We start from the raw sequence: 71,259 nt of genomic DNA, 5'->3' as shown, positions 1-71,259 counted from the left end.
AAGAAAAAAATCAGCAAACACATTTGGTGTTCGCCAAAAGCCATGTGGGAGACTCCCCAAACATATGGAAGAAGGTACTCTGGTCAGATGAGAGTAAAATTGAGCTTTTTGGCCATCAAGGAAAACGCTACGTCTGGCGCAAACCCAACACCTCTCATCACCCCTAGAACACCATGTTTTTCATCGGCAGGGACTGGGAAACTGGTCAGAATTGAAGGAATGATGGATGGTGCTAAATACAGGGAAATTCTTGAGGGAAACATGTTTCAGTCTTCCAGAGATTTGAGACTAGGACGGAGGTTCACCTTCCAGCAGGACAATGACCCTAAGCATACTGCTAAAGCAACACTTGAATGGTTTAAGGGGAAACATTTAAATGTCTTGGAATGGCCTAGTCAAAGCCCAGACCTCAATCCAATTGAGAATCTGTGGTATGACTTAAAGATTGCTGTACATCAGCGGAACCCATCCAACTTGAAGGAGCTGGAGCTGTTTTGCCTTGAAGAATGGGCAAATATCCTAGTGGCTAGATGTGCCAAACTTATAGAGACATACCCCAAGAGACTTGCAGCTGTAATTGCTGCAAAAGATGACTCTACAAAGTATTGACTTTGGGGGAGTGAATAGTTATGCACGCTCAAGTTTTCAGTTTTTTGTCCTATTTCTTGTTTGTTTCACAATAAAAAATATTTTGTATCTTCAAAGTGGTAGGCATGTTGTGTAAATCAAATGATACAAACCCCCCAAAAATCTATTTGAATTCCAGGTTGTAAGGCAAATAAAATAGGAAAAATACTAAAGGGGGTTTGTATTTCAATTCCAAGAGGCGGTAATTGGTTAGTTTGCCTTGTAGTTAAAGGAAAGGACATATCCAAGGCAAGGCACTGACATGGACAGACGGTCCCTTTAAGGGAGAGCAAAGGCTATGGTGGTATACACTGAGCATACAAAATATTAAGAACACCTGCTCTTTCTATGACATAGACTGACCAGGTGAAAGCTATGATCTCTTATTGATGTCACTTGTTAAATCCACTTCAATCAGTGTCGATGAAGGGGAGGAGACGCGTTAAATAAGGATTTTTAAGCCTTGAGACAATTGAGACATGGATCCTGAGAAGTACAACATAGAGCTATCCAAGGAGCTTAGATAATTGGATAATTGGTCTCAACGTTCTTTTATTCTGCATTCTATCTCAATCTTTACTCCATAATTGGATTAGAGATAGTATCATTCATATTCTTTATTATTATGCAGCCCTGATCCCCAGTTATAGGCCGTATACTGAGAGAGACACTAGCCTACAGGGGTGAGTGAGCTCCTGTCCAGTATAACTGGAGTCACTGTGCTAGCTTAGCATATAGCGTTGCCTCCCTATATAGCGCTGTCCTCTAGACACACGTGACTTCCAAATTGACAACGAGCGAACTGATTGAGCTATAGAAAAGGATCTTATTCGATAGATCCATTGGCGACATTTCAAGCTAGCTGTGGATTGAGTTTATGGCAAATTCTTAACTCTGTTACACCCGCCTCTGTTTTCCAATTAGTTATAGATGAATTTACTAATGGGAATAAACAGTATAAAGGAAGTTCCTGATGTGTAAAATTAAAGAGCAAAGCAGAGGAGAGGAGAAGAGAAGAAAGGAGAGGAGAGGAGTGTAAAGGAGAGGAGAGGAGAGGAGAGGAGAGGAGAGGAGAGGAGAGGAGAGGAGAGGAGAGGAGAGGAGAGGAGAGGAGAGGAGAGGAGAGGAGAGGAGAGGAGAGGAGATGAGAAGAAATAAGTGGATTGGAAAGGAGAGGAAGGGAAAGGAGAGGAAGGAGAGGAAAGGAGAGGAGTGGAAAGGAGGGGAGAGGAAAGGAAAAGAGAGGAAAGGAGAGGCAAGGAGAAGAGAAGAGAGGAAAGGAGAGGAGAGGAAAGGAAAGGAGAAGAAAGGAGTGGAGAAGAAAGGAGTGGAGAGGAGAGGAAAGGACAGGAGATGAAAGGAGAGGAGAGGAGAGGAGAGGAGAGGAGAGGAGAGGAGAGGAGAGGAGAGGAGAGGAGAGGAGAGGAGAGGAGAGGAGAGGAGAGGAGAGGAGAGGAGAGAAGAGGAGAGGAGAGGAGAGGAGAGGAAAGGAAAGGAAAGGAAAGGAAAGGAAAGGCGAGGAGAGGCAAGGAGAGGAGAGGAAGGAATGGAGAGGAAAGGAAAAGAGAGGCAAGGAGAGGAAAGGAGAGGAAAGGAGAGGATAGGAGAGGAGAGGAGAGGAAAGGAGAGGAGAGGAAAGGATAGGATAGGAGAGGAGAGGCAAGGAGGTGACAGGAGAGGAAAGAAGAGGAAAGAAGAGGAAAGGAGAGGAAAGGAGAGGATAGGAAAGGAGTGAATAGGAAAGGAGAGGATAGGAATGGAGAGGATAAGAAAGGAGAGGGAAGGAGAGGAGAGGAAAGTTAAGGAGAGGCAAGGAGAGGAAAGGAAAGGAAAGGAGAGGAGAAGAAATGAGTGGAGAGGAGAGGAAAGGAGAAGAGAGGAGAGGAAAGGAGGAGAGGAATGGAAAGTAGAAGAATGGAAAGGAGATAAAAGGAGAGGAGATGAAAGGAGAGGAGAGGTAATGAGAGGAGAGGAAAAGGAGGGGAGAGGGATGGAAAGGAAAGGAGAGGAAAGAGAGGAGATAAAAAAAAGAGGAGCGGAAAGGAGGGGAGAGGAAAGGAGAGGAAAGGAGAGGAAAGGAGAGGATAGGAAAGGAGTGAATAGGAAAGGAGAGGATAGGAATGGAGAGGATAAGAAAGGAGAGGGAAGGAGAGGAGAGGAAAGTTAAGGAGAGGCAAGGAGAGGAAAGGAAAGGAGAGGAGAAGAAAGGAGTGGAGAGGAGAGGAAAGGAGAAGAGAGGAGAGGAAAGGAGGAGAGGAATGGAAAGTAGAAGAATGGAAAGGAGATAAAAGGAGAGGAGATGAAAGGAAAGGAGAGGTAATGAGAGGAGAGGAAAAGGAGGGGAGAGGGATGGAGAGGAAAGGAGAGGAAAGAGAGGAGAGGAAAGAAGAGGAGCAGAAAGGAGGGGAGAGGAAAGGAGAGGAAAGAAGAGGAATGGAGAGGAAAGGAAAGGAGATGACAGGAAATGAGAGGAAAGAAGAGGAGAGGAAAGGAGGGGAGAGGAAAGGAAAGGATAAGAAAGGAGAGGAGAGGAGAGGAGAGGAGAGGAGAGGAGAGGAGAGGAGAGGAGAGGAGAGGAGAGGAGAGGAGAGGAGAGGAGAGGAGAGGAGAGGAGAGGACATGAAGGAGAGGAGAGGAGAGGAAAGGAGAAGAGAGGAAAGGAGAGGATAGGAAAGGAAAGGAAAGGAGAGAAAAGAAGGGGGGAAGAGAGGAAAGAAGAGGAGAGGAAAGGGGGGAGAGGAAAGGAGAGGAAAGGAGGGGCAAGGAGAAGAGAAGAGAGGAAAGAAGAGGAGAGGCGAGGAGAGGAAATTAAAGGATAGGAAAGGAAATGAGATGAGAGGAAATGAGAGGAAAGGAGAGGAGAAGAAAGGAGAGGAGAGGAGAAGGGAGGAGAGGAAAATAGAGGAAAGGAGAGGAAAGGAAAGGAGAGGAGAGGAAGGAGGGGAAATGAGAGGAAAGGAGAAGAGAGGAAAGGAGAGGAGAGGAGAGGAAAGGAGAGGATAGGAAATTAAAGGATAGGAAAGGAAAGGAGATGAGACGAAACGAGAGGAGAGGAGAGGAGAGGAGAGGAGAGGAGAGGAGAGGAGAGGAGAGGAGAGGAGAGGAGTGGAGAGGAAAGGAGGAGAAAGGAGAGGATAGGAAAGGAGTGGATAGGAAAGGAGAGGATAGGAACGGAGAGGATAAGAAAGGAGAGGGAAGGAGAGGAGAGGAAAGTTAAGGAGAGGCAAGGAGAGGAAAGGAAAGGAAAGGAGAGGAGAAGAAAGGAGTGGAGAGGAGAGGAAAGGAGAAGAGAGGAGAGGAAAGGAGGAGAGGAATGGAAAGTAGAAGATTGGAAAGGAGATAAAAGGAGAGGAGATGAAAGGAGAGGAGAGGAAATGAGAGGAGAGGGAAAGGAGGGGAGAGGGATGGAGAGGGAAGGAGAGGAAAGAGAGGAAAGAAGAGGAGCGGAAAGGAGGGGAGAGGAAAGGAGAGGAAAGGAGAGGTAAGGAAAGGAGATGAGAGGAAATGAGAGGAAAGAAGAGGAGAGGAAAGGAGGGGAGAGGAAAGGAAAGGATAAGAAAGGAAAGGAGAGGAGAGGAGAGGAGAGGAGAGGAGAGGAGAGGAGAGGAGAGGAGAGGAGAGGAGAGGAGAGGAGAGGAGAGGAGAGGAAAGGAGAAGAGAGGAGAGGAGAGGATAGGAAAGGAAAGGAAGGGAAGGGAAAGGAGAGAAAGGAAGAGGGGAAGAGAGGAAAGAAGAGGAGAGGAAAGGAGGGGAGAGGGAAGGAGAGGAAAGGAGAGGCAAGGAGAAAAGAAGAGAGGAAAGAAGAGGAGAGGAGAGGAAAGGAAATTAAAGGATAGGAAAGGAAATGAGATGAGAGGAAATGAGAGGAAAGGAGAGGATAAGAAAGGAGAGGAGAGGAGAAGGGAGGAGAGGAAAATAGAGGAAAGGAGAGGAAAGGAAAGGAGAGGAGAGGAAGGAGAGGATATGAGAGAAAAGGAGAAGAGAGGAAAAGAGAGGATAGGAGAGGAAAGGAGAGGAAAGGAAATTAAAGGATAGGAAAGGAAAGGAGATGAGACGAAATGAGAGGAAAGAAGAGGAGAGGAAAGGAAAGTAAAGGAGATGTGAGGAAAGGAGAAGAAAGGAAAGGAGAGGAGAGGAGAGGAGAGGAGAGGAGAGGAGAGGAGAGGAGAGGAGAGGAGAGGAGAGGAAAGGAAGAGAAAGGAGAGGAGAGGCAAGGAGAGGAGAGGAGAGGAGAGGAGAGGAGAGGAGAGGAGAGGAGAGGAACGAAGTGGAGAGGAAAGGAGGGGAGAGGAAGGAGTGGAGAGGTAAGGAGATGAGTGGAGAGGAAGGAGAGGAAAGGAGAGGGGAGGAAAATAGAGGAAAGGAGAGGAGAGGAAAGGAGAGGCAAGGAGAGGCTAAGAGAGGAAAGGAAAGGAAAGGAGAGGAATGGAGAGGAAAGGAAAGGAGATGAGAGGAAATGAGAGGAAAGAAGAGGAGAGGAAAGGAGGGGAGAGGAAAGGAAAGGATAAGAAAGGAGAGGAGAGGAGAGGAGAGGAGAGGAGAGGAGAGGAAAGGAAAGGAGAAGAGAGGAAAGGAGAGGTTTGGAAAGGAAAGGAAAGGAGAGAAAAGTTGGGGGGAAAAGAGGAAAGAAGAGGAGAGGAAAGGGGGGCGAGGAAAGGAGAGGAAAGGAGAGGCAAGGAGAAGAGAAGAGAGGAAAGAAGAGGAGAGGAGAGGAGAGGAAATTAAAGGATTGGAAAGGAAATGAGATGAGAGGAAATGAGAGGAAAGGAGAGGAGAAGAAAGGAGAGGAGAGGAGAAAGGAGGAGAGGAAAATAGAGGAAAGGAGAGGAAAGGAAAGGAGAGGAGAGGAAATGAGAGGAAAGGAGAAGAGAGGAAAGGAGAGGAGAGGAGAGGAAAGGAGAGGAAAGGAAATTAAAGGATAGGAAAGGAAAGGAGATGAGATGAAACGAGAGGAAAGAAGAGGAGAGGAGAGGAGAGGAGAGGAGAGGAGAGGAGAGGAGAGGAGAGGAGAGGAGAGGAGAGGAGAGGAGAGGAGAGGAAAGGAGGAGAGGAATGGAAAGTAGAAGATTGGAAAGGAGATAAAAGGAGAGTAGATGAAAGGAGAGGAGAGGAAATGAGAGGAGAGGGAAAGGAGGGGAGAGGGATGGAGTGGAAAGGAGAGGAAAGAGAGGAGAGGAAAGAAGAGGAGCGGAAAGGAGGGGAGAGGAAAGGAGAGGAATGGAGAGGAAAGGAAAGGAGATGAGAGGAAATGAGAGGAAAGAAGAGGAGAGGAAAGGAGGGAGAGGAAAAGGAAAGGATAAGAAAGGAAAGGAGAGGAGAGGAGAGGAGAGGAGAGGAGAGGAGAGGAGAGAAGGAGAGGAGAGGAGAGGAGAGGAGAGGAGAGGAGAGGAGAGGAAAGGAAAGGAGAAGAGAGGAAAGGAGAGGATAGGAAAGGAAAGGAAGGGAAAGGAGAGAAAGCAAGAGGGGAAGAGAGGAAAAAAGTGGGGAGGAAAGGAGGGGAGCGGGAAGGAGAGGAAAGGAGAGGCAAGGAGAAGAGAAGAGAGGAAAGAAGAGGAGAGGAGAGGAAAGGAAATTAAAGGATAGGAAAGGAAATGAGATGAGAGGAAAGGAGAGGAGAAGAAAGGAAAGGAGAGGAGAAGGGAGGAGAGGAAAATAGAGGAAAGGAGAGGAAAGGAAAGGAGAGGAGAGGAAGGAGAGGAAATGATAGGAAAGGAGAAGAGAGGAAAGGAGAGGAGAGGTGAGGAAATGAGAGGAAAGGAAATTAAAGGATAGGAAAGGAAAGGAGATGAGACGAAACGAGAGGAAAAAAGAGGAGAGGAAAGGAAAGTAAAGGAGATGTGAGGAAAGGAGAAGAAAGGAAAGGAGAGAAGAGAGGAGAGGAGATGAGAGGAGAGGAGAGGATAGGAGAGGTGAGGAGAGGAGAGGAAAGGAGGAGAAAGGAGAGGAGAGGCAAGGAGAGGAGAGGAGAGGAGAGGCGAGTAGAGGAACGATGTGGAGAGGAAAGGAGGGGAGAGGAAGGAGTGGAGAGGTAAGGAGATGAGTGGAGAGGAAGGAGAGGAAAGGAGAGGGTAGGAAAATAGAGGAAAGGAGAGGAGAGGAAAGGAGAGGCAAAGAGAGGAAAGGAAAGGAAAGGAGAGGAAAGGAGAGGCTAAGAAAGGAATGGAGAGGAGAGGGAAGAAGAGGAAAGGAGGAGAGGAATGAAAAGGAGATGAAAGGAGAGGAGATGAAAGAAAAGGATAGGAGAGCAAAGGAAAGGACAGGAGAGGAGAGGAAAGAAGAGGAGAGGAAAGGAGAGGAAAGAAGAGGAGAGGAAAGGAGGGTAGAGGGATGGAGAGGAAAGGAAAGGAAAGGAGAAGAGAGGAGAGGAGAGGAGAGGAAAGGAGAGGAGAGGCAAGGAGATGAGAGGAGAGGAAAGAGGCAATGAGAGGAAAGGAGGGGAGGATTGGAAAGGAGAGGAAGGGAAAGGAGATTAAAGGAGAGGAGATGAAAGGATAGGAGAGGAAAGGAGAGGAGTGGAAAGGAGGGGAGAGGTGTGGAGAGGAAAGGAGAGGAAAGGAGAGGAGAGGAAAGAAGAGGAGCGGAAAGGAGGGGAGAGGAAAGGAGGGGAGATGGGTGGAGAGGCAGGGGGAGGAAAGGAGTGGAGAGGAAAGAACAGGAGCGGAAAAGGTGGAGAGGAGAGGAGAGGAAAGGAGAGGAAAGGAGGAGAAAGGATAGGAGATGGGAGGAAACGAGAGGAAATGAGAGGAAAGGAAAGGAAGGGAGGGGAGAGGAAAGGAAAGGATAAGAAAGGAAAGGAGATGAGAGGAAATGAGAAGAAAGGAAAGGAAAGGAAAGGAGAGGAGAGGAGAGGAGAGGAGAGGAGAGGAGAGGAGAGGAGAGGAGAGGAGAGGAGAGGAGAGAGGAGAGGAGAGGAGAGAGAGAAGGAGAAGAAAGGAGTGGAGAGGAGAGGAGAGGAGAGGTAATGAGAGGAGAGGAGATGAAAGGAGGGGAGAGGCATGGAGGGGAAAGGAGAGGAGGGGAAGGGAAGGGTAATGAGAGGAGGGGAGGGGAAAGAAGAGGAGAGGCAAGGAAGGGAGAGGCAAGATGAGAGGAAAGGAAAGGAGAGGAGAGGAGAGGAGAGGAGAGGAGAGGACAGGAGAGGAGAGGAAAGGAGAGGAAAGTAGAGGAAAGGAGAGGAGAGGAAAGGAGAGGATAGGAGAGGAAAGGAGAGGAGAAAAGAGGAGAGGAGAGGAAAGGAAAGGAAAGGAAAGGAAAGGAAAGGAAAGGAGAGGAGAGGAAAGAAGAGGAGAGGAAAGGAGAGGAAAGAAGAGGAGAGATAAAGAGGAAAGGAAAGGAGAGGAGAGGTAAGGAGAGGCAAGGAGAGGAAAGGGGAGGATATGAAAGGAGATGGAAGGATAGAAAATGAGAGGAGTAGAAAGGAGAGGAAAGAGAGGAAAGGAGAGGAAAGGAGAGGGAAGGAGAGGAGTGTAAAGGAGAGGCAAGGAGAGGAAAGGAGAGGAAAGGAGAGAAAAGGAGAGGAGAGGAGAGGAGAGGAGAGGAGAGGAGAGGAGAGGAGAGGAGAGGAGAGGAAAGGAGAAGAGAGGAAATGAGAGGAAAGGGAAAGAGAGGAAAGAAGAGGAGAGGAAAGGAGAGCCAATGAGAGGAGAGGAAATGAGAGCCAAGGAAAGGAGGGGAGAGGAAAAAGAGGAAAGAAAGGAGTGGAAAGGAGAGGCAAGGAGAAGAGAGGAAAGGAGTGGAAGGAAAGGAGAGGAAATGAGAGGAGAGGCAAGGAGTTGAGAGGAGAGGAAAGAAGAGGAAAGGAGAGGAATGGAGGGGAGGATTGGAAAGGAGAGGAATGGAAAGGAGATGAAAGGAAAGGAGTTGAAAGAATAGGAGAGGAAAGGAGAAGAGAGGAAAGGAGGGGAGAGGAGTGGAGAGGAAAGGAGAGGAAAGGAGAGAATATGAAAGGAGAGGAGAGGAAAAGAGGGGAGGGGAGGGGTGTGGAGAGGAAAGGAGAGGAAAGGAGAGGAGAGGACAGAAGAGGAGCTGAAAGGAGGGGAGAGGAAAGGAGGGGAGATGGGTGGAGAGTAAGGGAGAGGAAAGGAGTGGAGAGGAAAGAAGAGGAGAGGCAAGGGGATGAGAGGAAAAGAAAGGAGAAGAGAGGAGAGGAAAGGAGGTGAAAGGAGATGGGAGGAAACGAGAGGAAATGAGAGGAAAGGAAAGGAAGGGAGGGGAGAGGAAAGGAAAGGATAAGAAAGGAAAGGAGATGAGAGGAAATGAGAAGAAAGCAAAGGAAAGGAGAGGAAAGGAGAGGAGAGGAGAGGAGAGGAGAGGAGAGGAGAGGAGAGGAGAGGAGAGGAGAGGAGAGGAGAGGAGAGGAGAGGAGAGGAGAGGGAGAGGAGAAGAAAGGAGGGGAGAGGAGAGGAGAGGAGAGGTAATGAGAGGAGAGGAGAGGAAAGGAGGGGAGAGGCATGGAGGGGAAAGGAGAGGAGGGGAAGGGTAATGAGAGGAGGGAAGGGGAAAGAAGAGGAGAGGCAAGGAAGGGAGAGGAAAGATGAGAGGAAAGGAAAGGAGAGGACAGGAGAGGAGAGGAAAGGAGAGGAAAGGAGAGGAAAGGAGAGGAGAGGAAAGGAGAGGATAGGAGAGGAAAGGAGAGGAGAGGAGAAAAGAGGAGAGGAGAGGAAAGGAAAGGAAAGGAAAGGAGAGGAGAGGAAAGAAGAGGAGAGATAAAGAGGAAAGGAAAGGAGAGGAGAGGTAAGGAGAGGCAAGGGGAGGAAAGGGGAGGAAATGAAAGGAGATGGAAGGATAGAAAATGAGAGGAGAGGAAAGGAGGGGAGAGGAAGGAAAGGAAAGGATAAGAAAGGAAAGGAGAGGAGAGTAAAGGAGAGGAAGGAGAGGAGAGGAGAGGAAAGGAGAGAAAAGGAGAGGAGAGGAGAGGAGAGGAAAGGAAAGGAGAAGAGAGGAAATGAGAGGAAAGGAAAAGAGAGGAAAGGAGAGGAGAGGAAAGGAGCGCCAATGAGAGGAGAGGAAATGAGAGCCAAGGAAAGGAGGGGAGAGGAAAGGAGAGCCAATGAGAAGAGAGGAAAGGAGTGGAAGGAAAGGAGAGGAAATGAAAGGAGAGGCAAGGAGTTGAGAGGAGAGGAAAGAAGAGGAAAGGAGAGGAATGGAGGGGAGGATTGGAAAGGAGAGGAATGGAACGGAGATTAAAGGAAAGGAGATGAAAGGATAGGAGAGGAAAGGAGAAGAGAGGAAAGGAGGGGAGAGGAGTGGAGAGGAAAGGAGAGGAAATTAGAGAATAGGAAAGGAGAGGAGAGGAAAAGAGGGGAGGGGAGGGGAGTGGAGAGGAAAGGAGAGGAAAGGAGAGGAGAGGACAGAAGAGGAGCTGAAAGGAGGGGAGAGGAAAGGAGGGGAGATGGGTGGAGAGGAAGGGAGAGGAAAGGAGTGGAGAGGAAAGAAGAGGAGAGGCAAGGGGATGAGAGGAAAAGAAAGGAGAAGAGAGGAGAGGAAAGGAGGTGATAGGAGAGAATATGAAAGCAGAGGAGAGGAAAGGAAAGGAGAAAAGAGGAAAGGAGTGGATAGGAAAAGAGAGGATAGGAAAGGAGAGGATAAGAAAGGAGAGGCAAGGAGAGGAGAGGAGAGGAGAGGAAAGGGAGGCAAGGAGAAGACAGGAAAGGAGAGGAGAGGAAAGGAAAGGATAGGAAAGGAGAGGAAAGAAGAGGAGAGATAAAGAGGAAAGGAAAGGAGAGGAGAGGTAAGGAGAGGCAAGGAGAGGAAAGGGGAGGATATGAAAGGAGATGGAAGGATAGAAAATGAGAGGAGTAGAAAGGAGAGGAAAGAGAGGAAAGGAGAGGAAAGGAGAGGGAAGGAGAGGAGTGTAAAGGAGAGGCAAAGGAGAGGAAAGGAGAGGAAAGAGAGAGAAAAGGAGAGGAGAGGAGAGGAGAGGGAGAGAGAGGAGAGGAGAGGAGAGGAGAGGAGAGGAGAGGAAAGGAGAAGAGAGGAAATGAGAGGAAAGGGAAAGAGAGGAAAGAAGAGGAGAGGAAAGGAGAGCCAATGAGAGGAGAGGAAATGAGAGCCAAGGAAAGGAGGGGAGAGGAAAGGAGAGCCAATGAGAAGAGAGGAAAGGAGTGGAAGGAAAGGAGAGGAAATGAAAGGAGAGGCAAGGAGTTGAGAGGAGAGGAAAGAAGAGGAAAGGAGAGGAATGGAGGGGAGGGTTGGAAAGGAGAGGAATGGAACGGAGATGAAAGGAAAGGAGATGAAAGGATAGGAGAGGAAAGGAGAAGAGAGGAAAGGAGGGGAGAGGAGTGGAGAGGAAAGGAGAGGAAATTAGAGAATAGGAAAGGAGAGGAGAGGAAAAGAGGGGAGGGGAGGGGAGTGGAGAGGAAAGGAGAGGAAAGGAGAGGAGAGGACAGAAGAGGAGCTGAAAGGAGGGGAGAGGAAAGGAGGGGAGATGGGTGGAGAGGAAGGGAGAGGAAAGGAGTGGAGAGGAAAGAAGAGGAGAGGCAAGGGGATGAGAGGAAAAGAAATGAGAAGAGAGGAGAGGAAAGGAGGTGATAGGAGAGAATATGAAAGCAGAGGAGAGGAAAGGAAAGGAGAAAAGAGGAAAGGAGTGGATAGGAAAAGAGAGGATAGGAAAGGAGAGGATAAGAAAGGAGAGGCAAGGAGAGGAGAGGAGAGGAGAGGAAAGGGAGGCAAGGAGAAGACAGGAAAGGAGAGGAGAGGAAAGGAAAGGATAGGAAAGGAGAGGAAAGAAGAGGAGAGATAAAGAGGAAAGGAAAGGAGAGGAGAGGTAAGGAGAGGCAAGGAGAGGAAAGGGGAGGAAATGAAAGGAGATGGAAGGATAGAAAATGAGAGGAGAGGAAAGGAGGGGAGAGGAAGGAAAGGAAAGGATAAGAAAGGAAAGGAGAGGAGAGTAAAGGAGAGGAAGGAGAGGAGAGGAGAGGAAATGAGAGAAAAGGAGAGGAGAGGAGAGGAGAGGAGAGGAAAGGAAAGGAAAGGAGAAGAGAGGAAATGAGAGGAAAGGAAAAGAGAGGAAAGGAGAGGAGAGGAAAGGAGCGCCAATGAGAGGAGAGGAAATGAGAGCCAAGGAAAGGAGGGGAGAGGAAAGGAGAGCCAATGAGAAGAGAGGAAAGGAGTGGAAGGAAAGGAGAGGAAATGAAAGGAGAGGCAAGGAGTTGAGAGGAGAGGAAAGAAGAGGAAAGGAGAGGAATGGAGGGGAGGGTTGGAAAGGAGAGGAATGGAACGGAGATGAAAGGAAAGGAGATGAAAGGATAGGAGAGGAAAGGAGAAGAGAGGAAAGGAGGGGAGAGGAGTGGAGAGGAAAGGAGAGGAAATTAGAGAATAGGAAAGGAGAGGAGAGAAGAGGGAGGGGAGGGAGTGGAGAGGAAAGGAGAGGAAAGGAGAGGAGAGGACAGAAGAGGAGCTGAAAGGAGGGGAGAGGAAAGGAGGGGAGATGGGTGGAGAGGAAGGGAGAGGAAAGGAGTGGAGAGGAAAGAAGAGGAGAGGCAAGGGGATGAGAGGAAAAGAAATGAGAAGAGAGGAGAGGAAAGGAGGTGATAGGAGAGAATATGAAAGCAGAGGAGAGGAAAGGAAAGGAGAAAAGAGGAAAGGAGTGGATAGGAAAAGAGAGGATAGGAAAGGAGAGGATAAGAAAGGAGAGGCAAGGAGAGGAGAGGAGAGGAGAGGAAAGGGAGGCAAGGAGAAGAGAGGAAAGGAGAGGAGAGGAAAGGAAAGGATAGGAAAGGAGAGGTTAAGAAAGGAGAGGATGGAGAGGAGAGGAAAGTTAAGGAGAGGAAGGGAAAGGAAAGGAGAGGAAAAGAAAAGAGTGGAGAGGAAACGAGAAGAGAGGAGAGGAAAGGAGGTGAAAGGAGAGAAGATGAAAGGAGAGGAAAGGAGAAAAGAGGAAAATGAGGGGAGAGGGATGGAGAGGGAAGGAGAGGAAAGGAGAGGAGAGGAAAGAAGAGGAGTGGAAAGGAGGGGAGATGAAAGGAGAGGAAAGGAGAGGAAAGGAAAGGAGACGAGAGGAAGGAAAGGAAAGGAAAGGAAACGAGAGGAAACGAGAGGAAAGAAGAGGAGAGGAAAGGAGGGGAGAGGAAGGAAAGGAAAGGATAAGAAAGGAAAGGAGAGGAGAGTAAAGGAGAGGAAGGAGAGGAGAGGAGAGGAGAGGAGAGGAGAGGAGAGGAGAGGAGAGGAGAGGAGAGGAGAGGAGAGGAGAGGTGAGGAGAGGACAGGAAGGAGAGGAGAGGATAGGAAAAGAGAGAAAAGAAGAGTTGAAGAGAGGCAATGAGAGGAGAGGAAAGAAGAGGATATGAGAGGCAAGGAGAGGAGAGGAGAGGAGAGGAGAGGAGAGGAGAGGAGAGGAGAGGAGAGGAGAGGAGAGGAGAGGAGAGGAGAGGAGAGGAGAGGAGAGGAGAGGAGAGGAGAGGAGAGGAGAGGAGAGAAGATGAAAGGAGAGGAGAGGAAAGGAAAGGACAGGAAAGGGGAAAAGAGGAAAAGGAGGGGAGAAGGGATGGAGAGGAAAGAAGAGGAGCGGAAAGGAGGTGAAGAGGAAAGGAGAGGAAAGAGAGGAAAGGAAAGGAAACGAGATGAGAGGAAACGAGAGGAAAGAAGAGGAGAGGAAAGAGGGAGAGGAAAGGAAAGGAAAGGATAAGAAAGGAGAGGAGAGGAGGGTAGAGGAAAGGAGAGGAGAGGAGAGGAGAGGGAGAGGGGGAGAGAGGAGAGGAGAGGAGAGGAGAGAGAGGAGAGGAGAGAGAGGAGAGAGAGGAGAGAGAGGAGAGGAGAGGAGAGGAGAGGAGAGGAGAGGAGAGGAGAGGAAAAGAGAGAGAAAAGAAGAGTTGAAGAGAGGAAAGGAGAGAGAGAGGAAAGAAGAGGAGAGGAGAGGAAAGGAGAGGGAAAAGGAGAGAAAAGGAAATGAGAGGAGAGGAGAGGAGAGGAGAGGAGAGGGAGAGGAGAGAGGAGAGGGAGAGGAGAGGAGAGGAGAGGAGAGGGAGAGGAGAGGAGAGGAGAGGAGAGGAGAGGAAAGGAAAGGAAAGGAGAAGAGAGGAGAGGAGAGGAAAGGAAAGTAAAAGAGAGGAAAGGAGAGGAGAGGAAAGGAGAGCCAATGAGAGGAGAGGAAATGAGAGCCAAGGAAAGGAGGGGAGACGAAAAAGAAAAGAAAGGAGTGGAAAGGAGAGGCAAGGAGAAGAGAGGAAAGGAGTGGAAGGAAAGGAGAGGAAATGAAAGGAGAGGCAAGGAGATGAGAGGAGATGAAAGAAGAGGAAATGAGAGGAATGGAGGGGAGGGTTGGAAAGGAGAGGCATGGAAATGAGATGAAAGGAAAGGAGATGAAAGGATAGGAGAGGAAAGGAGAAGAGAGGAAAGGAGGGAGAGAGGAGTGGAGAGGAAAGGGAGAGGAAAGGAGAGAATAGGAAAGGAGAGGAGAGAGGAAAAGAGGGGAGGGAAGGGGAGTGGAGAGGAAAGGAGAGGAAAGGAGAGGAGAGGACAGAAGAGGAGCTGAAAGGAGGAGAGAGGAAAGGAGGGGAGATGGGTGGAGAGGAAAGGAGAGGAAAGGAGTGGAGAGGAAAGAAGAGGAGATATAAGGCGATGAGAGGTAAATAAAGGAGAAGAGAGGAGAGGAAAGGAGGTGATAGGAGAGAATATGAAAGCAGAGGAGAGGAAAGGAAAGGAGAAAAGAGGAAAGGAGGGTAGAGGGATGGAGAGGAAAGGAGAGGAGAGGAAAGAAGAGGAGCGGAAAGGAGGTGAGAAGAAAGGAGAGGAAGTAAAGGAAAGGAAACGAGATGAGAGGAAACGAGAGGAAAGAAGAGGAGATAAAGGAGGGGAGAGGAAAGGAAAGGATAAGAAAGGAGAGGAGAGGAGAGGAGAGGAGAGGAGAGGAGAGGAGAGGAGAGGAGAGGAGAGGAGAGGAGAGGAGAGGAGAGGGAGAGGAGAGGAGAGGAGAGAGGAGAGAGAGGAGAGGAAAGGAGAGGAGAGGATAGGGAAAGGAGAGAAAAAAAAGAGTTGAAGAGAGGAAAGGAGAGGAGAGGAAAGGAGAGGAAAGGAGAGCAAAGGAAAGGAGAGGAGAGGAGAGGAGAGGAGAGGAGAGGAGAGGAAAGAAGAGGAGCGGAAAGGAGGTGAGAAGAAAGGAGAGGAAGTAAAGGAAAGGAAACGAGATGAGAGGAAACGAGAGGAAAGAAGAGGAGATAAAGGAGGGGAGAGGAAGGAAAGGAAAGGATAAGAAAGGAAAGGAGAGGAGAGAAGGAGAGAAGGAGAGGGAGGGAGAGGAGAGGAGAGGAGAGGAGAGGAGAGGAGAGGGAGAGGAGAGGAGAGGAGAGGAGAGGAGAGGAGAGGAGAGGAGAGGAGAGGAGAGGAGAGAGGTGAGGAGAGGACAGGAAGGAGAGGAGAGGATAGGAAAGGAGAGAAAAGAAGAGTTGAAGAGAGGCAATGAGAGGAGAGGAAAGAAGAGGATATGAGAGGCAAGGAGAGGAGAGGAGAGGAGAGGAGAGGAGAGGAGAGGAGAGGAGAGAGGAGAGGAGAGGAGAGGAGAGGAGAGAAGATGAAAGGAGAGGAGAGGAAAGGAAAGGACAGGAAAGGGGAAAAGAGGAAAAGGAGGGGAGAAGGGATGGAGAGGAAAGAAGAGGAGCGGAAAGGAGGTGAGAGGAAAGGAGAGGAAAGGAGAGGAAAGGAAAGGAAACGAGATGAGAGGAAACGAGAGGAAAGAAGAGGAGAGGAAAGGAGGGGAGAGGAAAGGAAAGGAAAGGATAAGAAAGGAGAGGAGAGGAGGGTAGAGGAAAGGAGAGGAGAGGAGAGGAGAGGAGAGGAGAGGGAGGCGAGGAGAGGAGAGGAGAGGAGAGGAGAGGAGAGGAGAGGAGAGGAGAGGAGAGGAGAGGAGAGGAGAGGAGAGGAGAGGAGAGGAGAGGAGAGGAGAGGAGAGGAAAAGAGAGAAAAGAAGAGTTGAAGAGAGGAGAGGAAAGAAGAGGAGAGGAGAGGAAAGGAGAGAAAAGGAAATGAGAGGAGAGGAGAGGAGAGGAGAGGAGAGGAGAGGAGAGGAGAGGAGAGGAGAGGAGAGGAGAGGAGAGGAGAGGAGAGGAGAGGAGAGGAGAGGAAAGGAAAGGAAAGGAAAGGAGAAGAGAGGAGAGGAGAGGAAAGGAAAGTAAAAGAGAGGAAAGGAGAGGAGAGGAAAGGAGAGCCAATGAGAGGAGAGGAAATGAGAGCCAAGGAAAGGAGGGGAGACGAAAAAGAAAAGAAAGGAGTGGAAAGGAGAGGCAAGGAGAAGAGAGGAAAGGAGTGGAAGGAAAGGAGAGGAAATGAGAGGAGAGGCAAGGAGATGAGCGGAGATGAAAGAAGAGGAAATGAGAGGAATGGAGGGGAGGGTTGGAAAGGAGAGGCATGGAAATGAGATGAAAGGAAAGGAGATGAAAGGATAGGAGAGGAAAGGAGAAGAGAGGAAAGGAGGGGAGAGGAGTGGAGAGGAAAGGAGAGGAAAGGAGAGAATAGGAAAGGAGAGGAGAGGAAAAGAGGGGAGGGAAGGGGAGTGGAGAGGAAAGGAGAGGAAAGGAGAGGAGAGGACAGAAGAGGAGCTGAAAGGAGGAGAGAGGAAAGGAGGGGAGATGGGTGGAGAGGAAAGGAGAGGAAAGGAGTGGAGAGGAAAGAAGAGGAGAGACAAGGCGATGAGAGGTAAATAAAGGAGAAGAGAGGAGAGGAAAGGAGGTGATAGGAGAGAATATGAAAGCAGAGGAGAGGAAAGGAAAGGAGAAAAGAGGAAAGGAGGGTAGAGGGATGGAGAGGAAAGGAGAGGAGAGGAAAGAAGAGGAGCGGAAAGGAGGTGAGAAGAAAGGAGAGGAAGTAAAGGAAAGGAAACGAGATGAGAGGAAACGAGAGGAAAGAAGAGGAGATAAAGGAGGGGAGAGGAAAGGAAAGGATAAGAAAGGAGAGGAGAGGAGAGGAGAGGAGAGGAGGAGAGGAGAGGAGAGGAGAGGAGAGGAGAGGAGAGGAGAGGAGAGGAGAGGAGAGGAGAGGAGAGGAGAGGAGAGGAGAGGAGAGGAGAGGAGAGGAAAGGAGAGGAGAGGATAGGAAAGGAGAGAAAAAAAAGAGTTGAAGAGAGGAAAGGAGAGGAGAGGAAAGGAGAGGAAAGGAGAGCAAAGGAAAGGAGAGGAGAGGAGAGGAGAGGAGAGGAGAGGAGAGGAGAGGAGAGGAGAGGAGAGGAGAGGAAAGGAGAGGAGAGGAGAGGAGAGGAGAGGAGAGGAGAGGAGAGGAGAGGAGAGGAGAGGAGAGGAGAGGAGAGGAGAGGAGAGGAGAGGAGAGGAGAGGAGAGGAGAGGAGAGGAAATGAGAGGAAAGGAAAGGAAAAGAGAGGAAAGAAGAGGAAAGGAGAGGAGAGGAAAGGAGAGCCAATGAGAGGAGAGGAAAGGAGAGCCAAGGAAAGGAGGGGAGAGGAAAAAGAAAAGAAAGGAGAGGAAAGGAGAGGCAAGGAGAAGAGAGGAAAGGAGTGGAAGGAAAGGAGAGGAAATGAGAGGAGAGGAGAGGAAAGGAGGGGAGAGGAAAGGAGAGGAGAGGAGAGGAGAGGAGAGGAGAGGAGAGGAGAGGAGAGGAGAGGAGAGGAGAGGAGAGGAGAGGAGAGGAGAGGAAAGGAAATTAAAGGATAGGAAAGGAAAGGAGATGAGAAGAAACGAGAGGAAAGGAGAGGAAAGGAGAGGCAAGGAAAGTAAAGGAGTAGAGAAGGAAAGGAGGAGAAAGGAGAGGAAAGGAAAGGAGAGGAGAGGAGAGGAGAGAAGAGGAGAGGAGAGGAGAGGAGAGGAGAGGAGAGGAGGAAAGGAAAGGAAAGGAAAGGAAAGGAAAGGAAAGGAAAGGAGAGGAGAGGAGAGGAGAGGAGAGAGGAGAGGAGAGGAGAGGAGAGGAGAGGAGAGGAGAGGAAAGGAAGGGAGGGGAGAGGAAAGGAGAGGAGAGGAAAGGAGAGGAAAGCAGAGGAAAGTAAAGAAGAGGAGATGAAAGGAGAGGAAATGAGAGGAGAGGAAATGAGAAGAGAGGAGAGGAAAGAAGAGGAGAGGAAAGGAGGGGAGAGGAAAGTAGAGGAAAGTAAAGGAGGGGAGAGGAAAGGAGCAATCAAACAGTGCTTTCAATTAGGCTTGCGAACATGTCTCTCTTTCTGTTTCTCCCATCTAAAATAAATGAGCCAATCCATATTCACCTCCCACTGGCTTTTGCAGGTCGCCATTGATTTTGGTAGAAAGTTTATTAAATGTGTGCCCAGCTAAGATTATTTGCTTCTGTTGGTTGGATAAATGAAAGCCTTTGCATAAGCAAATGAGAAGAGTAATTAATGTTAGATAGGTTACCATTGCCCGCAGCCGGAGGCGAAAAAGGTTCGCCACGTTTTGTAGCTTCCCAATTGAATATTGAACAATTCATCCCCTCAAATATATTGACACAACTGTCAGAAGAATTGGAGTCAACATGAGCCAGCATCCCTGTGGAACGCTTTTCACACCTTGTACAGTCCATGCCCCAACAAATTGAGGCTGTTCTGAGGGCAAAAGTGGGGGTGCAACTGAATATTAGGAAGGTGTTCCTACTGTTTGGTATACTCAGTGTATAACCCAATACTACATAATAATGTCCTATATGCTACAGCTGAAAACGGTTGGAACAGAAAAATATTGGATTGGAACATAATGCTGTTCCAATCCGCACATGACATGACTCTAAGATGACGTGTGCAGTGAGTTCGGTTGGAGCTGGAGCTTATTGGGTGCATCTCCCCGCATTCTTTATTTTTTGAGCTTTCGGGAACGCCTGTGGCACATCATGGGAGGCAGAAGCCAAATCGGGGACAGGGTGTATCTGATTTGGTGTTTCATGGAGCCTCTATTATCGGACTTTATATTCCTTTTTAACTAACGGTCGATATTAGAGTGTCTGTTTTTCGACAGGCTGTGTTTCTTGAACTCTTGCTGATATTTATCTGTGTCAAAGACTTAGGAAAGACACAGTAGCCTACTTTAAAAGTGTATCGCTCATCGCAGTGTTGGCTAATTGTTGCTAGTGGGGAATCATGCGTTAAGCACTGGGAACTCTCCAGTGCCGCTCTCCATAGACACATGTACTGAAGACTCATTGAAGAGAAAGACCACAGGGGTTTACTATGAATCATGTCTCGGGACTCTGTGTGTCCATGGGATTTAGTCAAACGATACTCAAGAAAAAAAGGTAAACCTAAAGCTGGTTTGTGGTCATAGGGCCATAGACTAAAAATAAAGGATGTATCCGTTCAACTGCCATCAACTAAACCGTCCACGAATGTTTCATAACAGAATATCACCTCAAGTTTGACTGTTGATGTTTCTTCACTGAATATTATTTTTCACCGGTGGTGTCCTCTTCAGGCTCTTCTCTCCTCCGCTGTAGCCTACGTTGGTGGTGGTGGTAGCTATGCTGCATGGGACACTATAATCTCCGGGATAGCATAGTACAGCATGTTCTCAGCACTGGTCCACAGATCCGATGCGATGTGCTGCCAGTGTCTGTTCTCGACTATCACTGGCTCATTAGGACTGCAGCTCCACGTTAGATCAGCATCAGATAGCCTGTCATGGGAAGATAGATTGAGGAGTTGAGTAGGGTAAGGGTAAGAGGGGGAATAATGAACGACATGCGTCCTCAGCAAATCGCAATGACTTTATATGTGTAGTAATTCGACCATGTCAAATGGTAGTGACAGAAAGTGATATAATAGCCTACCGGGATGAGAGGTTTGGTGCAGCGACCCAGCGGAGGGCTCACATATCCGCTCCTATAGCTTTTACAATGGACAAGGGGAACAGGAATAGCCGAACGGATGATTAGATTGGTTTTGTTGCATTACCACTGCTTAATGTAAAGACAATTCGATTGTTTTTGGATTAGGGGTTGATGGGTAGCCTATTGCACTGATGTGGTATGTTCTGGATACCTCCAAAGAAAAGTGATCGGTCCCAATCCAAGGAATAACGAAAGGTTCTATCTAAGTGGGGTTGGTTTTTCTCGGTTGTCCAGGTTAGCCTATACAATTAATGAGAAGGGAGATTGACTTGTGTAAATGTCCTATAACGTTTTTGGAATACGCTCTGAGCCCTTGCAATATCAGTTGAGATTTTCTAAAGATTCTAAAGTGGGACCATAAAATGATTGGATGCCCTGTCTGTCGCGGGGTGGGTCGCTGTCGGAAGCGGTAAGGGTCGCCGTCAGACGCGGTGCTGGTCGCTGTCCGTCACGGTAAAGGTGCTGAAGTCTGGATGATGCCTGGCCAGCGACTGCAAGGCTGCCGCTCCCTCCACATAAACGAAGACAACGGCCGCTTCTTGCTGCTCGCCATCCTGATTGTTCTGTATCTGCTGTGCGGTGCCGCGGTGTTTTCCGCAATAGAGCGGCCTTCGGAGGTGCAGGCGCACAGCAAATGGAACAGAACACTTTTCAACTTCAGCGAGACGTTCAATATCAGCTTGGAGGATCTGAACTCTTTCCTACGGGAGTATGAGACTGCTATTGCCGCGGGGATCCGAGCTGATGCTCTCAGGCCGCGATGGGATTTTACAGGGGCTTTTTATTTTGTTGGGACTGTGGTGTCAACTATTGGTGAGTATAAGAATCGATCTTATCAGTGATGTAATGCATTCCTGTCATTCAGACACAAAGTGTGAAAAGTGGTGGCAGATATGAGACAGAAACAAACACATGCGAGCGTCAGTCTAAATTAATTAATGAACAAGCTAAAAATCCTGCTTTGCTCACAAGAGAGCGTGTACAATATCACACTACTCTTCGCGAATTTGCTGTACTTACTATGGCAACATATCCTTCCATTCGTTAGATATTTAATGATTTTATGTACATTTCAATTAAGGTTTGTATCTTATCATTGCTATTAGCTATGCATGGACAGTATCCACAGATGTTCTCCAAATCGTTATGTTTTGTTTACAGTACAGTTAGGCACCATAATGCATAACTGTATTGCTTTCAGTTTCAGTGTATAGGATTTTCACTGACCTTGTAGGAACCATCTTCATATCTCCATAAACAATATATGTGTGCAGTGAGATGTGTGAGATTGCTTCAGCATTGCATATGTTGGTTAAACATATGGAGAGATTAGGGGCAGCAGACAGTGGTGAACCATGGAGGGGTTTCCTCACCCAGAAAGGTGGGACATTACATTGCCATAGAATTGTTAGAACACAGATTTTAAACGCCTGTTATCTTGTCCTAAAAGAAACCCAATCAATATGTAGTATGTAGAGACAGAAGCCCTCATGATAGACCTGCTTTATATGGATGACATGCATCAGCACTACTACAACGTGTCAGCAGCCTCAGACTCCAGATTCCACTGGCTTTCGTTAGGACGTTGTCATAATAGACCCACTCTATGTGTATATCATCACTTACTAGACCTACTGTAAATGGATGTATCAACACTGATCCTGCACCATGTCAAATCCCCACATCAGCATCCACCTCAGCCTCAGAATTATTTCTCCAGATATTATTGCTAGACCATCAATGATACTCCTCCTTATACAGTCGTGGTTAAAAGTTTTGAGAATGACACAAATATTAATTTTCACAAAGTCTGCTGCCTCAGTTTTTATGATGGCAATTTGCATATACTCCAGAATGTTATGAAGAGTGATCAGATGAATTGCAATTAACTGCCAAGTCCCTCTTTGACATGAAAATGAACTTAATTTCCAAAAAACATTTCCACTGCATTTCAACCCTGCCACAAAAGGACCAGCTGACATGTCAGTGATTCTCTCATTAAAACAGGTGAGAGTGTTGATCAGGACAAGGCTGGAGATCACTCTGTCATGCTGATTGAGTTATAATAACAGATTGGAAGCTTTAAAAGGAGGGTGGTGCTTGAAATCCTTGTTCTTCCTCTGTTAACCATGGTTACCTGCAAGGAAACACGTGCCGTCATCATTGCTTTGCACAAAAAGGTCTTCACAGGCAAGGATATTGCTGCTAGTAAGATTGCACCTAAATCAACCATTTATCGGATTATCAATAACTTCAAGGAGAGAGGTTTAATTGTTGTGAAGAAGGCTTCAGGGCACCCAAGAATGTCCAGCAAGCGCCGGGACCATCTCCTAAAGTTGATTCAGCTGCGGGATCAGGGCACCACCAGTGCAGAGCTTGCTCAGGAATGGCAGCAGGCAGGTGTGAGTGCATCTGCACGCACAGTGAGGCAAATACTTTTGGAGGATGGCCTGGTGTCAAGAAGGGCAGCGAGGAAGCCACTTCTCTCCAGGAAATCATCAGGGACAGACTGATATTCTGCAAAAGGTAAAGGGATTGGACTTTTTGGAGAAATGTCCTCTGGTCTGATGAAACAAAAATATAACTGTTTGGCCGTAATGACCATTGTTATGTTTGGAGGAAAAATGGGAACGTTTGCAAGCCGAAGAACACCATCCCAACCGTGAAGCACGGGGGTGGCAGCATCATGCTGTGGGGGTGCTTTGCTGCAGGAGGGACTGGTGCACTTCACAAAATAGATGGCATCATGAGGAAGGAAAATTATGTGGATATATTGAAGCAACATCTCAAGACATCAGTCAGGAAGTTAAAGCTTGGTCGCAAATGGGTCTTCCAAATGGACAATGACCCCAAGCATACTTCCAAAGTTGTGGCAAAATGGCTTAAGGACAACAAAGTCAAGGTATTGGAGTGGCCATCACAAAGCCCTGACCTCAATCCTATAGAAAATGTGTGTGCAGAACTAAAAAACTGTGTGCGAGCAAGGAGGGTTATAAACCAGACTCAGTTACACCAGGTCTGTAAGGAGGAATGGGCCAAAATTCACCCAACTTATTGTGGGAAGCTTGTGGAAGGCTACCCGAAACGTTTGACCCAAGTTAAACAATTTAAAGGCAATGCTACCAAATTCTAATTGAGTGTATGTAAACTTCTGACCCATTGGGAATGTGATGCAAGAAATAAAAGCTGAAATAAATCATTCTCTCTACTACTATTCTGACATTTCACATTCTTAAAATAAAGTGGTGATCTTAATTGACCTAAGACAGGGAATTCTTACTAGGATTAAATGTCAGGAATTGTGAAAAACTGAGTTTAAATGTATTTGGCTAAGGTGTATGTAAACCTCCGACTTCAACTGTATAGTGCATGATGACTGATCCACCGGTGTGTAAATTGACCAAATCGGCAGCCTCATATTGTCATGCCAGACTAAACCTTCTGTACAGGCAAAGTTAGCATGCAGGCTGGTACAGTATACACACACACACACACACACACACACACAGTACAGGAAATTCTGGAAACCAGGCTGGTAAAGTATAATATGAATCACAACTCATCCTCCATGTAAAATGGCTGCGTCATCATCTTGTTCCTTCAGCCTCACAATCCTATTTTTTTCCACTGGCTTTCACCCAGAACACCAGATTAGCAATTTTTCCATTCATGTGTTACATCTTAGCTGTGGAGGAGTCTTTGGCACGCAGGCGACATCCTATTTCTCTGCCATTTGGCTTGGCACAGCTAGCGCTGCTCTCCGTTCAGCTAACTCTGCTCTCCGTTCAGCTAGCTCTGCTCTCCTTCAGCTAGCTCTGCTCTCCGTTCAGCTAGCTCTGCTCTCCATTCAGCTAACTCTGCTCTCCGTTCAGCTAACTCTGCTGCTCTCCTTCAGCTAGCTCTGCTCTCCGTTCAGCTAGCGCTGCTCTCCGTTCAGCTATCTCTGCTCTCCTTCAGCTAGCTCTGCTCTCCGTTCAGCTAGCTCTGCTCTCCGTTCAGCTAGCTGTGCTCTCCATTCAGCTAGCTTTGCTCTCCATTCAGCTGCTCTCCGTTCAGCTAACTCTGCTCTCCGTTCAGCTAGCTCTGCTCTCCTTCAGCTAGCTCTGCTCTCCGTTCAGCTAGCGCTGCTCTCCGTTCAGCTAGCTCTGCTCTCCGTTCAGCTAGCTCTGCTCTCCATTCAGCTAGCTCTGCTCTCCGTTCAGCTAGCTCTGCTCTCCCTTCAGCTAACTCTGCTCTCCGTTCAGCTAGCTCTGCTCTCCGTTCAGCTAGCTCTGCTCTCCGTTCAGCTAGCTCTGCTCTCCATTCAGCTAGCTCTGCTCTCCGTTCAGCTAACTCTGCTCTCCGTTCAGCTAGCTCTGCTCTCCTTCAGCTAGCTCTGCTCTCCGTTCAGCTAGCTCTGCTCTCCATTCAGCTAACTCTGCTCTCCGTTCAGCTAACTCTGCTGCTCTCCTTCAGCTAGCTCTGCTCTCCGTTCAGCTAGCGCTGCTCTCCGTTCAGCTATCTCTGCTCTCCTTCAGCTAGCTCTGCTCTCCGTTCAGCTAGCTCTGCTCTCCGTTCAGCTAGCTGTGCTCTCCATTCAGCTAGCTTTGCTCTCCATTCAGCTGCTCTCCGTTCAGCTAACTCTGCTCTCCGTTCAGCTAGCTCTGCTCTCCCTTCAGCTAACTCTGCTCTCCGTTCAGCTAGCTCTGCTCTCCGTTCAGCTAGCTCTGCTCTCCGTTCAGCTAGCTCTGCTCTCCATTCAGCTAGCTCTGCTCTCCGTTCAGCTAACTCTGCTCTCCGTTCAGCTAGCTCTGCTCTCCTTCAGCTAGCTCTGCTCTCCGTTCAGCTAGCTCTGCTCTCCATTCAGCTAACTCTGCTCTCCGTTCAGCTAACTCTGCTGCTCTCCTTCAGCTAGCTCTGCTCTCCGTTCAGCTAGCGCTGCTCTCCGTTCAGCTATCTCTGCTCTCCTTCAGCTAGCTCTGCTCTCCGTTCAGCTAGCTCTGCTCTCCGTTCAGCTAGCTGTGCTCTCCGTTCAGCTAGCTTTGCTCTCCATTCAGCTGCTCTCCGTTCAGCTAACTCTGCTCTCCGTTCAGCTAGCTCTGCTCTCCTTCAGCTAGCTCTGCTCTCCGTTCAGCTAGCGCTGCTCTCCTTCAGCTAGCTCTGCTCTCCGTTCAGCTAGCTCTGCTCTCCGTTCAGCTAGCTCTGCTCTCCGTTCAGCTAACTCTACTCTCCATTCAGCTAGCTCTGCTCTCCATTCAGCTAGCTCTGCTCTCCATTCAGCTAGCTCTGCTCTCCTTCAGCTAGCTCTGCTCTCCGTTCAGCTAACTCTGCTCTTCGTTCAGCTAGCTCTGCTCTCCGTTCAGCTAACTCTGCTCTCCGTTCAGCTAGCGCTGCTCTCCGTTCAGCTATCTCTGCTCTCCTTCAGCTAGCTCTGCTCTCCGTTCAGCTAGCTCTGCTCTCCGTTCAGCTAACTCTGCTCTCCATTCACCTAGCTCTGCTCTCCATTCAGCTAGCTCTGCTCTCCATTCAGCTAGTTCTGCTCTCCTTCAGCTAGCTCTTCTCTCCGTTCAGCTAGCTCTGCTCTCCATTCAGCTAGCTCTGCTCTCCATTCAGCTAGCTCTGCTCTCCATTCAGCTAGCTCTGCTCTCCTTCAGCTAGCTCTGCTCTCCATTCAGCTAGCTCTGCTCTCCATTCAGCTAGTTCTGCTCTCCTTCAGCTAGCTCTTCTCTCCGTTCAGCTAGCGCTGCTCTCCGTTCAGCTAGCTCTGCTCTCCGTTCAGCTAGCTCTGCTCTCCGTTCAGCTAGCTCTGCTCTCTGTTCAGCTAACTCTGCTCTCCATTCAGCTAGCTCTGCTCTCCATTCAGCTAACTCTGCTCTCCATTCAGCTAGCTCTGCTCTCCATTCTCCATTCTGAGAGGCAATGCACGTATGTCTGTCTAGGACAGGACCCACGGGTGCGTTTCAGGAACATTTTGAGCAATAGGAAAAAGAATGTCAATGAGTATCCCCCTCTGCTCCCCCTCATGTAACATTTACTACTGATAGGTCACTAAAGAGCAACTGTCCCCCCAGTACAGCCTGAGGGTTTGTGACGGCTATGTGGCATATAGCTGATGGTGACTGAGGTCTGATGGATACTGTGTTTGTGTGTATGTGTGTGTGTGCGCATGCGTGCGTGTGTGCGCGTGTGTGTGTGTGTGTGCGTGTGTATCCTGAGGCCTAACGTTCTGTGTATCAAAGATGATGCCCAGTGGGAAACAAGTGGCACAGGATATCCTAATGACATTCTTCTCTGGTTTTAAACAGTTATTCTCGTTCAGAAAAAAGTATTTTATTAAGAATGTAAACAACTGGTTTTAGTAATTATGGTATTTGTCATGATGAGATCAAGACGTAATCTGGTCGTGTAATGTATTTTTCTGGTTGCTCAAAAAACTTCTTCATACAACCAGTACACAACCTATCCAACCAGTACACAACCTGTCCAACCAGTACACAACCTGTCCAGCCAGTACACAACCTGTCCAGCCAGTACACATTCTGTCCAGCCAGTACACAACCTGTCCAACCAGTACACAACCTGTCCAGCCAGTACACAACCTGTCCAGCCAGTACACAACCTGTCCAACCAGTACACAACCTGTCCAAACAGTACACAACCTGTCCAACCAGTACACAACCTGTCTAGCCAGTACACAACCTGTCCAACCAACCTGTCCAGCCAGTACACAACCTGTCCAACCAACCTGTCCAGCCAGTACACAACCTGTCCAACCAACCTGTCCAACCAGTACACAACCTGTCCAGCCAGTACACATTCTGTCCAGCCAGTACACAACCTGTCCAACCAGTACACAACCTGTCCAACCAGTACACAACCTGTCCAACCAACCTGTCCAGCCAGTACACATTCTGTCCAGCCAGTACACAACCTGTCCAACCAGTACACAACCTGTCCAGCCAGTACACAACCTGTCCAACCAGTACACAACCTGTCCAACCAGTACACAACCTGTCCAGCCAGTACACAACCAGTCCAACCAACCTGTCCAACCAGTACACAACCTGTTCAACCAGTACACAACCTGTCCAGCCAGTACACAACCTGTCCAACCAGTACACAACCTGTCCAACCAGTACACAACCTGTCCAACCAACCTGTCCAGCCAGTACACATTCTGTCCAGCCAGTACACAACCTGTCCAGCCAGTACACAACCTGTCCAGTCAGTACACATTCTGTCCAGCCAGTACACAACCTGTCCAACCAGTACACAACCTGTCCAGCCAGTACACAACCTGTCCAGCCAGTACACAACCTGTCCAACCAGTACACAACCTGTCCAACCAGTACACAACCTGTCCAACCAGTACACAACCTGTCTAGCCAGTACACAACCTGTCCAACCAACCTGTCCAGCCAGTACACAACCTGTCCAACCAACCTGTCCAGCCAGTACACAACCTGTCCAACCAACCTGTCCAACCAGTACACAACCTGTCCAGCCAGTACACATTCTGTCCAGCCAGTACACAACCTGTCCAACCAGTACACAACCTGTCCAACCAGTACACAACCTGTCCAACCAACCTGTCCAGCCAGTACACATTCTGTCCAGCCAGTACACAACCTGTCCAGCCAGTACACAACCTGTCCAGCCAGTACACAACCTGTCCAACCAGTACACAACCTGTCCAACCAGTACACAACCTGTCCAGCCAGTACACAACCAGTCCAACCAACCTGTCCAACCAGTACACAACCTGTTCAACCAGTACACAACCTGTCCAGCCAGTACACAACCTGTCCAACCAACCTGTCCAGCCAGTACACAACTGATCCAACCAGTACACAACCTGTCCAGCCATTACACAACCTGTCCAACCAACCTGTCCAGCCAGTACACAACCTGTCCAGCCAGTACACAACCTGTCCAACCAGTACACAACATGTCCAACCAGTACACAACCTGTCCAACCAGTACACAACCTGTCCAACCAGTACACAACCTGTCCAAACAGTACACAACCTGTCCAAACAGTACACAACCTGTCCAAACAGTACACAACCTGTCCAAACAGTACACAACCTGTCCAGCCAGTACACAACCTGTCCAACCAACCTGTCCAACCAGTACACAACCTGTTCAACCAGTACACAACCTGTCCAGCCAGTACACAACCTGTCCAACCAACCTGTCCAGCCAGTACACAACCTGTCCAGCCAGTACACAACCTGTCCAACCAGTACACAACCTGTCCAGCCAGTACACAACCTGTCCAACCATTACACAACCTGTCCAACCAGTACACAACCTGTCCAACCAGTACACAACCTGTCCAACTAGTACACAACCTGTCCAACCAACCTGTCCAACCAGTACACAACCTGTCCAACCAACCTGTCCAGCCAGTACACAACCTGTCCAGCCAGTACACAACCTGTCCAACCAACCTGTTCAGCCAGTACACAACCTGTCCAACCAACCTGTCCAGCCAGTACACAACCTGTTCATTCCTCGTCTTGGGCCCATTATGAGTGTGTGTGTGTGTGTGTTTAAATACTTATTTTCTGTGTATTTGAGTATTGGTCTGAATCAGCTACTTCTATTGAAGGTATTTGAAAGTATTTTCAAAGAGTTTCCTAATACATAGCTTACCATTTGAAAGTATTTATTTTCAATACCAAACAGACCTGGTTCAAATGCATGGGAGTATTTGAATATTTGTATAAATACTGTGTAATTGAATGTTTTCAAATACATGTCAATATTCAACTACTCGTGTTTTTAAATAAAAGTTATATATTTACAAATGTATTTCAAAGAAATTGAAATACCCTAAATAATATTTGAAACAAGACCTGGTATGTATGTACAATATCTCACAAAAGTGAGCACACCCCTCACATTTTTGTAAATATTTGAGTATATCATGTGACAACACTGAAGAAATGACACTTTGCTACAATGTAAAGTAGTGAGTGTACAGCTTGTATAACAGTGTAAATTTGCTGTCCCCTCAAAATTACAAAACACACAGCCATTAATGTCGAAACCGCTGGCAACAAAAGTGAGTACACCCCTAAGTGAAAATGTCAAAATTGGTCCCAAAGTGTCAATATTTTGTGGCCACCATAATTTTTCAGCATTGCCTTAACCCTCTTGGGCATGGAGTTCACCAGAGCTACACAGGTTGCCACTGGAGTCCTCTTCCACTCCTCCATGACGACATCACGGAGCTGGTGGATGTTAGAGACCTTGCACTCCTCCACCTCCCGTTTGAGGATGCCCCACAGATGCTCAATAGGGTTTAGGTCTGGAGACATGCTTGGCCAGTCCATCACCTTTACCCTTCTTTAGCAAGGCAGTGGTCGTCTTGGAGGTGTGTTTGGGGTCGTTATCATGTTGGAATACTGCCCTGCGGCCCAGTCTCCGAAGGGAGGGGATCATGCTCTGCTTCAGTATGGCACAGTACATGTTGGCATTCATGGTTTCCTCAATGAACTGTAGCTCCCCAGTGCCGGCAGCACTCATGCAGCCCCAGACCATGACACTCCCACCACCATGCTTGACTGTAGGCAAGACAATTGAATTGAAATTGAATTGATTTGAGAGAGGAGTGATAGAGAAAGAGAGAGAGAAACCGAGAGAGGGAGCTCTCCAGGGTTCTGACTCTTATGAAGCTGGTGTTCTCAGGCCCCACAGGAACTCAGTGTGTGGAAGCATTTTCTGTATGTCTATATCACCCAGTACTATGAGAGAGCCATGACAGATCACATGGATTGGTTTAGAGGAGGAGGTGGCGTCTCTCTCTCTCTCTCTCTCTATCTCTTTCTCACACACGCCTAGTCTGCCTCAGTAAAGAGCATCAAGTCAGAAGTTCTGTTTCAGCACTGTGCTCTATGCTCTCTGTCTGTACTGTTCACAGTATGGTGGTGAGGGTTTGTGATCAGAGAGAGGGTGTTTTGGGTTGCCCAACGCACCCCTCTCTCAATTCAATTCAATTTAATTCAAGGGGCTTTATTGGCATGGGAACATATCTTTACATTGCCAAAGCAAGTGAAATGGATAATAAACAAAAGTGAAATAAACAATAGAAAACTAACAGTAAACATTACACTCACACAAGTTCCAAAAGGATAAAGACATTTCAAATGTTATAGTATGTCTCTATACAGTGTTATAGCAATGTGCAAATGGGAAAATAAGTAAACATGGGTTAACTCTCTCTCTCCATCACACTGGCAACCCCCTGCTGACATATACACAGACACACACACAGACACACACACACACACACACACACACACACACACACACACACACAGAGAGACATACACACACACACACACCCTGCTGCTTGAGATTCTCCTGTAGGAGAGCTCTCTAAGCTTCTACTCTGACACAGATACACAGTGAGACAGATACAGAGACTGACATTTATAGTAACACTCAGTCAAGAACGAAAACTAATCTCCCACCTGTTTAACCTACCCCATTGAAACAATCTCAAGTACTCTCTCAGTGTCTCAAGTACTCTCTCAGTGTCTCAAGAACTCAGTGTCTTCAATACTCTCTCAGCGTCTCAAGAACTCAGTGTCATAAGTACTCTCTCAGTGTCTAAAGACCAGACAGACAAGACAGACCAGACAGACCAGACCAGACCAGACAGACCAGACAGACCAGACAGACCAGACAGACCAGACAGACCAGACAGACCAGACTAGACAGACCAGACAGACCAGACCAGACCCGACAGACCAGACAGACCAGACAGACCAGACAGACCAGACAGACCAGACAGACCAGACCAGACCCGACAGACCAGACAGACCAGACAGACCAGACAGACCAGACAGACCAGACAGACCAGACAGACCAGACAGACAAGACAGACCTGACAGACCAGACAGACCAGACAGACCAGACAGACCAGACAGACCAGACCAGACAGACCAGACAGACCAGACAAGACAGACCAGACCAGACAGACCAGACAGACCAGACAGACCAGACAGACCAGACAGACCAGACAGACCAGACAGACAAGAGAGACCAGACAGACCAGACAGACAGACCAGACAGACCAGACCAGACAGACCAGACCAGACCAGACAGACCAGACAGACAGACCAGACAGACCAGACAGACAGACCAAACAGACCAGACCAGACAGACCAGACAGACCAGACAGACCAGACAGACCCGACAGACCAGACAGACCAGACAGACAGACCAGACCAGACAGACAGAGCAGACAGAGCAGACAGACCAGACAGACACAGTGCAGACAGCCAGACCAGACAGACCAGACAGACAGACCAGACAGACCAGACCAGACAGACCAGACAGACAGACCAAACAGACCAGACCAGACAGACCAGACAGACCAGACAGACCAGACAGACCCGACAGACCAGACAGACCAGACAGACAGACCAGACCAGACAGACAGAGCAGACAGAGCAGACAGACCAGACAGACACAGTGCAGACAGCCAGACCAGACAGACCAGACAGACAGACCAGACAGACCAGACAGAGAAGACAAGACAGACAAGACAGACCAGAAAGAGCAGACAGACCAGACAGACACAGTGCAGACAGACAGACCAGATAGACCAGACAGACCAGACAGACCAGACAGACAGACAGACCAGACAGACCAGACAGACCAGACCAGACAGACCAGACAGACAGACCAGACAGTCCAGACAGACAGACAGACAGACCAGACAGACCAGACAGTCCAGACAGACCAGACAGACCAGACAGGCAAGACAGACCAGACAGACAGACAGACCAGACAGAGAAGACAGAGAAGACAGACAAGACAGATCAGACCAGACAGACCAGACAGACCAGACAGACCAGACAGACCAGACAGACCAGACCAGACAGACCAGACAGACCAGACAGACCAGACAGACCAGACAGACCAGACAGACCAGACAAGACAGACCAGACAGACCAGACCAGACAGACAAGACAGAGAAGACTGACCAGACAGACCAGACAAGACATACAAGACAGACCAGACAGACCAGACAAGACAGACCAGACCAGACTGACCAGACAGACCAGACAGACCAGACAAGACAGACCAGACCAGACTGACCAGACAGACCAGACAGACCAGACAAGACAGACCAGACAGACCAGACCAGACAGACAAGACAGAGAAGACTGACCAGACAGACCAGACAAGACATACAAGACAGACCAGACAGAGCAGACAGACCAGACAGACACAGTGCAGACAGACAGACCAGATAGACCAGACAGACCAGACAGACAGACCAGACCAGACAGACCAGACAGACCAGACAGACCAGACCAGACAGACCAGACAGGCAAGACAGGCAAGACAGACCAGACAGACCAGACAGACCAGACAGACAGACCAGACCAGACAGACAGAGCAGACAGACAGACCAGACACACCAGACAGACCAGACAGACCAGACAGACCAGACAGAGAAGACAGAGAAGACAGACCAGACAGACCAGAAAAGACAGACCAGACAGACCAGACAGACCAAACAGACCAGACAAGACAGACCAGACCAGACAGACCAGACAGACCAGAAAGACCAGACAGACAAGACAGACCAGACAAGACAGACCAGACAGACAAGACAGACCAGACAGACCAGACAAGACAGACAAGACAGACAAGACAGACCAGACAGGCAAGACAGACCAGACAGACAGACAGACCAGACAGAGAAGACAGAGAAGACAGACAAGACAGACCAGACAGACAAGACAGACCAGACAGGCAAGACAGACCAGACAGACAGACAGACCAGACAGAGAAGACAGAGAAGACAGACCAGACAGACCAGACAGACCAGACAGACCAGACAGACCAGACAAGACAGACCAGACCAGACAGACCAGACAGACCAGACAGACCAGACAAGACAGATCAGACAGACCAGACCAGACATACAAGACAGAGAAGACTGACCAGACAGACCAGACAAGACATACAAGACAGACCAGACAGAGCAGACAGACCAGACAGACACAGTGCAGACAGACAGACCAGATAGACCAGACAGACCAGACAGACAGACCAGACCAGACAGACCAGACAGACCAGACAGACCAGACCAGACAGACCAGACAGACCAGACAGACCAGACAGAGAAGACAGAGAAGACAGACCAGACAGACCAGAAAATACAGACCAGACAGACCAGACAGACCAAACAGACCAGACAAGACAGACCAGACCAGACAGACCAGACAGACCAGAAAGACCAGACAGACAAGACAGACCAGACAAGACAGACCAGACAGACAAGACAGAGAAGACAGACCAGACAGACCAGACAAGACAGACAAGACAGACAAGACAGACCAGACAGAGGAGACAGAGCAGACAGAGCAGACAGACCAGACAGACACAGTGCAGACAGACAGACCAGATAGACCAGACAGACCAGACAGACCAGACAGACCAGACAGACCAGACAGACAAGACAGACCAGACAAGACAGACCAGACAAGACAGACCAGACAGACAAGACAGAGAAGACTGACCAGACAGACCAGACAAGACAGACAAGACAGACCAGACAGACCAGACAGACCAGACAGACAAGACAGACCAGACAAGACAGACCAGACAGACAATACAGAGAAGACTGACCAGACAGACCAGACAAGACAGACAAGACAGACCAGACAGAGCAGACAGACCAGACAGACACAGTGCAGACAGACAGACCAGATAGACCAGAGAGACCAGAGAGACCAGACAGACCAGACAGAGAAGACAGATCAGACAGACCAGACAGACAAGACAGACCAGACAGACCAGACAGACCAGACCAGAGATGTTCTGAATAACCAGACGAGGAAACTATGTTAATGACCCATACATACACAGCCACACACACACACACATACACACATACACACATAAACACACACCCTGGTGCTTGAGACACCCCTGTAGAAGAGCTCTCTAAGCTCTCTGGTCGGCCCATTTCCAAGGCGACTTGGTTTACAAACAGACTGACTGAGTCTCTAATAATATAACTCATTTATAGCCAACAGAGCCAGGTTGATTGATAATTAACCACAGTGTGCGTGTGTGTGTCAGTGTGTGTTTGTTTGTGTGTTTGTGCCAATAGCGCCCACATTGGTTGGTTGTTAACTACAGATAAATGGGACAATAATTCTGAGTCGGTTTACTGACCGTCAGTCCATTGCTAAATAGTTTGTTGTCTTGTTGTAAGTGCCATTAAGTGCAGCGCAGCAGTGTTGTGTGTGTGCTTGAATGTGTGTATGTTTGTATGTGTGTGTGTGTGCCATTAAGTTGTGTGCCATTAAGTTGCAGTGGTGCGGTGCTGTGGTGGCAGTCAAGTAATGACGGAAAATAACTGATGTTGGCATAAACAACCTGACAGGGACTCAGATGGACCGTGAAGTTTGTTTACTGGAAGCCTTTGGACTGAACTCAGTTAAGACCTATAGTCAGAAAGGAACATTACATTGCCACTATGTCACCTTCCTCCAAGGTGCATGACCAAAGAATCAAACTGGAGATGAGGAAAATATTCAGCAACTTTTGGAGCGCAATGGAAGTTAATTTTAATAGACATTTTTATTTGTAAAACCAACACATGCAGTGGATTAAAGTGCCAACCCACTGAGCACAGATGTCAGTTCAATGTCTAGTTTTGATTGAGTTGTCAGCTAACGTTAATTCAAAGTGAAATCAACCCAAATATCATCATTAGATTTAGTAGGGTTTAGGTCAAAGTTTGGAAAAGGAAAAGACATCAACTCTCTGTGTTGATTCATGTTATCAGAAGGAACAACTCTCGGTGTCGATTCATGTTATCAGAAGGAACAACTCTCGGTGTTGATTCATGTTATCAGAAGGAACAACTCTCGGTGTTGATTCATGTTATCAGAAGGAACAACTCTGGGTGTTGATTCATGTTATCAGAAGGAACAACTCTCGGTGTTGATTCATGTTATCAGAAGGAACAACTCTCGGTGTTGATTCATGTTATCAGAAGGAACAACTCTCGGTGTTGATTCATGTTATCAGAAAGAACAACTCTCGGTGTTGATTCATGTTATCAGAAGGAACAACTCTCGGTGTTGATTCATGTTATCAGAAGGAACAACTCTGGGTGTTGATTCATGTTATCAGAAGGAACAACTCTGGGTGTTGATTCATGTTATCAGAAGGAACAACTCTCGGTGTTGATTCATGTTATCAGAAGGAACAACTCTCGGTGTTGATTCATGTTATCAGAAGGAACAACTCTGGGTGTTGATTCATGTTATCAGAAGGAACAACTCTCGGTGTTGATTCATGTTATCAGAAGGAACAACTCTCGGTGTCGATTCATGTTATCAGAAGGAACAACTCTCGGTGTCGATTCATGTTATCAGAAGGAATAACTCTTTGTGTAGATTCATGTTATCAGAAGGAACAACTCTCGGTGCTGATTCATGTTATCGAAAGGAACAACTCTCAGTGCTGATTCATGTTATCAGAAGGAAAAACAGAGATTTGGTTTGGTTGAAATGACATGGAAACAATATTAATTCAACCAGTTTGTGAGTGAGTGCAGTGAGTGCGCACATTTCGATATGAGATCCCTTCTGTGTGATGCAGAGTACAGTATTAGTTAGGGCAGGAAGTGGAACATGTGTGATGCAGAGTACAGTATTAGTTAGGGCAGGAAGTGGAACATGTGTGATGCAGAGCACAGTATTAGTTAGGGCAGGAAGTGGAACATGTGTGATGCAGAGTACAGTATTAGTTAGGGCAGGAAGTGGAACATGTGTGATGCAGAGTACAGTATTAGTTATGGCAGGAAGTGGAACATGTGTGATGCAGAGTACAGTATTAGTTAGTGCAGAAAGTGGAACATATGTGATGCAGAGTACAGTATTAGTTAGTGCAGGAAGTGGAACATGTGTGATGCAGAGTACAGTATTAGTTAGTGCAGGAGGTGGAACATGTGTGATGCAGAGTACAGTTTTAGTTAGTGCAGGAAGTGAAACATGTGTGATGCAGAGTACAGTATTAGTTAGGGCAGGAAGTGGCACAGCTCTCTACTCTACATGATGTCAGACATGCATCAAGCTGACTGTGTGAATGTGTGTGTTGTGTTTTGTGTTGTGTTGTGTAAGTGTAAAAACTATTGGTCGCTAAATCCGGATAGAAGGACCACGTAAAAACAGTTGGCTGGCATGCCCTCACCGGTCTGACTGATGAGGCTGTGAATGCCCTCACCCGCTATGTAAATGTACTTCTAACTGACTGGATTGGTTCTGTCCTCTATAGTGCTGTCCGGTTAGAACATGATGTTGAGGTCCATCACTGTACTCAGGACAGTCACCACCACACAGACACAGACACAACTGTTTCCTTTGAAGATGTTTATATGATTGTGGTCATCTGAATTACTTGGAATCTTATTGTTGTGTTTTATATCGGTGCACGCACAACATTCAGACATTCGTGTTACAGTCGACAATAAAAAGTCCTCAGAAACATGCGTCTTCTCCCTTCGGACGACGATAACACTCTGACCTGAGTGGGCGGGTGCGGTGTCCAGAGGCGCATTTCCAAGCACTCTGATTGGTTGGGAATGGCAGAGCTATGATGGGTGAGGGATAATTTAGGTAGGCTGAGCAGCCAAACTAACGGGACATAAGGGAAACTGAAGGGACCGCGAGGGGACGTCAGGTAGAGAGGAGAGGAGCAGGACAGCCTTTTTTACACTAAGTGTGTGTTGTGTTTGAGTGTGTGTTGTGTTGTGTTGTGTGCATTGTGTTGTGTGAGTGTATACTGTGTTGTGTGTTGTGTTGTGTTGTGTTGTGTTGTGTGTGTTGTGTTTTGTGTGAGTGTGTGTTGTGTTGTGTGAGTGTTTGTGTGTTGTGTTCTGTGAGTGTATGTTGTGTTGTGTGTATTGTGTTGTGTTGTGTGAATGTGTGTTGTGTTGTGTGAGTGTGTTGTGTGTTTGGGGACGAATATGTAGTGAGTGTATGTAGTGTTGTGTGAGTGTGTGTGTTGTGTTGTGTGAGTGTGTGTTGTGTTGTGTTGTGTGAGTGTGTTGTGTGTTGTGTCGTGTTGTGTATGTGTGTGTGTTGTTTGAGTGTGTTGTGTGTTGTGTGTTGTGTGTTGTGTGTTGTGTTGAGTGAGTGTTTGTTGTGTTGTGTTGTGTTGTGTAGTGTTGAGTGAGTGTGTTGTGTTGTGTGTGTTGTGTTGTGTTGTGTTGTGTTGTGTGAGGGTGTGTTGTGTTGTGTGAGTGTGTACTGTGTTGTGTTGTGTGTTTTGTTGTGTTGTGTTGTGTGTTGTGTGATCTGTGTGTGTTGTGTTGTGTGAGTGTGTGTGTGTGTTGTGTTGTGTTGTGTGAGTGTTTGTTGTGTTGTGTGTTGTGTGTGTTGTGTTGTGTGAGTGTTTGTTGTGTTGTGTGGTGTTGAGTGAATGTGTTGTGTTGTGTTTTGTGTGAGTGTGTGTTGTGTTGTGTGAGTGTGTGTTGTGTTGTGTTCTGTGAGTGTATGTTGTGTTGTGTGTGTTTGTGTTGTGTTGTGTGAGTGTGCGTTGTGTTGTGTGTTGTGTGGTCTGTGTGTGTTGTGTTGTGTGAGTGTGTGTGTGTGTGTGTTGTGTTCTGTGAGTGTATGTTGTGTTGTGTGTTGTGTTGTGTGTATTGTATTGTGTTGTGTGTTGTGTTGTGTGAGTGTGTGTTGTGTTGTGTGAGTGTGTGGTGTGTTGTGTGAGTGTGTGTTGTGTTGTGTTGTGTGTTTGTTGTGTTGTGTGAGTGTGTGTTGTGTTGTGTGAGTGTGTTGTGTGTTGTGTCGTGTTGTGTATGTGTGTGTGTTGTGTTGTTTGAGTGTGTTGTGTATTGTGTGTGTTGTGTTGTGTGAGTGTTTGTTGTGTTGTGTTGTGTGGTGTTGAGTGAGTTTTTTGTGTTGTGTTGTGTGTTTTGTGTTGGGTTGTGTTGTGTGAGTGTGTGTTGTGTTGTGTGAGTGTGTATTGTGTTGTGTTGTGTTGTGTGTTGTGTGTTGTGTGTTGTGTGATCTGTGTGTGTTGTGTTGTGTGAGTGTGTGTGTGTGTTGTGTTGTGTTTTTGTGAGTGTTTGTTGTGTTGTGTGAGTGTGTTTTGTGTTGTGTTGTGTTGTGTGAGTGTGTGTTGTGTTTTGTTGTGTGTTGTGTTGTGTTCTGTGAGTGTATGTTGTGTTGTGTGTGTGTTGTGTTGTGTGTGTGTTGTGTTGTGTGTGTGTTGTGTTGTGTGAGTGTGTGTTGTGTTGTGAGTGTGTTGTGTGTTGTGTTCTGTTGTGTTGTGTAAGTGTGTGTGTTGTGTTGTTTGAGTGTGTTGTGTGTGTTGTGTTGTGTTGTGTTGAGTGAGTGTGTGTTGTGTTGTGTTGTGTTGTGTTGTGTGGTGTTGAGTGAGTGTGTTGTGTTGTGTGTGTTGTGTTGGGTTGTGTTGTGTTGTGTGTGTTGTGTTGTGTGTACTGTGTTGTGTTGTGTTGTGTTGTGTTGTGTGTTGTGTGATATGTGTGTGTTGTGTTTTGTGAGTGTGTGTGTGTGTTGTGTTGTGTGGTGTTGAGTGAGTTTTTGTGTTGTGTTGTGTGTGTTGTGTTGTGTTGTGCTGTGTGTTGTGTGATCTGTGTGTGTTGTGTTGTGTGAGTCTGTGTGTGTGTGTTGTGTTGTGTTTTTGTGAGTGTGTGTTGTGTTGTGTGAGTGTGTGTTGTGTTTTGTTGTGTGTTGTGTTGTGTTCTGTGAGTGTATGTTGTGTTGTGTGTGTGTTGTGTTTTGTGTTGTGTTGTGTTGTGTTGTGTGAGTGTGTGTTGTGTTGTGTGAGTGTGTGTTCTGTTGTGTTGTGTGAGTGTGTTGTGTGTTGTGTTGTGTTGTGTTGTGTATGTGTGTGTGTTGTGTTGTTTGAGTGTGTTGTGTGTTGTGTGTTGTGTGTGTTGTGTTGAGTGAGTGTTTGTTGTGTTGTGTTGAGTGAGTGTGTTGTGTTGTGTGTGTTGTGTTGGGTTGTGTTGTGTTGTGTTGTGTGAGTGTGTGTTGTGTTGTGTGAGTGTGTACTGTGTTGTGTTGTGTGTTGTGTTGTGTTGTGTGTTGTGTGATCTGTGTGTGTTGTGTTGTGTGAGTGTGTGTGTGTGTGTTGTGTTGTGTGAGTGTTTGTTGTGTTGTGTGTGTTGTGTTGTGTTGTGTTGTGTGAGTGTTTGTTGTGTTATGTGGTGTTGAGTGAGTGTGTTGTGTTTTGTGTGAGTGTGTGTTGTGTTCTGTGAGTGAATGTTGTGTTGTGTGTGTGTTGTGTTGTGTGTGTGGTTTTGTGTTCTGTGTTGTGTGTGTGTGTGTGTTGTGTTGTGTGAGTGTTTGTTGTGTTTTGTGTTGTGTGTGTTGTTTTGTGTTGTGTGAGCGTGTTGTGTTGTGTGGTGTTGAGTTATGTGTTGTGTGTTGTGTTGTGTTGTGCGAGTGTGTGTTGTGTTTTGTTGTGTGTTGTGTTGTGTTCTGTTAGTGTGTATTGTGTTGTGATGTGTGAGTGTGTTGTATGTTGTGTTGTGTTGTGTTGTGTATGTGTGTGTGTTGTGTTGTTTTAGTGTGTTGTGTGTTGTGTGTGTTGTGTTGAGTGAGTGTTTGTTGTGTTGTGTTGTGTGGTGTTGAGTGAGTGTGTTGTGTTGTGTGTGTTGTGTTGTGTTGTGTTGTGTTGTGTTGTGTGAGTGTGTGTTGTGTTGTGTGAGTGTGTACTGTGTTGTGTTGTGTTGTGTTGTGTTGTGTGTTGTGTGAAATGTGTGTGTTGTGTTGTGTGAGTATGTGTGTGTGTTGTTTTGTGTGGTGTTGAGTGAGTTTTTTGTGTTGTGTTTTGTGTGTTGTGTTGTGTTGGGTTGGGTTGTGTTGTGTGAGTGTGTGTGTGTGTTGTGTTGTGTGAGTGTGAGTGTGTATTGTGTTGTGTTGTGTTGTGTTGTGTGTTGTGTGATCTGTGTGTGTTATGTTGTGTGAGTGTGTGTGTGTGTTGTGTTGTGTTTTTGTGAGTGTGTGTTGTGTTGTGTGAATGAGTGTTGTGTTGTATGAGTGTGTGTTGTGTTTTGTTGTGTGTTGTGTTGTGTTCTGTGAGTGTATGTTGTGTTATGTGTGTGTTGTGTTGTGTGTTGTGTTGTTTTGTGTGAGTGTGTGTGTGTTGTGTTGTGTGAGTGTGTATTGTGTTGTGTTGTGTGAGTGTGTTGTGTTGTGTTGTGTATGTGTGTGTGTTGTGTGTTGTGTGTTGTGTGTGTTGTGTTGTGTTGAGTGAGTGTTTGTTGTGTTGTGTTGTGTGGTGTTGCATGAGTGTGTTGTGTTGTGTGTGTTGTGTGATCTGTGTGTGTTGTGTTGTGTTGTGTTGTGTGAGTGTGTGTTGTGTTGTGTGAGTGTGTACTGTGTTGTGTTGTGTTGTGTTGTGTTGTGTGTTGTGTGATCTGTGTGTGTTGTGTTGTGTGAGTGTGTGTGTGTGTGTTGTGTTGTGTGAGTGTTTGTTGTGTTGTGTGTTGTGTGTTGTGTTGTGTTGTGTTGTGTGAGTGTTTGTTGTGTTATGTGGTGTTGAGTGAGTGTGTTGTGATTTGTGTGAGTGTGTGTTGTGTTGTGTGAGAGTGTGTTGTGTTGTGTTCTGTGAGTGTATGTTGTGTTGTGTGTGTGTTGTGTTGTGCGTGTGGTGTTCTGTGTTGTGTGTGTGTGTGTTGTGTTGTATGAGTGTTTGTTGTGTTTTGTGTTGTGTGTGTTGTTTTGTGTTGTGTGAGCGTGTTGTGTTGTGTGGTGTTGAGTTTTGTGTTGTGTGAGTGTTTGTTGTGTTGTGTGAGTGTGTTGTGTGTTGTGTCGTGTTGTGTATGTGTGTGTGTTGTGTTGTTTGAGTGTGTTGTGTGTTGTTTTGTGTGAGTGTTTGTTGTGTTGTGTGTTGTGTTTGTTGTGTTTTGTGAGTGTTTGTTGTGTTGTTTGGTGTTGAGTGAGTGTGTTGTGTTGTGTGTGTTGTTTTGTGTTGTGTTGTGTGAGTGTGTGTTGTGTGGTCTGTGTGTGTTTTGTTGTGTGAGTGTGTGTGTTGTGTTGTGTTTTGTGTGAGTGTGTGTTTTGTTGTGTGAGTGTTTGTGTGTTGTGTTCTGTGAGTGTATGTTGTGTTGTGTGTGTTGTGTTGTGTGTGTGTTGTGTTGTGTGAATGTGTGTTGTGTTGTGTGAGTGTGTTGTGTGTTTGGGGACGAATATGTAGTGAGGGCCAGCCAACGAGAGCGTACAGGTCACAATGGTGGGTAGTATGGGGGGGGCATGGGCAAGTTGCAGTGGAGGGTGCATAGCTGGTGGCCGGGTAGCCAGGTTGAAAGCATGGCCAGCCGTAGCAAAATGCTTATTGAAATTCTCGATTATCGTAGATTTATCGGTGGTGACAGTGTTTCCTAGCCTCAGTGCAGTGGGTAGCTGGGAGGAGGTGCTCTTATTCTCCATGGACTTTACAGTGTCCCAAAACTTTTTGGAGTTAGTGCTATAGGATGCACATTTCTGTTTCAAAAAGCTAGCCTTTGCTTTCCTAACTGCTTGTGTATATTGGTTCCTGACTTCTCTGAAAAGTTGCATATCGCGGGGGCTGTTCGATGCTAATGCAGTACGCCACAGGATGTTTTTGTGCTGGTCAAGGGCAGTCAAGTCTGGGGCATGCTTATTTAAGATGGAGAGGAAAGCACTTTTGAAGAACATCCAGGCATCCTCTACTGACGGAATGAATTCATTATCCTTCCAGGACACCCGGGCCAGGTCAATTAGAAAGGCCTGCTCGTTGAAGTGTTTTAGGGAGCATTTGACAGTGATGAGGGGTGGTCGTTTGACCGTGAACCCATTACGGACGCAGGCAATGAGGCAGTGATCGCTGAGATCCTGGTTGAAGACAGTGGAGGTGTATTTAGAGGGTAAATTAGTCAGGATGATATCTATGAGGGTGCCCATGTTCATGGATTTACGGTTGTACCTGGTAGGTTCCTTGATGATTTGTGTGAGATTGAGGGTATCTAGTTTAAATTGTAGGACGGCCGGGGTGTTAAGCATATCCCAGTTTAGGTCACCAAGCAGTACGAACTCTGAGGATAGATGGGGGCAAGCAATTCACATATGGTGTCCAGGGCACAACTGGGGGCTGAGGGGGTTCTGTAGCAAGCGGCAACAGTGAGAGACTTATTTCTGGAAAGGTGGATTTTTAAAAGTAGAAGCTCAAACTGTTTGGGCACAGACCTGGATAGTATGATAGAGCTCTGCAGGCTATCTCTACAGTAGATTGCAACTTCGCCCCCTTTGGCAGTTCTATCTAGATGGAAAATGTTGTAGTTCGGAATGGAAATTTCTGAATTTTTGGTGGCCTTCCTAAGTCAAGATTCAGACTCTGCTAGAACATCAGGGTTGGCAGAGTGTGCTAACGCAGTGAATAACTCAAACTTGGGGAGGAGACTTCTGATGTTAACATGCAAGAAACCAAGGCTTTTACGGTTACAGAAGTCAACAAATGATAGCGCCGGGGTGTAGGAGTGATACTGGGGGATATAGGGCCTGGGTTAACCTCTACATCACCAGCTTATCTTAGTGTTCTTGGGCACAGGGACTACGGTGGTCTGCTTGAAACATGTTAGTATTACAGACTCAGTCAGGGACATGTTGAAAATGTCAGTGAAGACACTTGCCAGTTGGTCCGCGCATGCTCGGAGTCCACGTCCTGGTAATCCGTCTGGCCCTGCTGCCTGCTTAAAAGTCTTACTCACATCGGCTACGGAGAGCGTGATCACATAGTCATCCGGAACAGCTGATGCTCTCATGCATGCTTCAGTGTTGCTTGCCTCGAAGCGAGCATAGAAGTGATTTAGCTCGTCTGGTAGGCTTGTGTCACTGGGCAGCTCGCGGCTGTGCTTCCCTTTGTAGTCTGTAATAGTTTTCAAGCCCTGCCATATCTGATGAGCGTCAGAGCCGGTGTAGTACGATTCAATCTTAGTGCTGTATTGACTCTTTACCTGTTCGATGGTTCGTCGGAGGGCATAGCGGGATTTCTTATAAGCTTCCAGGTTAGAGTCCCGCTCCTTGAAAATGGCAGCTCTATCTTTTAGCTCAGTGCGGATGTTGCCTGTAATCCATGGCTTCTGGTTGGGGTATGTACATACGGTCACTGTGGGGACGACGTCATCGATGTACTTATTGATGAAGCCAGTGACTTATGTGGTGTACTCCTCAATGCTATCGGAAGAATCCCGGAACATATTCCAGTCTGTGCTAGCAAAACAGTGCTGTAGCTTAGCATTGCGTCATCTGACCACTTCCTTATTAACCGAGTCACTGGTGCTTCCTGCTTTAGTTTTTGCTTATAAGCAGGAATCAGGAGGATAGAGTTATGGTCAGATTTACCAAATGTAGGGCGAGGGAGAGCTTTGTACGCGTCTCTATGTGTGGAGTAAAGGTGGTCTAGAGTTTTTTATTTCCTCTGGTTGCACATTTAATATGCTGGTAGAAATTAGGTAGAACGGATTTAAGTTTCCCTGCATTAAAGTCCCCGGCCACTAGGAGCGCTGCCTCTGGATGAGCGTTTTCCTGTTTACTTATTGCCTTATACAGCTCATTGAGTGCAATCTTAGTGCCAGCATCGGTTTGTGGTTGTAAATAGACAGCTACGAAAAATATAGATGAAAACTCTCTTGGTAAATAGTGTGGTCTACAGCTTATCATGAGATACTCTACCTCAGGCGAGCAAAACCTGGAGACTTCCTTAGTATTAGATTTTATGCACCAGCTGTTGTTTACAAATATACACAGACCGCCACCCCTTGTCTAACCGGAGTCAGCCGTTCTATCCTACCGATGTAGCGTATATCCCGCCAGCTTTATGTTATCCATGTCGTCATTCAGCCACGACTCGGTGAAACATAAGATATTACAGTTTTTAATGTCCCGTTGGTAGGATAACATGAATTTTAGGTCGTCCAATTTATTTTCAAATGATTGAACATTGGCTAATAGGATTGATGGAAGAGGCAGTTTACTCGCTCGCCGTCGGATCCTTATAAGCACCCCGACCTACGTCCACGATATCTCAGTCTCTTTCTCATGCGAATGACAGGGATTTGGGCCTTGTCGGGTGTCTGTAGAATATCCTTTGCGTCCGACTCGTTGAAGACAAAATCTTCATCCAATACTAGGTGAGTAATCGCTGTCCTGATATCCAGAAGTTATTTTTGGTCATAAGAGATGGTGGCAGAAACATTATGTACAGAGTAAATTACAAATAACGTGAAAAAACACACACAATAGTATAATTGGTTAGAGGGCTGTAAAACGGCAGCCATCTTCTCCAGCGTCAAAGCCTACTCTCAGCACTTATGGTGTGATGTAAAGCTTGCTAGGGAGTTCACAGCCACGGACTTGCAATAGCCATTGTGACATAATTTCCACACCTTGATAAGAGACAATCAAATGAGGATGGTAAATGTGTAATACTGAGGTGCGCGGACTATCACGGCTCTGCAGCTCTGAATTGGGCTGAGCACTTCTGCTAGCCTAGCACATTTACAACCACGCTTGTTTCCCCAGGCAGAGTCAAGGTCAATCAAGGTAAATGGTGGAGTTTAGATGGGGGATGGAAAACGGAAGGAAAGCTAGCTTGTCCTCTGGAGCCGTCATGGAGCCCCTTAACCCCAGGTTTATGGAGCCGTTATGGAGCCCCTTAACCCCAGGTTTATGGAGCCGTCATGGAGGCCCTTAACCCCAGGTTTATTGAGCCGTCATGGAGGCCCTTAACCCCAGGTTTATGGAGCCGTCATGGAGGCCCTTAACCCCAGGTTTATGGAGCCGTTATGGAGGCCCTTAACCCCAGGTTTATGGAGCCGTCATGGAGGCCCTTAACCCCAGGTTTATTGAGCCGTCATGGAGGCCCTTAACCCCAGGTTTATGGAGCCGTCATGGAGGCCCTTAACCCCAGGTTTATGGAGCCGTCATGGAGGCCCTTAACCCCAGGTTTATTGAGCCGTCATGGAGGCCCTTAACCCCAGGTTTATGGAGCCGTCATGGAGGCCCTTAACCCCAGGTTTATGGAGCCGTTATGGAGGCCCTTAACCCCAGGTTTATGGAGCCGTTATGGAGCCCTTTAACCCCAGGTTTATGGAGCTGTGGAGTGGGTTGATAGAGCTCCCTGATTCCTTTCCTCTCCTCCCTTAGTAAGCATTAATGCAATGCAGCCCCTCTTTCCTCCCTCCTCACCCCTCCCCTCTTGTCCTCTCCTCTCCTCTCCACTCTTGTCCTCTCCACTCCACTCCACCCCTCCTGTCTCCTCTCCTTCCCCAGTAAGCAGCAGCAGCAACAGAACAACCTGAGGCCCTATAGAGCATGCCAGCTTGTAGTCCTAAAAACCTGGAAATGAATTACCTCTGGTTCGTTTAGACATTCCTATGTGGAAAATGAATTGGGAAAGAATAGGGTTTTGGGGTGAATGCCAAAAATAAGGTCTGAGGTTAACACAGGCTTAGGAGATCTTATACGTTTTGTTCTATGAGATAATATCAGTCAGTTAACATTACCTTTATGAATTATGAAGCCTTTACGTGCTTTGTGCTTTTTTAAATTACATAAATACTTAGGGTTAAGCTTATTCACAAAATATGTAACGTTAGCTTATAAAGAATATCTCATAGAACAAAACGTATAAGATCTCCTAAGCCTGTGTTACCATAGACCTTATTTTCAGTGTTTATCCAAAAACCCTACAAAAACTCAATTTCCCCATAGACTTTGGCCAACGAGCCATGGCGGAGTTAGTGCCTACAAAAAGACATCATTACTATTGCTCTCTATTAAACGGCTGTCTGATCAGAGCCTGGCTATCACAGCCTTGTGTTTAGACACGCATAGGTGTCCTTCAGCCAGCCAGCCTGTCTGTCTGGCTAGTGGTAACTGTGTGTGTGTGTGTGTGTGTGTGTGTGTGTGTGTGTGTGTGTGTGTGTGTGTGTGTGTGTGTGTGTGTGTGTGTGTGTGTGTGTGTGTGTGTGTGTGTGTGTGTGTGTGTGTGTGTGTGTGTGTGTGTGTGTGTGTGTGTGTGTGTGTGTGTGTGTGTGTGTGCGTGTGTGTGCGTGCGCGCGTGCGTGCGTGCACGCGTGCGTGCGTGTGTGTGTTACAGTGCAACATTGCTCAGTGGCCCAGAGGTCCTCGCTACATTAAGGTACCTCCCAGGTCTCTCTCCCTCCTGCTTTGGGATGGAAATACTGAATATTAGATTGTCTCTGTGTACTGGCCGTGTGTTTGTGTGTGCCAAATACAATGCTCTTAGATTTAGAGATGTTCAGGACCAGTTTATTACTGCTACTCTTTGTTAAGGGTTTCAGTGACTTCATTAGCTGTGGTTGCTGATGCGTATATGGTTGAATCATCAGCATACATGGACACACATGCTTTGTTTAATGCCAGTTGCAGGTCATTGGTAAAAATTTAAAAGAGTAGAGGGCCTAGAGAGCTCCGGGTTCGATCAAGGGCTGTGTCGCTGCCCTGTGGTACACCACACTTTACATGTTTGACATTAGAGAAGCTTCCATTAAAGAAAACCCTTTGAGTTCTATTAGATTGATAGCTCTGAATCCACGATATGGCAGATGTTGAAAAGCCATAACACATACGTTTTTTCAATAGCAGGTTATGGTCAATAATATCAAAGACTGCACTGAAATCTAACAGTACAGCTCCCACAATCTTCTTATGATCCATTTCTTTCAACCAATCATCAGTCATTTGTATCAGTGCAGTACATGTTGAGTGCACTTCCCTATAAGCATGCTGAAAGTCTGTTGTTAATTTGTTTACAGAGAAATAGCATTGTATTTGGTCAAACACAATTTTTTCCAACAGTTTGCTAAGAGCTGGCAGCAAACGTATAGGTCTGCTGTTAGAACCAGTAAAGGCCACTTTACTACTACTAAGTTGTCAATGCCAGGAGGTTTGTAATTATTGATGGATAACAATAATTTTTCAACCTCTCCCACACTAACTTTACAAAATTCAGTCTTGGAATGTTTTTCTTTCATTAATTGTTTTGTTAATGCGTGAATACGATGGCTTACTGTTCGTTGTTGGCATTCCTGCTTATGTTTGCCCAATTAAGTAATCATTAAAATAATTGGCAACATTAAATGGTTTTGTGATGAATAAGCCATCTGATTCGATGAAAGATGGAGTGGAAATTGTCTTTCTGCCCATAATTTCATTTAAAGTACTCCAAAGTTTTTTTCCATTGTTCTTGATATCATTGATCTTGGCTTCATAATACAGTTTCTTCTTCTTTTTGTTGAGTTTAGTCACATCATTTCTCAATTTGCGGTAAGTCAGCCAGTCAGATGTGCAGCCAGACTTATTAGCCACTCCTTTTGCCCCATCTCTTTCAACCACACAGTTTTTCAATTCCTCATCAATCCATGGAGCCTTAACAGTTCTAACAGTCAGTTTCCTAACAGGTGCATGTTTATCAATAACTGGAAGAAGCAATTTCATAAATTCATCAAGTGCAGCGTCTGGATGCTCCTTATTAATCACATCAGACCAACAAATATTTGTATTCAAATATTCAGGATTACCTCTGTCTGGACCTGGGTTCAAATACTATTTGAAATATTTCAAATACTTTTGCGTATGCTTCAGCCTGCCTAGAGTGCCAAATGGGCGGGGTTTGCCGTTTTCGTGACTATCTATTGGTTTTATTGCGTCGGGAAATGTCACGCGCTGGCTCTGGGGACTCTTAAATGTTGAGCCAGGGTGTGGAGTTTCTATGTCATATTTTCTATGTTGTGTTTTCTAGATCGTGTAGATCTATGTTGGCCAGGGTGGTTCCCAATCAGAGGCAGCTGTAGCTCGTTGTCTCTGATTGGGGACCATACTTAGGCAGCCTGTTTGGCACTAGTCGGTGTGGGATCTTGTTCCGTAAAGGTTTGTTTTGTGTAACCTAGGACTTCACGTATCGTTTGTTTGTTGTTTTGTGTCATGTTAAGTACGTAATAAAATGTACGCTTATCACGCTGCGCCTTGGTCCGTCTCATCAGTAAACGATCGTGACAGGAAAGCACAAGCAAGCCCATATAAAGTATTTGAAATTATTTCAAACAGTATTTGAACCCAGGTCTGCTTCTGTCCTCAGGAAGACTGGGATATGATAGATATGATATGATATGATAGATATGATATGATATGATAGATATGATATGATATGATATGATATGATAGATATGATATGATAGATATGATATGATTGATATTATATTATAGATATGATAAAACATTTTAGTGATCCAATTGACATTTTAGTCATTTAGCAGACACTCTTATCCAGAGCGACTTACAATTAGTGAGTGCATACATTTTTCATACTGGCCCCCCTAATGATAGATATGATATGATAGATATGATATGATATGATATGATATGATATGATATGATAGATATGATATGATATGATATTATATATATGATATCATATGATATCATATGATCAATATGATATGATAGATATGACATGATATGATAGATATGATGTCACGTCTACTACCGCTCCCCCTCTCCGGCGCTCGACGTCGCCGGTTTACTAATCACTGGCTTTGACAACCATTACGTGCACCTGCGCCTCATCATGAGACTCACCTGGACTCCATCACTTCACTGATTACTTCCCCTACGTCTGTCACTCCCTTAGGTTCATTCCCCAGGCAGTATTGATGATGTGTTTCATGTCCAGACTCTACTCATGTTTTGTATCGTTCCATGTTAACTGTTTTATTAAACTTACCAGACCAAAAATGTGGACTCCAGACCAAAGGACACATTTCCACCGGTCTAATGTCCATTGTTTGTGTTTCTTGGCCCAAGCAAGTCTCTTCTTCTTATTGGTGTCCTTTAGTAGTGGTTTCTTTTCAGCAATTCGACCGTGAAGGCCTGATTCACATAGTCTCCTCTGAACAGTTGATGTTGAGATGTGTCTGTTACTTGAACTCTGTGAAGCATTTATTTGGGCTGCAATGTCTGAGGCTGGTAACTCTAATTAACTTATCCTCTGCAGCAGAGGTAACTCTGGGTCTTCTTTTCCTGTGGCAGTCCTCATGAGAGCCTTTTTCATCATAGCGCTTGAAGAAACTTTCAAAGTTCTTGAAATGTTCCTTACTGACTGAATTTCATGTCTTAAAGTAATGATGGACTGTCGTTTCTCTTTGCTTATTTGAGCTGTTCTTGCCATAATATGGACTTGGTCTTTTACCAAACAGGGATATCTTCGGTATTACATTTACATTTACGTCATTTAGCCGACGCTCTTATCCAGAGCGACTTACAAATTGGTGCATTCACCTTATAGCCAGTGGGATAACCACTTTACAATATGTATTTTCTTTTCTTTTTTTTTGGGGGGGGGGGCGTGGGGTAAGGGGGGGGTGGAAGGATTACTTTATCCTATCCCAGGTATTCCTTAAAGAGGTGGGGTTTCAAGTGTTTCCGGAAGGTGGTGAGTGACTCCGCTGTCCTGGCGTCGTGGGGGAGCTTGTTCCACCATTGGGGTGCCAGAGCAGCGAACAGTTTTGACTGGGCTGAGCGGGAACTGTGCTTCCGCAGAGGTAGGGGGGCCAGCAGGCCAGAGGTGGATGAACGCAATGCCCTCATTTGGGTGTAGGGAATGATCAGAGCCTGAAGGTACGGAGGTGCCGTTCCCCTCACAGCTCCGTAGGCAAGCACCATGGTCTTGTAGCAGATGCGAGCTTCAACTGGAAGCCAGTGGAGTGTGCGGAGGAGCGGGGTGACGTGAGAGAACTTGGGAAGGTTGAACACCAGACGGGCTGCGGCATTCTGGATGAGTTGTAGGGGTTTAATGGCACAGGCAGGGAGCCCAGCCAACAGCGAGTTGCAGTAATCCAGACGGGAGATGACAAGTGCCTGGATTAGGACCTGTGCCGCTTCCTGTGTAAGGCAGGGTCGTACTCTCCGAATGTTGAAGAGCATGAACCTACAGGATCGGGTCACCGCCACTGTATACCCCCCCTACCTTGTCACAACACAACTGATTGGCTCAAACGCATTAAGAAGGAAAGAAATTCCACAAATTAACTTTTAAGAAGGCACACCTGTTAATTGAAATGCATTCCAGGTGACTACCTCATGAAGCTGGTTGAGAGAATGCCAAGAGTGTGCAAAGCTGTCATCAAGGCAAAGGGTAGCTAATTGAAGAATCTCAAATATAAAATATTTTTTGGTTACTACATGATTCCATATGTGTTATTTCATAGTTTTGATGTCTTCACTATTATTCTACAATGTAGAAAATAGTAAAAATAAAGAAAAACCCTTGAATGAGTAGGTGTTCTAAAACTTTTCACCGGTAGTGTATGTAAAGTGGAAGAAAAATTCTAACATTAGATTAATGAAAAATCTAACAATAATATACCTTGATTAAATTCACCCCCCTGAGTAAGACAGTGCCTTCAGAAAGTATTCATACCCCATGACTTTGTTGTGTTACAGCCTGAATTCAAAATGGATTAAATATTTTTTATTTCTCACCCATCTACACACAATACCGCGTAATGACAAAGTTTAAACATATTTTTTAGATTTTTTTGCAAATTTATTGAAAATATATAATACAGGAATATCTCATTTACATAAGTATTCACACCCCTGAGTCAATACATGTTAGAATCACCTTTGGCAGCGATTACAGCTGTGAGTCTTTCTGGGTAAGTCTCTAAGAGCTTCGCACACCAGGATTGTACAATATTTGCACATTATTATTTTAAAAATTCTTAAATCTCTGTCAAGTTGGTTGTTGATCATTGCTAGACAGACATTTTCAAGCCGATTTAAGTCAAAACTGGAACTAGGCCTCAGGAACATTCAATGTCATCGTGGTAAGCAACTCCAGTGTAGATTTGGCCTTGTGTTTTATGTTATTGTCCTGCTGAAAGGTGAATTTGTGTCCCAGTGTCTGTTGAAAAGCAGACTGAACCAGGTTTTCCTCTAGGATTTTGCATATGCTTAGCTCTATTCCATTTCTTTTTATCATGAAAAACTCCCTAGTCCTTGCCGATGACAAGCATACCCATAACATGATGCAGTTACCACCATGCTTGAAAATATGAAGAGTGGTACTCAGTGATGTGTTGTGTTGGATTTGCCCCAAACATAACACTTTGTATTCAGGACATAAAGTTAATTTCTTTGCCACATGTTTTGCAGTTTCACTTTAGTGCCTTATTGCAAACAGGATGCATGTTTTGGAATATTTTTTATTCTGTACAGGCTTCCTGCTTTGGTCTCATGGTGAAATCCCTGAGCAATTTCCTTCCTCTCCGGCAACTGAGTTAGGAAGGATGCCTGTATCTTTGTAGTGACTGGGTGTATTGATACACCATCCAAAGTGTAATTAATAACTTCACCATGCTCAAAGGCATAGTCAGTGTCTGCCTTAAAAAAATAATTTAAAAAATCTACCAATAGGTGCCCTTCTTTGCGAGGCATTGGAAAACCTCCTTGGTCTTTGTGGTTGAATATGTGTTTGAAATTCACTGCTCGACTTAAGGACCTTACAGATAATTGTATGTGTGGGGTACAGAGATGAGGTAGTCATTCAAAAATCATGTTAAACACTATTATTGCACACAGAGTTAGTCCATGCAACTTACTACGTGACTTGTTAAGAAATGTGTTACTCCTGAACTTATTTAGGCTTGGCATAACAAAGGGGTTGAATACTTATTGACTCAAGACATTTCAGCTTTTCATTTTTAATTAATTTGTAAAAATGTCTAAAATTATCATTCGACTTTGACATTATGGGGTATTGTGTGTAGGCCAGTGACACAAAATCTCTATTTAATCCATTCTAAATTCAGGCAATTCAGATTGTAACACAACACAATTTGGAAAAAGTCAAGGGGTGTGAATACTTTCTGAAGACACTGTAGGTTAGAAACACCTTTGGCAGTAATTACAGCCGTGAGTCTCTAAGAGCTTTGCACACCTGGATCATGTAATATTTTCCTGTTATTCTTTTCATAATTATTCAAGCTCTGTCAAGGTGTTGAGGATCATGGCTGGACAGCAATTTTCATGTCTTGCCATAGATTTTCAAGCAGATTTAAGTCAAAACGGTAACTTGGCGACTCAGGAACATTCACTGTCTTCTTGGTAAGCAACTCCAATGTAGATTTGGCCATGTGTTGTGGGTTATTGTCCTGCTGAATGGTGAATTCCTCTTCCAGTATCTGGTTGAAAGCAGACTGAAGCAGGCTTTCCTCTAGGGTTTTGCTTATGCTTAGCTTCATCTCATTTATTTTTATTCTGAAAACCTTCCCAGTCTTTGCCGATGTCAAGCATATCTACTGTGTATGGGTCGATGTCAAGCATATCAACTGTGTATGGGTCGATGTCAAGCATATCAACTGTGTATGGGTCGATGTCAAGCATATCAACTGTGTATGGGTCGATGTCAAGCATATCAACTGTGTATGGGTCGATGTCAAGCATATCAACTGTGTATGGGTCGATGTCAAGCATATCAACTGTGTATGGGTCGATGTCAAGCATATCAACTGTGTATGGGTCGATGTCAAGCATTTCGACTGTGTATGGGTCGATGTCAAGCATTTTGACTGTGTATGAGTCGATGTCAAGCATATAAACTGTGTATGGGTCGATGTCAAGCATATCAACTGTGTATGGGTCGATGTCAAGCATATCAACTGTGTCTGGGTCGATGTCAAGCATATCAACTGTGTATGGGTCGATGTCAAGCATATCAACTGTGTATGAGTCAATGTCAAGCATATCAACTGTGTATGGATCGATGTCAAGCATATCAACTGTGTATGGGTCGATGTCAAGCATATCAACTGTATCTGGGTCGATGTCAAGCATATCAACTGTGTATGGATCGATGTCAAGCATATCAACTGTGTATGGGTCGATGTCAAGCATTTCGACTGTGTATGAGTCGATGTCAAGCATATCAACTGTGTATGGGTCGATGTCAAGCATATCAACTGTATCTGGGTCGATGTACGGGTCGATGTCTGGGTCAATGTACGGGTCGATGTCCGGGTCGATTTCCGGGTCGATGTACGGGTCGTTCCATAAAATGAGTACCTTTTTCATCCCTTAGATAGTTGAAATTGTTTCAGCATTTTGACACGTCCCTCCATGCAGCCTCTGGGACTTCTAGGAAGATTTTAACCCACTTAACCCCAATATTTCTAAAAATGTTCACCACCATTGTAAAGCCCTAGTTATTTTGTTGCTTTGACAGTCATTATTATTTATTACATGTGATTAGTGATTCATTTACGTCTGTCCCTCATTTTATTACGGTTACGTGAACTGAACTCTTGATTTATTATGGTGAAACTATTTTTTTTATTCTTTTTAAAAAAAAGAAACATTGAACATCTAATAGACAAATCATAGTGTTAAAGCAGGTGTGCTGGTTCTACTCTTTTTTGGCAATTTTCTGGTGTTTTGTGGTGGATAACTGGACGGGTTGAGCATAACTGTGATGTGTGTGATAGAAGGAGTCAGGCGCAGGAGATTAATACGCATCCAAAAAGTGTATTCCGTCGATAAACAGTTGCGCAAGCATGCGACAACAAAACTCAGGCACAGGGGAAATACCTACCCTGGCAACAGTAAGGTAAGGGTAGCTCAACCGAGCTACACACAGCTCACAACAAACAATCACCCACACAGACAAGGAAGCAGAGGGAACACTTATACAATGACTAATTGGGGATAAGGACCAGGTGTGTGTGATTAATTAGACAAGACTAGTGGAGTGATGATAAATGGATCGGCAGCAGCTAGTAAGCCGGTGACGACGAACGCCGAAACCTGCCCGAACAAGGAGGGGAGGCAGCTTCGGCAGAAGTCGTGACAATAACACGTCAACCCTGTTACCCACAGATAGACAGGATAGAAATGTTTTACCAATTACATGTTTTGCGGGGTGAAGTTTGAATTTCATTTCCACTCCTTACAACAAGCTTCCATTTGTATTTGTATTTATTAGGGATCCCCAAGGCAGCAGCCACTCTTCCTGGGGTCCAAACACATTAAGGCACTTATATTACATATAAAACAAAAGATAAAACAGTACATCATATAACATTATTACACCACTACATATCTACAATACAAAATGTATAATACCATCGTACAATAATATTAGAATGTACGTGTGTGTAGAGTGCGTGTGCTAGCTCTTGTGCGTGTATGCGTGTGTCTGTACCTGTGTGTGTGTCTCTTCACAGTCCCTGCTGTTCCATAAGGTGTATTTTTACCAGTTTTTTAAATCAGTTACCTGATGTGGAATAGAGTTCCATGTAGTCATTGCTCTATGTAGTACTGTGCGCCTCCCATAGTCTGTTCTGGACTTGGGGATTGTGAAGAGACCTCTGGTGGCATGTCTTATGGGGTATGCATGGGTGGCTGAGCTGTGTGCCAGTAGTTTAAACAGACAGCTTGGTGCATTAGCATGTCAATACCTCTCACAAATACAAGTAGTGATGAAGTCAATCTCTCCTCCACTTTGAGCCAGGAGAGATTGACATGCATATTATTAATATTAGCTCTCTGTGTACATCCAAGGGCCAGCCGTGCTGCCCTGTTCTGAGCCAATTGCAATTTTCCTAAGTCCCTCTTTGTGGCACCTGACCACACGACTGAACAGTAGTCCAGGTGCGACAAAACTAAGGCCTGTAGGACCTGCCTTGTTGATAGTGTTGTTAAGAAGGCAGAGAAGCGCTTTATTATGGACAGACTTCTCCCCATCTTAGCTACTGTTGTATCAATATGTTTTGACCATGACAGTTTACAATCCAGGGTTACTCCAAGCAGTCACCTCTACTTGCTCAATTTTCATATTATTCATTATGAGATTTAGTTGAGGTTTAGGGTTTAGGTTTCCATTCCCCCTGTCACTAGGTGATTTATGGCTGATTTAAGATGAAATCGTCAACCATGTTACAGTCAACCCTGTTACAGTCAACGCTGTTACAGTCAACGCTGTTACTTTATTTGGCACTTAATAGGCATTTTTTATGTAACCTCTAGAAATTGAAAAATGTATTTGCTCTTTATGAGAAAATGTTCAAATTAGGTGAAATCAAACATTTCTTTTGACGAAGTTACACTTCTCAAAAGACACCGAGTTGTCCACAGAGAAAATAAAATGAATGAACGCTGAGATAGATATTGAGGCGAAGCAGCAACATTTTCTTGACAATAAATCAATGTAGAGGATGGCAGTGGTATTGATCGTATACTGTTTGGAGCCGGCTTCTCTCTAGCAGTGAATTAAATACAGCAAACAATTGCAAACACTGGACTGGACTGCATGCTAGACGCATGACCCGGAGATTCAATAACGGGAGAGCCAAAACAATATATTTTTACAGAGAGAGAAAGATAATTTATCTTTGCTTTTTTGTGCGAACTGTAATTGATCGTTGTGCTGTTGTAGTGTGTGTGTGTGTGTGTGTGTGTATGTGTGTGTGTGTGTGTGTGTGTGTGTGTGTGTGTGTGTGTGTGTGTGTGTGTGTGTGTGTGTGTGTGTGTGTGTGGGCGTGGGCTGTTCCCTCTACGAGCAGTTTGGCCTACCATCCCTCACAAGCAGACAACAAATTCACTGGTTCACCCTCATTTACAAAACCCTTACTGGCAAAGCCCCACTCTACTTCTCTAAACTCCTCTCCTTCTCCCAGTCCTCCTACAGCCTACGCTCCACTAACTACAGTCTGTTCCCACATCCCGCTCCAACTCTGGCTCCAAAACATTTCAAAACTGCTTCTACTGACTGGAACAAACTTCAACAGGATTTAAATCTTGACCAATTCATCTTTATTCCCAGTTTCATTACCAGTTTAAGTGACCTGGTTATCCACCACTGGGACTGCTATGACCTGGTTATCCACCACTGGGAAGAAAAAGCCATATCTCAGACTGCCCATCTTAATCTTTTATTTTTATTGGCCAGTCTGAGATATAGCATTTTCTTTGCAACTCTGCCTAGGAGGTCAGCATCCCGGAGTCGCCTCTTCTGGTGTTTTGCGGGTGCTATTTAATGAAGCTGCCAGTTGAGGACCTGTGAGACGTCTGTTTCTCAAACTAGACACTCTAATGTATTTGTCCTCTTGCTCAGTTGTGCACTGGGGCCTCCCACTTCTCTTTCTATTCTGGCTAGAGCCAGTTTGCGCTGTTCTGTGAAGGGAGTAGTACACAACGTTGTACGAGATCTTCAGTTTCTTGGCGATTTCTCGCATGAAATAGTCTTCATTTCTCAGAACAAGACTAGACTGACGAGTTTCAGAATAAAGTTATTTGTTTCTGGCCATTTTGAGCCTATAATCGAACCCACAATTGCTGATGCTCCAGATACTCAACTAGTCTCAAGAAGGCCAGTTTTATTGCTTCTTTAATCAGCACAACAGTTTTCAGCTGTGCTAGCATAATTGCAAAAGGATTTTCTAATGATCAATTAGCCTTTTAAAATGATAAACTTGGATTAGCAAACACAACGTGTCATTGGAACACAGGACTGATGGTTGCTGATAATGGGCCTCTGTACGCCTATGTAGATATTCCATTAAAAATCTGCCGTTTCCAGCTACAATAGACATTTACAACATTAACAATGTCTACACTGTATTTCTGATCAATTTGAGGTTATTTTAATGGACAAAAAAGGTGCTTTTCTTTTGAAAACAAGGACATTTCTAAGTGACCCCAAACGTTTGAGTGGTAGTGTAGGTAATGACATCATAATGTATTTGTATTGTGTGTCTATCTTTATTTGATTGTCATGTTTCCTCCACAGTTCCCTCTGCTGGGATCTCTTGACTGAGCCAGTACTGACTTGGAATGTATCATGATGCCCACCTGTGAGGACTGGTTGTTGTGACATTGATTGCCATTGCCTTGCTGAAGAAGGGTTCATACTCAAAACGTTCTTGCTGCAATAAAAATATGTTAATTTAAGTTTATTTACTTGAGTGCTGTCCTATTTCTGTTCCTTCGTTATTATGAAAGAAAATATGACTTACCTGGTTAAATAACGGTTAAATGAATAAAAATGTTGTTTCTGTGTGTGTGTGCGTATGAAACACACATCAGCATGCATGTTTTATTCTCTACAGCAGTATGTTTTCTAGGCACCATTAATGGTTCTGTTGTACTCTGCTTCAGTTTCACTGACAGACTAGTAGACTAGCAACGCTGTTCGTTTCATGGCTCCTTCCTCAATCCCTGTGTGTGTGTGTGTATGGGTAAACTGTGTGAAATTCAAATCACTAAAATATAAAGATGCACCACCACACCAAAACACTAGACAGTTGTAACTAACTTCCACATTTACTGTAGCATCAGCTTTAGAATTCATTAACACCTCTAAATATAAGATGTACTGGTTTACTTAGACCATATGCTGCAGCTTTGTGTGTATGATATTATCTAAACTAGTTAATGCTGTGCAGTGTTGACAGTATGAATCACAAACCACACACAAACACAGACACACATACACACACACATACACACACACACACACACACACACACACACACACACACACACACAGAGAGAGAACGATCACACACTCTGCTGCTGTCTATTATGATCCTGTGTTGTCTCCAGTCAGTCTGCCACAACACTGCCCTGTGGAACTCCACTACTACAGCCACAACACTGCCCTGTGAAACTCCACTACTACAGCCACAACACTGCCCTGTGGAACTCCACTATTACAGCCACAACACTGCCCTGTGGAACTCCACTACTACAGCCACAACACTGCCCTGTGGAACTCCACTATTACAGCCACAACACTGCCCTGTGGAACTCCACTACTACAGCCACAACACTGCCCTGTGGAACTCCACTATTACAGCCACAACACTGCCCTGTGGAACTCCACTACTACAGCCACAACACTGCCCTGTGGAACTCCACTATTACAGCCACAACACTGCCCTGTGGAACTCCACTATTACAGCCACAACACTGCCCTGTGGAACTCCACTACTACAGCCACAACACTGGCCTGTGGAACTCCACTATTACAGCCACAACACTGCCCTGTGGAACTCCACTATTACAGCCACAACACTGCCCTGTTGAACTCCACTATTACAGCCACAACACTGACCTGTGGAAATCCACTATTACAGCCACAACACTGCCCTGTTGAACTCCACTATTACAGCCACAACACTGCCCTGTGGAACTCCACTATTACAGCCACAACACTGCCCTGTGGAACTCCACTACTACAGCCACAACACTGCCCTGTGGAACTCCACTATTACAGCCACAACACTGGCCTGTGGAACTCCACTATTACAGCCACAACACTGCCCTGTGGAACTCCACTATTACAGCCACAACACTGCCCTGTGGAACTCCACTATTACAGCCACAACTCTGTCCTGTGGAACTCCACTATTACAGCCACAACACTGCCCTGTGGAACTCCACTATTACAGCCACAACACTGCCCTGTGGAACTCCACTATTACAGCCACAACACTGCCCTGTGGAACTCCACTATTACAGCCACAACACTGTCCTGTGGAACTCCACTATTACAGCCACAACAATGCCCTGTGGAACTCCACTGCTACAGCCACAACACTGCCCTGTGGAACTCCACTATTACAGCCACAACACTGTCCTTAGGAACTCCACTATTACAGCCACAACACTGTCCTGTGGAACTCCACTATTACAGCCACAACAATGCCCTGTGGAACTCCACTACTACAGCCACAACACTGCCCTGTGGAACTCCACTATTACAGCCACAACACTGTCCTGTGGAACTCCACTATTACAGCCACAACACTGTCCTGTGGAACTCCACTATTACAGCCACAACACTGTCCTGTGGAACTCCACTACTACAGCCACAACACTGCCCTGTGGAACTCCACTATTACAGCCACAACACTGCCCTGTGGAACTCCACTACTACAGCCACAACACTGCCCTGTGGAACTCCACTATTACAGCCACAACACTGCCCTGTGGAACTCCACTATTACAGCCACAACACTGTCCTGTGGAACTCCACTATTACAGCCACAACAATGCCCTGTGGAACTCCACTACTACAGCCACAACACTGCCCTGTGGAACTCCACTATTACAGCCACAACACTGTCCTGTGGAACTCCACTATTACAGCCACAACACTGTCCTGTGGAACTCCACTATTACAGCCACAACAATGCCCTGTGGAACTCCACTACTACAGCCACAACACTGCCCTGTGGAACTCCACTATTACAGCCACAACACTGTCCTGTGGAGCTCCACTATTACAGCCACAACACTGTCCTGTGGAACTCCACTATTACAGCCACAACACTGCCCTGTGGAACTCCACTATTACAGCCACAACAATGCCCTGTGGAACTCCACTGCTACAGCCACAACACTGCCCTGTGGAACTCCACTATTACAGCCACAACACTGTCCTTAGGAACTCCACTATTACAGCCACAACACTGTCCTGTGGAACTCCACTATTACAGCCACAACAATGCCCTGTGGAACTCCACTACTACAGCCACAACACTGCCCTGTGGAACTCCACTATTACAGCCACAACACTGCCCTGTGGAACTCCACTATTACAGCCACAACACTGTCCTGTGGAACTCCACTATTACAGCCACAACACTGTCCTGTGGAACTCCACTACTACAGCCACAACACTGCCCTGTGGAACTCCACTATTACAGCCACAACACTGCCCTGTGGAACTCCACTATTACAGCCACAACACTGCCCTGTGGAACTCCACTATTACAGCCACAACACTGCCCTGTGGAACTCCACTATTACAGCCACAACACTGTCCTGTGGAACTCCACTATTACAGCCACAACAATGCCCTGTGGAACTCCACTACTACAGCCACAACACTGCCCTGTGGAACTCCACTATTACAGCCACAACACTGTCCTGTGGAACTCCACTATTACAGCCACAACACTGTCCTGTGGAACTCCACTATTACAGCCACAACAATGCCCTGTGGAACTCCACTACTACAGCCACAACACTGCCCCTGTGGAACTCCACTATTACAGCCACAACACTGTCCTGTGGAACTCCACTATTACAGCCACAACACTGTCCTGTGGAACTCCACTATTACAGCCACAACACTGCCCTGTGGAACTCCACTATTACAGCCACAACACTGTCCTGTGGAACTCCACTATTACAGCCACAACACTGTCCTGTGGAACTCCACTATTACAGCCACAACACTGTCCTGTGGAACTCCACTATTACAGCCACAACACTGTCCTGTGGAACTCCACTACTACAGCCACAACACTGCCCTGTGGAACTCCACTATTACAGCCACAACACTGCCATGTGGAACTCCACTATTACAGCCACAACACTGGCCTGTGGAACTCCACTATTACAGCCACAACACTGGCCTTTGGAACTCCACTATTACAGCCACAACACTGTCCTGTGGAACTCCACTACTATTTGTAGAGCATTAAGATCATCAGTGTGTTAGAGTTTCTTTTCAAACCGGTATACAGTTTTTCTACATGCATCTGGAAATACGATTCGTGTGTGATTTATTCTATTTTCTAACTCTGCTGCTATGACAGCGCACTGGGCTGATGATAGAGAAACATGTGTCAGTGGTTGTGTGTCTGTGTGTCTGTCTGTCTGTGTGTCTGTCTGTCTGTGTGTCTGTCTGTGTGTGTGTGTGTGTGTTTTTCTCTTTGTGGGTGGATGGGTGGGTGGGTGTGTTTGGGTGGGTGGGTGTGTGTGTGTGTGTGTAGGTGGTAGCTTAGTGGTTAAGAGCGTTGGGCCAGTAATCGAAAGGTCGCTGGTTCAAATCCCTGAGCCGACTATGTGAAAAATCTGTCGATGTGCCCTTGAGCAAGGCACTTAACCCTAATTGCTCCTGTAAGTCGCTCTGGATAAGAGTGTCTGCTAAATGACAAAAATGTATGTGTGTGTGTGTGTTTGTTTCTGCCTGCTTCCATGAGTGTGTATTTGCTTTATTAATAACGATCGTATTTGAGCGATTTCCAATTTTAACGATAAGGTTAAAAAAACCATTGTGAGTCATAAAGGGAGCAAGCTCATCACATTGATATCATTTATTACTGTAGTTATCAGAACAGAGAACAGCTATTAGGCTTTTAAGCCCTGGGTGGGTGAGTGGAAATAAATAGTACCCTATTTCCTATATAGTGCACTACTTTTGACCAGAGACGATATAGGAAAAAGGGTGCCATTTGGGACGCAGATATAAAAAGACAACGATGGAAAACTAATTTCACCTTAAAACAGAATCTCACTCGTTGATCTCCCTGCAATCACTTTTCCAATCAGGTACAGTAGAAGTGAGTGGCCACAACTACTATACACTTTGGCTGGTGAGCAAAGATGCGTGTCAGCTGTCTCTAACCTCTGACTTCCCAAGATAATAATTGTCCCTGTTTTTGTTCCTGTGTAACTCAAGCATGCCACACACACACACTCCACAGACATCTAATCCTCATCTTTCGTCACCTCTCACAACTTCTCCACTTAGCTTTCACACCTCATTGACCAGAAAATGAGTAGACAGAACAAAGGGCCAGATCAGCATCCACAGCAGAAATGTCAATCAGTTACAGAACTTTGCTTCATTACTTTGTTACTCAAACACCCTACCAAATACTTATGGCCTTTGTTTTTAGTAGAGTCGAAGGAAGTGCCACTTCTGATGCTAATAGAATATTCTTTTTTCATTTTTTATTAATTTTTTACCTTTATTTAACCAGTTGAGAACAAGTTCTCATTTACAACTGCGACCTGGCCAAGATAAAGCAAAGCAGTGCGATAAAAACAACAACACAGAGTTACATATGGGGTAAAACAAAACATAAAGCCAAAAATACAACAATACAATAGAATGATGTTGCCAGATATTTCAGTTGCAAAATATCACCCACTTTATTGAACTCATCTAATGCTGGTACAGCGCTGGTTAATAGACATGCTGGTATATACAGAGTAGAGTGTAAAACATCTTACCCCAGGCCAGGACTCACTTGGGTTGCGTTACACACGCAGCCCAATTCATATCTTTACACATCAGATATTTTTCCGATCTGATTGCTGAAAAGACCAATTACTGGAAAATAAAATCTGAATTGGGCTGCGTGTGTAAACGCAGCCTTGGTGTCTACCACAGAAGAAGGAAATGGAGCATTCAGATACATGCAATGATCTCTGGGGATTATTAGGAACGGACAAACAGATTTATGTTGTGGTGTGTTAAACGCCTTCCTCTGAGCCTTTAGTAGTCTAGTCTTCTTTCATCAATCAATCAACCAATCAATCATCCACTAAATCAATCAACCACTCAATCAATTAAGCAATCAAGCAATCCATTAATCTAACCCCATCTCTCTGTCGCCACCTGTAGGTTTCGGGATGTCCACTCCGGTGACGGTAGCAGGGAAGGTGTTCCTGATTGTCTACGGTCTCCTCGGCTGTGCCGCCACCATCTTGTTCTTTAACCTCTTCCTGGAACGCATTATCACCCTCCTGGCCGTGGTCATGAAGGCCGTGAGGGAACGTCGCATCCGGAACTCCGGCCTCCTCCCGCCGGGTATCCGCCATGACTTCTCGGCGTGTTCTTTCCTGGGGTGGAAGCCATCGGTCTACCACGTCATGTTGATCCTGGGGATATCCGCCATCATCATCTCCTGCTGCGCCTCAGCCATGTACACCCCCGTGGAGGGATGGGCCTACCTGGACTCACTCTACTTCTGCTTCGTCACATTCAGGTAAGGTCGGAGGTTGGAGAGATGGGCCAGACAGCAACCGGCTGGAGGGTTCTCTGTACGAATCTTGAGTCTGACTGAAGGGGAAATCTGATGGATAGTAAATACCATATCCTATCGTTTTGCCCTTGATCAAGGCACTGCACTGTGGCTGGCCCTGTTCTTCAACCTTTTCGTGGGTGTGTCTATGTGTATGTCTCTTTCCCAAACTTCCCTGGTTTTCCAGAAATCCCGGTTGGAAGATTCCTGGGTAGAACTTTATAATAACTCCACGTAATAAAGGAATCATAATGGATTAGTAAACCGTTATTAATCATTACTCCCACATTTGTAAATGTTAGTAACCTAGTTATTCACACATTTATAAACCACTTTTAAAGTATTTAATAATGATTTATAAGATCATAAGAAAGGTCCTTATAAACCATTTCCTAATAATTATTTAAGTATTTTTGAGTACCCTCATCTAAAGGGTGGGCTATTTATACTTTATAAATACTTCATAAATGTTTTGAGTGACCAGTGTAATTTCTCACCAAAATATGGACATGCCATTGGTAGACATTCCAGCAGTACCTGCTGCTCCTTAAGGTCTCAGAACGGCCCCTAGAACATATCAATGGTTAAACTATGAGCACACAAGGATATTGAAGTTAAGAAAATATATAGAAAATGAGCGTTTCTTGGCAGTGACTTTTCTACCAAAACCAGTGTGTGGATTGCAGTCTCCTTAGAGAAGTGTTTTTTTCTGTGATATATTTTTCCCATGGACGGGATCCTAATAAAAATCATAGAAAATCTGTATAATCTCGGTTAACCCAGAACTGTTAGAAATTGGGAGTTCCAGTTTGCAAAAGGAAACTCTCAGCCAATGAATACACTACAAGCAGGACATTTCCTGCAACAACATGGTCATCAAATTTAGATCCAACACCTGTCACATTTCTTCCTCAATCACATATCAGTAGTAATGAAGGAATAAAAACCCACCAGAGAAAAACTGTCTGGTCCAGCCAGCTGTTGTGTTTAGGCTACATCTCCCTGTTGTAGGATTAGTTTGCGTTTGCGGGGTTGATTAACTCCTCCTCAAGTCCTTTCAACAGTTGCTTCACAACTGTTTTTATGAATAAAATGTTCAATATATTTCCTTTAACATCCTGTGTTGTGTGATTACTGTGATTACTCTTTCACCATTGAAGACCTTAAGGAGCATGTCCATCCTTTAGTGAAAAATGACATTGGTCACGCAAAACATTTATAAAGTATTTATAAAGTATAAATAGCCCACACTTTTTAAATGAGGCCACACAAAAATACTTAACTAATGATTAGGAAATCGTTTATACGGACCTATATTAAACATATTTTGAAGGGAGTAATGATTAATAAATTATTAATAAACTCTTTACTAATCCATTATCGATGCTTTATTAAGTGGAGTTATTATAAAGTGCTACCGATTCCTAAAATTAGGAGGTAATAAGTAGGAAATTCTCCAACCGGATTTCTAGAAAACTGGGGAATTTGGGGAAAGTTACTGAAATTCTGAACTCTAGTCTTATTTTTCTACTTCAACTTTTTCTTCCTCCTCCTCCTCCTGCTCCTCCTCCTCCGCCTCCTCCTCTTGCTCCTCCTTCAGTACCATCGGCTTTGGGGACCTGGTGTCGAGCCAGAGAGCAGACTATGAGTACCAGCCGCTGTACCGTCTGGCCAACTGCCTGTTCATCCTCATGGGCGTATGCTGCATCTACTCTCTGTTCAATGTTATCTCCATCGTCATCAAACAGGTAGATTTAGAACAACGACCACAATGGAAATAAGTCTGTTGACAATATTGTTTTTTATGTCTGTTGACAATATAATTTTTATGTATGCATTGTTGTACTCAAATGGCTGAGGCAACTCTATCTGTATTTTATATGTCTAATCAAATTTCTTCCATCATTCAGGTGCTCAACTGGATGCTTCAGAACTTATGCTGCCAGCGGTGCAACATCAAGTCCAACTCTTTCCCGTTGGGTCGCCGCAACGCCATCCGGCCTGGTTCGAGAATCCGTAAAGGTCGCTTCGGAATCAGACACACGCCGGACTCGGGGGATTCGGGACCCTGCGACAGTGACACAGAGGGAGGAGGACGCAGACTCTCAGGAGAGATGATTTCAATGAAGGACCTGACGGCCTCTAATAAGGTCTCACTGGCACTCATGCAGAAGCAGTTATCAGAGTCCGCTAACGGTTATCCCAGGACGGTGTGTGGCGGCTCGAGACATAACGGGTTCTCTGGAGGAGTGGGCGCTCTGGGGATCATGAACAACATGCTGGCAGAGACCAGCAACTCCAGGTAGACCTGACCAGTGTTTCTCGACTTCTAGTCCGTGGACAGGCGCTGGTCTGTGGGATGGGACTTACAGTCCGAGAGATGATTAGCTGACTGAATTAAAGCATTAGATGGGAGTAAAGACCATAGACTGCCGGTGCCTGACATAATAAAAAGGTTGAGACACACTGGAGAGAACCCTGCAGGAGAAGACATAGTGATGGAGAGAAACAAGATAACTTTTAAGATCCTCCATGTGGTTTCATGTGATGAACTGTACTTGCTATCACCCTTGTTATGCTTGATTATGTCTGGTCCTTCATTGGAAGAGCATGATGATATGCATGAAACTGTTTGGACATTTTGGGGGATGGAATCAACATCCTGTGATGATTGATGGTGATGATGATGATGACAGTTGGAATGATACTGTGGGAAGGAAAGTAAGCTTCTTGTAACTGAACTTTGGAAGGTCAAAACACTTGAGGAAGCCATGGAAGGAAATAGTATGCCACGAGGCTATAACCCTACATTTTGCTCTCTGACTCAAAGCAACTGGAGAACATTTTCACTGATATACCAGTGGTATTCTTCAGAAGAATACGTTAGCCATACCTGAGTAAATCTGAGGCTATATGTATCAAGCGTCTCAGATAAGATACAGAGAGAGAAAGCGAGATAGATCCTAGATCAGCACTCCTACTCTGAGACTTGATGCCTCAGATCAAGTTGACTTCTACAGGAAGAGGCAACTCTGTGTGATAATTATTAGGCTTCATCAGCGCTTCTGAGCTTTTCAATAAGGCATTTATAAGTAGATTTGAATGTTGAGGTTGTGTTGGTACTGTAGCTACCATTTCTGTATGATATAACTATGCATTACATGTCTCATGGTGAAAAACAATAGGAACTCATCTACAGGACATAACTGATCCATTTACAGACCTGTCCTGAAGTATGGAAGCTGAACCATAGAGAGAATAACCTCACCTTAGTGATGGAAAACCTAGTCTCAACCATTTCAATAGGATGACTTGAATGGACAGTCAAGCCATTCATGTCAATGTTCTGTGATGGGTGGACCTGCGACCATATTGATTGTGCCCATGCGAGGAAGTACAAGCAAGAAATCATTATATTTCTATGGTCTCAACCAATCATCTTGATACTGGTCTAATCTTAAGCTCAGGTGACTGATTCTGTTGGGGAAGAGGAGACAGGTTCAGCACATCCCAAATCGCCCCCCAACCCTTCCCTCTGGCCCTGACGCTTTGATGTTTAACAATCTGTAAGAAGCTCCAACACTACACTGCTGATACCTATCCAGACCCTTCAGATCTGCCAACTTTGAGGGGTTAGGGCTCAGGGGAAGTGGAAGAAAATAATTCAACTGGCTTCTGTTGTCGCAGGGTTCATGCTACTGCTGTACTGTGATGTAGCCTACAGACACAGCTCTGTTATGTCAGTCAGTTCAGTGGGCTCCTTGTAAGAGACTGCAACTGAGCCTGAGTGCAGAGAGGAGAGGCAGGGAGAGAGGGAGCTCAGAACATGTTTCAGGTCAAAGAGTATTTTACTTACTTTATGGATGTCTGCAGGCTAGAACTCCTCCTCTCCTCTCCTCTCCTCTCCTCTCCTCTCCTCTCCTCTCCTCTCCTCTCCCTCTCCTCTCCTCCCTCTCCTCTCCTCTCCTCCTCTCCTCTCCTCTCCTCTCCTCTCCTCTCCTCTCCTCTCCTCTCCTCTCCTCTCCTCTCCTCTCCTCTCTCCTCCTCTTCTCTTCTCTCTGCCTGTAAGAAAGAGAAAAAAGACAGGAAAAAGAACAAAGGCTAAAAGTTTGCAACCTGATAATTACAGTGAACATTAAATAAATAAATAAGATGTATTTCTGGAAAAGGACTAATGAAGAAGAAACTCATAGTCAGTGCAAGGTATAGCTAGCTAGGTGAATAAGGGGATACTATACAACAGGGATCATCAACTACATTCAGCCGCGGGCCGATTATTTTCTTGAGCGGATGGTCGGGGGGCCGGAACATAATTACAAATAATTTGTAGACTGGAAATTGACCGCAAGAAGCCCATTCGGATATAATGTTTGACTAAAACATAATCATTTCAAACCTTGCTTACATTTGCATATGATCACGTCGTATCTCTCTATTATGTGTGGGAATACTTGGGAACAGATTTCTTCAATTCAAATCATTTGGACCTGATTTCCTGGTGTTTTTTACAGTCTTTTATGTCCAAAATATATATTTGATTTTTGCTCAGAAAACTTGGTGGCCAAATTCGGCCCGCAGACCGCCAGTTTCTATACAGGTACTTAAAATGTTAAATGGAGCAACTCTGGGAGAAGGAGAGTTGATTAAGAGGAACATTTGTTTGCCTTGAAGGCTTTCATCTCAAAGGATTCTCACACTTCACTATAATTGATTCTGAGAGAGAGAGAGAGAGAGAGAGAGAGAGAGAGAGAGAGAGAGAGAGAGAGAGAGAGAGAGAGAGAGTGAGAGTGAGAGAGAGAGAGAGAGTGAGAGAGGGAGAGAGAGAGAGAGAGAGAGAGAGAGAGAGAGAGAGAGAGAGAGAGAGAGAGAGAGAGAGAGACCCACAGACCCAGACACCAGGTCCTGTCCATCTGACAGCTCTGTCTTGAGGAGGGAGAGGAGGTGAGACAGAGACAGAGCAAGAAAGACAAGTAGAGAACAGAACACCAAGTCCTGTACATCTGACAGCTCTTTCTTCAGGAGGGAGGGTCTTTGTGTGCATTCCAAATGGCACCCAATTTCGTATATAGTGAACTACTTTAGACCAGGCCCCATAGAGTGCACTATATCGGAAATGGGGTTCCATTTGTGACACAGACTTGGTCTTTGTTCTGCAGACAGAGAGCACTCTGATCCACTAGAGAGAAAAGACAGACATGCTCAACAGGTCAAACCTCCCAGATGTCATTATAAAAACCCTGTTTCTTTCAGACTAATGCTCTCAAAGACAGCTTTTACTCTAAGTGCACTGAATGGGCAGAGAAGGTCATAGGAAGTTTGCACTATGAGGAACAGAAAGCAAACGGAACAATGCTGTTTGGATATAATGAGAGAGAGAGAGTTAGAGACCCCCTCCCAGATCCAGGTACACGGAATAGCCAAGAGCTCAACTCTCGCTGGCGTTAGCATTTCTCTCCCTAGTCCATCCACACCTACTACTGCTAGCAGGCTCTGCCATCTCTGCATTCAGCTCAGTCACACAGCCCCATGCACTCATGCACAGTCACACCCAGTCACACACAGACACACACAGTTACACACAGACACACACAGACACACACAGACACACACACACCATACCCTCTCCGACCATCCTGCTAGGTTTGTCTTTCTTATCAGGCAGCCATCACACTGTGTATATAACATGACGAAGTATAGCAAATCAATGTTTATTGGTTGCGTACACAGTTTAGCAGATGTTATAGCGGGTGCAGCGAAATGCTTATGTTACTAGCTCCTAACAGTGCAGCAAAAATGTCAAACAAGTACACAAATAATAATCAAAACTAGAAACAAGAAATCACAAATGTCAGAACGAATCCAGTTAACAACCCAAATAACACTGTATCAGTAATCCAAATGCAATCTATGTTTATATACACCAACAAGATATACTTAGAATGACATGTACAGCAGTAGATATATTACAGTGAGCTATGTCGAGAATTCAGCTTATAAATAAACAGTGAAACTAAGTGCAATGTAGAGTAGCAGATATATTAGAATGAGCCATGTGGATCCAGTACATGAATACACAGTTTGGAAAACATTAAGAAACGATCCAGTGTTTAATGTCTCTATATACATGGGACAGCAGAGTTGTGTGTGTGTGTGTATGTGCGTGTGTTTGTAAGTTTTGGTGTATGCGTGTGTGTGAGTGTATATGTGAGTGCAGAAGTCTGCGTATGAGGTGTGTGTGTGTGTGTGAGCTTGTGTGTGTGATTTTGTGTGAGTGAGTCCATCTTTCTCTCTTATTACAGGAGATGGTGTGATGACTGTTTACCAGTCTGATGGCCTGGATATAGAAGCTGTTTACCAGTCTGATGGTCTGGTGATAGAAGCTGTTTACCAGTCTGATGGTCTGGTGATAGAAGCTGTTTACCAGTCTGATGGTCTGGTGATATAAGCTGTTTACCAGTCTGATGGTCTGGAGATAGAAGCTGTTTACCAGTCTGATGGTCTGGTGATAGAAGCTGTTTACCAGTCTGATGGTCTGGAGATAGAAGCTGTTTACCAGTCTGATGGTCTGGAGATAGAAGCTGTTTAACAGTCTGATGGTCTGGATATAGAAGCTGTTCAACAGTCTGATGGCCTGTAGATAGAAGCTGTTTACCAGTCTGATGGTCTGGAGATAGAAGCTGTTTAACAGTCTGATGGTCTGGAGATAGAAGCTGTTTACCATTCTCTTGGTCCCAGCTTTGATGCACCTGTAATGTCTCTGCCTTGTAGATGGTAGCAGGGTGAACAGGCCGTGGCTCGAGTGGCTGAGGTTCTTGATGATCTTCTTGGCCTTCCTGTGCCACCGGGTGCTGTAGATGTCCTGGAGGGCAGGCAGTGTGCCCCCGGTGATGTGTTGGGCTGATCGCACCACCCTCTGGAGAGCCTTGCTGTTGCGGGCAGTGCAGTTGCCATGCCAGGCGGTGATGCAGCCCGACAGGATGCTCTCAATGGTGTAAAAGTTTGTGAGGATCTTAGGGTCCATGCCGAATTTCTTCAGCCTCCAGAGGTTGAAAAGGCGCTGTTGTGCCTTCTTCGCCACGGTGTCAGTGTGGTGAGAACATTTCAGGTCCTCAGTGAAAGTTTTTTTTACATTGAGGGAGAGGTTATTTGACTGGCACTGGAACATCATTTACAAATAGATCCTTTGTTCTCCATGGGTGTATCCCAAATGTCATTCTAAGGCCTATTTTCATCCTATTCCCTATTAAAGGAGTGAACGTTATTCATAATAAGTGTTACTTGGAGAAAATCCGACCTCTCTGAAATGAAAATGGATGGCCCTCCCTTCAGCAAAATATATTTTGCCTAAACCCTCCCTGAACGATTGGGAAAAAAACAAGTGACCCTCCCCTATACCCAAAATAAGAATTAAAACAAGTCATTTAAAAAAGTGGATAGCAGAGAACGTCTACCGTTTACCCTCACTTCTTGGACAGACCAGAGCCGTGGATACAGTGCATTGGGAAAGTATTCAGACCCCTTGACTTTTCCCACATTTTGTTACGTTACAGCCTTTTTCTAAAATGGATTAAATGTTGTTGTTTTTTCATCAATCTACACACAATACCCCATAATGACAAAGCCAAAACAGGTTTTGTGAATCTTTTGCAAATGTATAAAAAAATAAAAACTGAAATATCACATTTACATAAGTATTCAGACCCTTTACTCAGTACTTTGTTGAAGCACCTTTGCCAGCGATTACAGCCTCAAGTCTTCTTGGGTATGAAGCTACAAGCTTGGCACACCTTTATTTGGGGAGTTTCTCCCATTCTTCTCTGCAGATCTTCTCAAGCTCTGTCAGGTTGGACGGGGAGCATCACTGCACAGCTATTTTCAGGTCTCTCCAGAGATGTTAGATCGGTTTCAAGTCCGGGATCTGGCTGGGACAATCAAGGACATTCAGAGACTTGTCCCGAAGCCACTCCTGTGTTGTCTTGGCTGTGTGCTTAGGGTAATTGTCCTGTTGGAAGGTGAACCTTCGCCCCAGTCTGAGGTCCTGAGCACTCTGGAGCAGGTTTTCATCACGGATCTCTCTGTACTTTGCTTCGTTCATCTTTCCCTCGATCCTGACTAGTCTCCCAGTCCCTGCAGCTGAAAAACATCCCACAGCATGATGCTGCCACCACCATGCTTCACCGTAGGGATGGTGCCAGATTTCCTCCAGACGTGACGCTTGGCATTCAGGCCAAAGAGTTCAATCTTGGTTTCATCAGACCAGAGAATCTTGTTTCTCGTGGTCTGAGAGTCCTTTAGGTGCCTTTTGGCAAACTCCAAGCAGGATGCCATGGGCCTTTTACTGAGGAGTGGCTTATGTCTGGCCACTCTACCATAAAGGCCTGATTGGTGGAGTGCTGCAGAGATGGTTGTCCTTCTGAAAGGTTCTCCCATCTCCACAGAGGAACTGGAGCTCTGTCAGAGTGACCATCGGGTTCTTGGTCACCTCCCTGACCAAAGCCGTTCTCCCCCGATTGCTCAGTTTGGCTGGGCGGCCAGCTCTAGGAAGAGTCTTGGTGGTTCCAAACTTCTTCCATTTAAGAATGATGGAGGCCACTGTGTTCTTGGGGACCTTCAATGCTGGTACACTTCCCCAGATATGTGCCTCGACACAATCCTGTCTCGGAGCTCTACGGACAATTCCTTCGACATCATGGATTGGTTTTTGCTCTGACATGCACTGTCAACTGTGGGACCTTATATAGACAGGTGTGTGCCTTTCCAAATCATGTCCAATCAATTGAGTTTACCACAGGTGGACTCCAATCAAGTTGTAGAAACATCTCAAGGATGATCAATGGAAACAGGATGCACCTGAGCTCAATTTTGAGTCTCATAGCAAAGGGTCTGAATACTTATGTAAATAAGGTATTCCCGTTTTTTTTATATATACATTTGCAAATAAATCTAAAAACCTGTTTTCACTTATGGGGTATTGTGTGTAGATTGATGAGGGAAAAAATAATTACATCAATTTTCGAA

At 45.8% G+C, this 71,259-nt stretch overlaps 1 protein-coding gene across 1 annotated transcript; it reads left to right on the top strand.

The window, feature by feature from the left end:
* Positions 1-19,802: 19,802 nt before the first annotated feature.
* LOC121584666 (potassium channel subfamily K member 12-like) lies at positions 19,803-64,547 on the top strand. Its single transcript, XM_041900699.1, has 4 exons — positions 19,803-20,186; positions 61,842-62,205; positions 63,842-63,989; positions 64,152-64,547. The coding sequence occupies exons 1-4, from the start codon at positions 19,847-19,849 to the stop codon at positions 64,545-64,547; spliced, it is 1,248 nt and encodes a 415-aa protein (XP_041756633.1). The 5' UTR covers positions 19,803-19,846.
* Positions 64,548-71,259: the final 6,712 nt, after the last annotated feature.

Source organism: Coregonus clupeaformis, chromosome 1 (assembly GCF_020615455.1).
Source record: "Coregonus clupeaformis isolate EN_2021a chromosome 1, ASM2061545v1, whole genome shotgun sequence".
NCBI classification, from domain to species: Eukaryota; Metazoa; Chordata; class Actinopteri; order Salmoniformes; family Salmonidae; genus Coregonus; species Coregonus clupeaformis.
The sequence above is the reverse complement of the archived record's forward strand: the minus strand, read 5'-3'. Positions and strand labels throughout refer to the sequence as shown.

Coding starts and splice junctions, on each gene's coding strand:
- LOC121584666 (XM_041900699.1), top strand. CDS start 19,847: ATGATGCCTGGCCAGCGACTGCAAGGCTGCCGCTCCCTCCACATAAAC. Junction 20,187..61,841: donor GACTGTGGTGTCAACTATTG/GTGAGTATAAGA, acceptor CGCCACCTGTAG/GTTTCGGGATGTCCACTCCG. Junction 63,990..64,151: donor TCTCCATCGTCATCAAACAG/GTAGATTTAGAA, acceptor TCCATCATTCAG/GTGCTCAACTGGATGCTTCA.